The sequence below is a fragment of the Henckelia pumila genome, chromosome 2 (assembly GCF_033568475.1).
Source record: "Henckelia pumila isolate YLH828 chromosome 2, ASM3356847v2, whole genome shotgun sequence".
Taxonomy (NCBI): Eukaryota; Viridiplantae; Streptophyta; class Magnoliopsida; order Lamiales; family Gesneriaceae; genus Henckelia; species Henckelia pumila.
In genome coordinates, this window is record NC_133121.1 from 132,949,917 (window position 1) to 133,010,864 (window position 60,948).

A 60,948-nucleotide genomic window follows, 5' to 3' on the forward strand; every position below is an offset into this window, starting at 1 on the left:
ATAACACAAGTAATCATTCTCAATTTTGACGTGCTTAATAAATATATATAATGAATTTCAAATAAAATAAAATAAAAATATAATGTTTCTGTTAAAAAAATTAATAATAAAACAAATATATTTTATGGATTTATTAAGTGCCAAATTTCTCCTGGCCTCCGTCAATCAACTTCACCTTCTACAGTTGAACCCACCATGCTGCTGCTATTCTCCTCCACAAGCACCAACCGCCGCCGCCGTTGACGGCGGCACTGCCTCGACGACCACTTCTTCTCCTCCCTTACTTCTGCTAAACTTTCACCATGGGTAACTGCAACGCCTGCATAAAGTCATCGGAGAATGATTCTCCCCAAACCTCCAAATCTCAAACTCCAAAACCCAAGAAAAAGGCTCGCGAACGCTTTCCTAATCCCTACGCCCAATCCCCGACTCCGATCCGTGTTCTCAAAGATTTCATCCCTCAAACGAAGATTTCCGACAAGTATGTTCTCGGTCGCGAGCTGGGCCGTGGAGAATTCGGTATCACCTATCTGTGTACTGACCGCGAGACGCGCGAAGCTCTCGCGTGCAAGTCAATCTCGAAGAAGAAGCTTCGAACGGCGGTGGATATAGAAGACGTGCGCCGTGAGGTGGCGATTATGTCTAGTCTGCCGGAGCATACGAACATCGTGAAGCTGCGGGCCACGTACGAGGATGACGAGGCGGTGCATTTGGTGATGGAGTTGTGCGAGGGTGGGGAGTTGTTTGATAGAATCGTGGCTCGTGGGCATTACAGTGAGCGGGCCGCGGCTGGGGTTGCTAAGACGGTGGCGGAGGTGGTGAGGATGTGTCATCAGAATGGTGTTATGCATAGGGATTTGAAGCCGGAGAATTTCTTGTTTGCCAATAAGAAGGAGAATTCTGCGCTCAAGGCCATTGATTTTGGGTTGTCTGTATTTTTCAAGCCTGGTAAGAAATGGCTTTTTCTGGAAACTAGCTGATTCTGTATGTTCTGCTTGAAAGAGTATGCCAACAGCTTATGTGGTTCTTTTATCCAAAATTTGTTGACAAGTTCTGTCTTTCTTTTGCCGGTGTTTACTTTTTCCTGCAAAGAATTTGGAAATCTCGTGTTTTTTTCCCTTTAAAATAAAATTTGTAAAATTTTTAGACAAAACTATAGTCATACTGGTTTGAGGTTCATAACTTATTTGTGATAGGTGTTTATTGTATCAATTATTTTCTTGAAAGAATCTTAAATATCTGTTCCGTTGGACTAGAAAGTTCTTTGTTCTCAGGGGCAGTGTATCTGTATGATGAATCTATTAAAAAACAAATAAAAAGTTCTAATCCAGGTGAAAGATTCTCTGAAATTGTGGGAAGTCCATATTATATGGCACCGGAGGTTTTGAAGAGAAATTATGGACCTGAAGTTGATGTTTGGAGTGCTGGCGTGATTCTTTATATTTTGTTGTGCGGCGTTCCTCCATTTTGGGCAGGTTTGCTACGTTCCTTCCTTTCTCTCGGAATCTGAGTTTTGTCGCCTCCATCCACTAAATCAATGGATTCACATTTCATTTCCTTATTTGATCAGAAACTGAACAAGGTGTGGCTCTATCAATTTTAAGAGGAGTGATTGATTTCAAAAGGGAACCATGGCCTCAAGTCTCTGAAAGTGCCAAAAGCCTTGTTAGGCAGATGCTGGAGCCAGATCCTAAAAAGCGTCTGACTGCCCAGCAAGTACTTGGTTAGTTAGTTCTACCTTTTGTTTGAGTCATTTATTGTCTATTTTGCATGAGATTACAGTGGATTACATGCCAAGGGAGGAAGGTGTGGAAGGACAGAAACATGTTTGGTTTAGAGTGAGGAATATTGGAATAATTTCGATGAATCTATTACTATCTATTGCTATATTATAAAGTGGGAGATCTTTAGAAAAACTGTTTTGATCTGTCAACTTAAAAGTTGCATTTACCGCCCTCATTTTTTTGTTAATTATATCTTATCCAAAAATAATAATAACTGCTCACAAAAGTTACAGTACTGCAGTACATGCCCATCCTATTAAAATTAAATTTAGTTGAATATATTGTTGTTGTGGTTTTTTTTATTTTATTTTAAACAACAGAATTATTGTATTTAAATATTGCTAATATTCAAGTACACGTCACACAAGCAAAGCTTGTGCCACGGACACCAGTAGTAATAAAAAGATTCGAATGGCTACAAGGAGTTTGGCAATTAGGTCTGTTATTGATTGGAATCTAAGAGTAACGCTGAGCCAGTTTCTCCTTGAAACGTGTTTGTTTATTACAGTTGTTACTTTAATTGTTTTATTCAGACCACCCCTGGATACAACATGCAAAAAAGGCTCCCAATGTTCCATTGGGAGATGTTGTGAGGGCGAGGCTTAGGCAGTTCTCTGGGATGAATAGATTCAAGAAGAAAGCATTGCGGGTAAACTTTGAGCATTTATCATTTTGTTTTTGCAACTTGGTGCTTTCTATTACAATTGTAATTTCCCTCTTGAGGAATTAATTTCAACATGGAAGGTTATTATGTTGCTTGATATTCATTGACGAGGAGTGGCATTCTTGCCACATATTGGATAATACACTTTGCTTGATGATATTTCCAAATTATTCAAGTCTGACTATTCTGGATATATATCTGTTATTGACTTTATAGGTTATTGCGGAACACTTATCTGTGGAAGAAGTGGAAGTAATGAGGGATATGTTTGCATTGATGGACACCGACAATGATGGGAGGGTTACATATGAAGAACTTAAAGCTGGTCTGCGGAAAGTGGGCTCTCAGCTTGCTGAGCCTGAGATCAAGTTGCTAATGGATGTGGTAAGTATCTTTATGCTTCAAATTGCGAAGTTTACTTGGTGATGGTTGGCATGACTTCGGTTATATCAAACTCAAATACTTTGAAAGCTGTTGTTGTAAAGTTTTTTGGTTTCTTTGCTGATAATGTTGGAAGATATGGTATGATTTATTTTTTTGAAGATACATTTAATTTATTTAAACTTTATCGTGATGGTGATATTTTAAAATTTGAAAATGTGGTTGTGGAATGTGTATATTTTTGGGAATGTGTTGATGCTGGAATACACTCTTGATTTATAATGGAGAAATTCCCACTAAGAAATCGCTACACTAAATATGACCGATGCATTGATTGAATTTGGATCAAACAATGTATTGATTGCCATTTGATCCCATAGAATCTATGTGATTCAACAAGAATCAAGATGTCCAGTGTGTATTTCTTCGTAAGCATAGCACAGAGAAGAAAAAGAGTATTTAGCTGCGGGTAGCATATGCTTGTCTGGTGATAGGTCCCTTGGTGATAGGTTCCTTAGCTCTGCAATCTGCACCCTGAGTTTTTTCGGAGTTCCTGTAAAGAATTATTGTGAATTTCTTCGCAGGCTGATGTTGACGGAAATGGAGTCTTAGACTATGGGGAATTTGTTGCGGTTACCATTCACTTGCAGCGGATGGAAAACGATGAGCATTTCCGCCGAGCTTTTATGTTCTTTGATAAAGATGGTAGTGGCTATATTGAACTAGATGAACTACGAGAAGCGTTAGCTGATGAAACAGGCGAAACTGATGTTGATGTACTCAATGACATAATGCGAGAGGTTGATACAGACAAGGTTAGAGTCTTGACTGAATCTTTGGTGCATTTTTCTTTTGTCAAAACCATTTTTTCATTTTATTTCAAAATACCCGCTGAACAACCAAAATTAAGAACATTTTTAAATCGGCATCTTGTCCTAGTCATAGGTTCTTTTGACAACCAGCTGTTGTATTTCACAGGACGGACAAATTAATTACGAGGAATTTGTTGCGATGATGAAAGCCGGAACAGACTGGAGAAAGGCATCCCGACAGTATTCAAGAGAAAGATTCAAAAGCTTAAGTGTTAATCTGATGAAAGATGGGTCTCTGCAGCTTCGGGATGAGCTTACCGGTCAATCTGTGGTGGTTTAAAACATTTCAAAATTGTGATAACTTTCTCTTCCCGTCTTCATCTCAAATAGACTCGGTCTTGTTGAATCCAATACCTCTCACTTCTTGACATCTGAAGCTTCAGAAAAGGTAAAGATACAAGAAAATATTCGATTTACTCTGGCATTCTTGGTGGTTCAAGGTGTAAGATATAGTACAGAATGGGATTTCGGGGATGATTGTGTAATCTTGTTTTTGTTTGTAGAATGTGTAGGATCATGTATTCTTTGGTTTCTGATATCCATTTGCATTTGATGCATTTCTTTAATTGAATATCAGAAATGTGTGTAAATCTGGAATATGATTGTTCAACCTATGTAAATGTTCCTTGGGATTTTGAGATCTTTTCGACTTTTTTACATAACTGGATTTTCGACTTTTTTTCACCTGAACTCACTGTATTTGGATAAATTTTACTGATACGATCGATTATGTTACCTTTGTGTGTGTTTCTTTTCTTTCTTTCTTTTTTTTTTTTTTAAAAAAAATGATTTTAGATTTAATAATAATAATAATAATAGTCATCATCATCAAAGGGGTTCATTTCAACCTATCTTTACAGACACTACCTACATGATAGATCTAAGGGTCTTCATTTAAAAATAAATGCGATGTTCAATAAAAAATAATGGACCCCACATTTATTGATGAATGAGAACGGTTGTATGTCAAGGCAATGCATGTATAGTTAGGATTTAACTTACCCATCAAAGAAAATGGTGGAGGAATTCTGTTAGATTACGCTACTCAAGACATGATTTCAAGAACTTTTGTTTTCTATTGATTAGAAGGAAGACTATTTAAGTAATGGTCAATCTAAATATTGGGATCCTTCTTATATGGCAAAAACAAATGTATACTAGACGCACACTATTGTTACTTCTGAAACATATATTAAAATTATTGCTAGTGTTTTTAATACTATATGATAGAATAAGCCGGGCCACCTGTCAAGTATCAACTATGATTATTTTAAATTTTTGATCATACCATGATTTCAGTGATATATCACAAGTGGGTAATTGGGAAATCCAAACGGCAATATCAAAGATCCACCAATCCTTAAATTTTAGACCTACCTCCATCGACACACGCACTTGTAAAAAGTCGGGCTCTTTACTCTTTACTCTTTACTCTTGCTTGATAAATAATAAATTTCAGAATAATATCATTTCATAGATAACAACATAGTGATTTAAAACTACAAAAATATTAGACAGATTTGCATGGGTCAATTTTTGTTAGACAAATATTCTGACTCGATCCATGAAAAAATACAGTGTTTATGTTAAAATATTAATTTTTATTTTTTTTTTGTGACGTGAAAATCCGCAGCCGCTACTTTTTTGTGCGTTCTGGATAAACCCTTGGATTAACGCAATAGTCTACAAACTACGCTAGTCAAGTAAACCACACTAAGCAAATCCTATATGACAGACTAGTCCAAAAAATTATTGACAACAACTTAAACACCCCTTAAGAACAAATATTACTTTTCATTGTTAACATAAGTTCCGGACTCTTAAAAATAATATACTTTATTCATAATATAAAAATAAAAAGCTATAAAATTACACAACGAGGCATTAATATATAGTAACTATGGAATTTAAAATTCATCATTAATAATTAGTTTGTTCTTCTTGTATTGGTTCGATGAACGAGACAAAAGAAAAGACCAAGGAAAAAAATATTTGTATATGTTGACACTGGCAACTGAGCTGCTCGTCCATTGGGCCATTACCCTTTCGTCCTCTCCAAAAGACCCCTTTCTCTTTTATGCAATCCGAATATATATTATTTGCATTTACAAGAAAATTCTGCAACAAAATCATTATTTTCCATATTCAACCAATCAATAAACGATGATGATGGGCGTGCAAATTCAGACCAGTCATGCCCCTGTTAGTCATCTGTTGTTGTCGAAAAATTTTCTGCCCACGCCCCATGGATTGTTTTTTCCTCGTAATTCGACCGCTGGGAAATGCGGCGAAGGCAGAGAAATCAAGAATCTTAATGGGTTTTCATCCGCGGAAGGGATAAAAAGAGGAGGGCTGTGTGTAGCGTCATCATCGAGCAATGTGGCCGCACCAATGTGGGATGGCTGGACTCCCGAGAAGAGCTCCAAAGCTCCTTCACTTAGTGATATAGTTTGGCCTTCTGCAGGTAAAAGTTGTGTTATTTAGAAGTTTGTTTTTGCTGGTGTTTTGTGTGTAGATATGGGTTTCTTCTCTCTTTTCTTTTGCATAAACGTGGGACGAAATTGTTTGCAGCAAGCTCTATATAAATGTTTATGGAAGGAGCCTCGGGATGGGGGAGAATTGCTAACTTAATTGATAAAAAACTATCATTTATGTGCCTTGCTCATAATATATTGCTTACACTCCATGCGTTTTTTTTATTTATCAAGTACTAGCTGTTTATTCCAGTCCCCGAGATCAAACTCTTGGTTCGTCAACCACTGCAATTTTTTAGTTCTAAGGTCTTTTTATACTGGGTAGAGTACAGTACTGTCTGACCTTGATAAATGTGCAGTTTGTGGTTAACAAAAGTTATGCGTTAGAATTTTGATCTTACCCGATTGCTAAGCGAGTATGAACCACTGACTTCAAGCTTTTCGAGCTGCTCCAGCGTTCGAAAGTTATGAATTTATGATTTGGTGGTGGTTTGTTCTGGACAGGGGCATTTGCAGCCATGGCCATACTGGGAAAGGTGGATCAAATGCTAGCACCCAAAGGCATTTCGATCACAGTTGCGCCACTGGGAGCGGTTTGTGCCGTTCTCTTTGCCACCCCTTCTTCTCCTGGTGCCAGGGTATGCAGCTTTGGAATTCTTTTCTTTCTATTCCATCGACTGAACTCTGGCTGAAAGCCCTTTGTATCTCGTGGCACTGGTTTAATAAAAGAATGTGGAAAAATCGTGTAGTTGGTAATACCAATGCTAAGTATATTTACCTTTTCACATACTGTAGCTTTCAGAGTCTTGTCTTATGCTGCTTCAGTTAAGGTTTTAATTTCAACCATTGCGTATCCAAAAAGTTATGAAAACGGCCATAAAACCGCGGTGGAACTAAGGGGGTGGTGGCATGGGCGATCACTCCCCTTTCCCTCCTAACCTTTCCTTAAAGGCTTATATATTCTGTATATCATGTGAAAAAAAAAAATGATTTTTTTCCCTCTAAATGTTTTGGGGTTTTAGTTTCGCCCTCACCATTCCCATGTGAAATTCTGATTCCTTAATGGGAACCTAGAGTACATAGCCATCAAAAGGGTTTTATGAATCTCTCAAATCGATTTCTTAAAAATCTAAATAACTAGTAATTCCCTGCTTTACAAAACTCTAGTTTCCTTGAATCATGGTAGTTATTTTCATACAATCTTGGTCTCATCTTGCAGAAATACAATGTATTTGTGGCTCAAATTGGTTGTGCAGCAATAGGTGTTTTGGCATTCTCAGTCTTCGGTCCAGGTTGGCTAGCTCGGAGCACAGCTGTGGCTGCTGCTTTAGCCTTCATGATTTGCACTCGTGCAGTACATCCACCAGGCAATATTTTGATGAATAAACTCTCCTAAGTGCATCTTTTCCTGAAAACGACGACATTTCTCTTACATTTACAAGTTCTTGAACTGCTAAGAACGAGTTTTTTCTATTTTTTTCAGCTGCGAGCTTGCCATTACTTTTCATTGATGGAATTAAGCTTCATCATCTGAACTTTTGGTATGCTTTGTTTCCTGGTGCAACTGGATGCATCCTCTTGTGTCTGATTGTAAGTTTCTTTAGAATTCCTTGCTCCTACAATGCTTGAAAGTTTTCATCTTGCTTAACTCAAGGTGTAGTTGAAAAGGTCGTGTTTGATTTAGTTTTCCTCATCTCTCCCCTATCAGTGAAAGAGTGCGATCTATGGAATTTCATAGTTATTGTCAAAGCATAAAATTGTTGTTTGTGCCATAACTTTCGAAGAAAGTAGTTTCAACATGGAACACAATCCCCATATATTTCATTACGTGTAAATGCTGAATATTAGTTGGATTTCCCTATCCTCAACACATATGTATTGCACTATAAAGTATAAAACTATTCATCATTTCAACTCTCCCAAGCTCTAGTTTTTCGAAAAAGTGGTTTCAACCGACATATCGGACCCAACCTGGATGGGTTCCTGCCAATGGACCAAACCTCAGGGTGTTTTCTGTGTTACATACCCGACAGCAGACATCTCTACTCGGGATTTCAGTCTATGTGTGCTCCCATTTCTTAGATTGTTTCATATTCATTTCAGAGATATATGTCATTCATAACTTTTATACGAGAATAGTAGATAACATACTTTTACAAACCCCATATACGACTCATGAATACTATCTGATTACATTTTCGTGCTACGGTGCAGCAAGAGATGGTATGTTACTTGAAGGACAATGCCAGATTTTGATTCTCGGAGTTGTGCAGGCTTCATCTTTCCATTTCTTAAAATGTACATCAAATTTTAGAAGTTTCAAAAAGGCATGACAATGGTTTGCTAACCCCAACTGTATGTATGCACAAAGTGTAGCTTCAAATGTGTAAATAAAACACCGAATATTCTTCCATTGAAGTTGTTCTGGTGAAGATAAGCATCATATCCGAAAGGTGAGCTAGCACTTTCAACGGGTTGGATCGGGGACAAGGTTGACTTATCGCCTCGCCTCGCCTCGCCCCCGTCGTCATTGCTAATATTCTTTGTATCATTCTGATCTTGCTGAAAGGACCATGTTCAATGCTAACAATATGAATTGGTTCGAGCATGAGCTTCTTAGCTTGACCTTGAAAATTAATTGTTTCCATGAATTTGTGAGCTATTGAATAAATAAATTGGGTTCATATTCAGTTGAATTATAATAAAAATATTTTAGATTGATCAGAGCAAATTAGCAATACCAAAAAAAATCACTATTTAAGATGCCTCAAAAAACTTGTGGGGTCATTCTATTAGTATGATTCTTTTAAGTTCTTGCGTCGACAGATTTGAGATAATTTATTTTCAAATTGAATGATTTGCATTTTGCAGGATATACAAAATTGAATAATTTTTTATCCACTCCATATCATTTAAATTTCAATATTACTTGTGTAATTTGAAATCAAGTTCTATAATCCCTCTCCAAATTAAATCAAATTACCACTGCAAATCTTTACTCCATTTGGTATCCTTGATAAATCCGGGATTGTTTTACAAGCCCATGTTTGTTTTAATTTTTGAGCTTAGATAAGGACCTGGATTGATAGAAAACCACATTAACACTTTGATAACTCATCCACCTCTTTTTCAATGGATTAAATTTGTCTCATGGATTACACAAGTCATTTACAAAATTATCTCTTCAATAATTGATGGGTTTGAGGAAAAAGATTTGGGTGAGAAAGGAGGATATTTTGGTCCACCTAAATAATATATACTAACTTATCCCACCTTTAAAAATCACACCAAACATAAAAATAAACTATCAATACATACATATCTTTCCTTATCAACCACTTATCAATCAATCTTTTAATCCAAGAGTTATCTCATCCTTGTATCAAACGAGGCAGGGCTCCGTTTGGTATCCTTGATAAATCCGGGATTGTTTTACAATCCATGCTTGTTTTAATTTTTGAGCTTAGATAAGGACCTGTATTGATAGAAGACCACATTAACACTTTGAACACCCATCTACCTCTTTTTCAATGGATTAAATTTGTTTCATGGATTACACAAGTCATTTACAAAACTATCCCTTCAATAATTGATGGGTTTGAGGAAGAAGATTTGGATGAGAAAGGAGGTTATTTTGGTCCACCTAAATAATATATACTAACTTATCCCACCTTTAAAAATCACAACAAACATAAAAATAAACTATCAATACATACATATCTTTCCTTATCAACCACTTATCAATCAATCTTCTAATCCAAGAGTTATCTCATCCTTGTATACGGCTCCGTTTGGTATCCTTGATAAATCCGGGATTGTTTTACAAGCCCATGTTTGTTTTAATTTTTGAGCTTAGATAAGGACCTGGATTGATAGAATACCACATTAACACTTTGATAACTCATCCACCTCTTTTTCAATGGATTAAATTTGTCTCATGGATTACGCAAGTCATTTACAAAACTATCCCTTCAATAATTGATGGGTTTGAGGAAGAAGATTTGAGCGAAAAAGAAGGGTATTTTGGTCCACCTAAATAATATATACTAACTTATCCCAACTTTAAAAATCACAACAAACATAAAAATAAACTATCAATACATACATATCTTTCCTTATCAACCACTTATCAATCAATCTTCTAATCCAAGAGTTATCTCATCCTTGTATACGGCTCCGTTTGGTATCCTTGATAAATCCAGGATTGTTTTACAAGCCCATGTTTGTTTTAATTTTTGAGCTTAGATAAGGACCTGGATTGATAGAAGACCACATCAATACTTTGATAACTCATCCACCTCTTTTTCAATGGATTAAATTTGTCTCATGGATTATACAAGTCATTTACAAAACTATCCCTTCAATAATTGATGGGTTTGAGGAAGAAGATTTGAGTGAGAAAAGGAGGGTATTTTGGTCCACCTAAATAATATATACTAACTTATCCCACCTTTAAAAATCACAACAAACATAAAAATAAACTATCATTACATATATATCTTTTCTTATCAACCACTTATCAATCAATCTCTAATCCAAGAGTTATATATAAACTATCAATACATACATATTTTTCCTTATCAACCACTTATCAATCAATCTGAATCATCTGTGTCTAGATATTTCTTTTCTTTTGCACCAAAATTTCGTTTTATATGTATACATTTTGAACTTGAGAGAAATAATTGCATGAACAGTTGATTGATTATGCATCCATACATAAAATAAATATAATAAACAAACAATTGTCAATATAATTTTTTTTAAATAAATTAAATAATTAATAATGTATAATCTTGTTTATGATAAACCACTATAAGAATTTGTAGGAATAAAATTCAGATCCATCTACATTCAAATATCTTTTAATTCAAAAACCTCATATGAAATGGTTGCAGAAATCAATTTCTGATTTGAATTCAACTCGATCCAAGAAAAAAAATATTATTTTTTATTATAAATATTTGTCCATCGACTAGTTGTGTATTTTCAAAATTTGGAAAATAAAGGTGAAAGGACGACGAATAAATTTCATATGTTTGAGTTGGATCCCGATTAACCCTACACTAATTAAATCCTATTAACATCTCATGCGACTTGGAATAAAATAAGAATAAAGACCCATTGCGTTGACAAGCATAAGCTGAATAACAATTATTATTATTATTATTATTATTATTATTATTATTATTATTATTATTATTATTATTATTATTATTATTATTATTATTATTATTATTATTATTATTTAATCTGCAAATTGCCATTTCCCACCAAATCCAATTTTTTAGATGGATTTCAATTTTTTTTCTCAGTATGGTAATGGAAGTATTTTTTAAAGTGAATTTCAGTCCGATTCCATATAAGTTATGCAATATTAATAGTAAAGTTATTTGAAATTTCATTACTTCAATTTTTCTCAAATCAAATTCATCCATTAAAACACTACCAGAATGTATTTAGCAATCTATAGTACATGTCCACATTATGTATTCCAAGTCACATGCCACAATCGATGGTGCCTTTTCCCCAATATATTCTTAGCTCATCTAAAGTTTCCATTAGAGCAGTACCTCAACTGAAACCAAAAGTTGTTACTTTTGGCCTTTGGACTCAGATGGGATCAAGATCTTGGGAGGCAATATCGCAATTCGTTTGTTTTTTTATGAGTTATTTTATATGTATTGTGAAAGTTATACAAATTTATACGTTATTCCTAAATGCACAAAAAATATTTTAAAATAAATTTTGTAATTTTAAAAGTAATATGTAATCGTGCATAGATTTGCTCTGATCAATACTATGCGGCATCTTCCAACTTCTTAACACATTGTCTTCTTGATCTTGCCAAACGCGCTTTCGGGTCGACGGCGCGGCCTATGGTCACTTCCTCCACAAGATTCATAGCCAAAAAGAATTCGAAGAACAAAGAACATATTTATATTCCAACACGGGACAGGACCGAATGCTAGACACGAATTTGTCCTCTCATTTGTCATAAAAAAATCAGATTCTAAGCGAGTCCAATCCACAAAACATTGTGCCAAAACAAGAGTACATACAATAGGAGTATTAGCTACTTCGAACATAGCCAGAAAAACGAAACATGAACATGTATTGTCACATGTACTGTCATATTATAGTGCCATAAAGAAACTTGAACAAGATAAAATATATACACCAGGCGGAACTCAATATGACCAGAAGCTAAAGCCATGATCTTCGATAGGAGACCATGAGTTCGCAGGGGGGGCGTGACAGTAGCCTTCTTCGCTCTTCGCAGAGACGTAAGCAAGTTGCAAAGACTCGTCCGAATAGTCCGCCTGATCAGGTTCAAAAACACGAGAAGAATCATCCCCTGTTTCCATAAGCAAAGGGAGAGTCCCATTATTGTAACATAGACTATCTGTGCCAGTACTTGAATCACTTCTGGCTTCACTTTGATCCTCATTTAGACATGCCACTGCCAACACCGTGGATCCTTCGTCTTTAAAGACCGCGGCAGAAACGCATTTCTCCATCCCTGATTCAGAAGGTCCTTTCAAGACCCACGATTGCGAGTTTTCGTTTTCCTTCTCTTTTTCCTTAGCATTAAGGTTTTCTTTAAGGTGAAAAACCTGCAAGGCAAACTAGTCAAAACACAAGGAATAAATACAACAATGCTTAAAGCCTTAAACATACATTATTCAGAAAAACAAGCAGCTTCTTCATTTCTCATTTAAACAAAGTCAACACTTTAGAATTGAAGAAGCATATCATCACCTCTAGATTGAGTTTCTCATTCTCCTTGAGAAGGTTATCGTAATCTGTTTTCAGACAATTATACTTGTCGAACAATGTGTCATAATCAGTTTCAACTTGCTTAGTTCTCAATCGAGCCCTGCGGTTTTGGAACCATATCGCGATCTGTCGAGGCTGTAAACCGAGCTCCACAGCGAGCTGGTTCTTTCTATCTGGCTCGAGTTTATTTTCAGCCTCGAAACTCTTCTCAAGAAACTGAACTTGGTCCACCGTAAGACGCTTCTTCTTCTCAGGATGGTTGAAATACTCGTCCAAGTACTCGTCTCCGCTCATCTCTTCTTGCTCCAAAGATCGACAATACAAGTTTCCAGACATGTTCACACCAAAAGCTCCAAAATTAACCATGGCACCTGAGCCTGAAACAGAACTCAATCAGCAACGCAATGCATTTCGACTCGCATCAACAAAAACGACAACAACAACAAATATAGTGTGTGATCGAATAAAAAGGTGCTTAATATATTTCAAGTCACCATTTAACAATTGGTCTCTCTTGCTGATCCAAAGAATAAATGACAAAAATTGTATCACATCTCAACTAAAACCGTGAACCGACTTCCACATAAGTCAACGCAGATTTCACAACCAAAAACCAATAAACACTCACCAGTAAAAGGATTCGAAGAAGCCGAAGCAAATATTGAATGATCGAAAGGGCCATCAAGAGAAGAAATCTTGAGTTTCTGCTTCTGATTCGGGCCACCACCACCAAAGATCATTCCCCCACCCATCATCATTCCTATATGCGTAGATATTATGTTTCTACAGAGAACAGCAGCAGTACAGAACAAGCATAAATTTTTTCAAGAATCTCCCACTTCTGCAATCGGCCACCGCTGATTTTACTTTATTTTACTTTGAAACAAAAAGAAGAAGAAGAAAATTCGCAGGCCCTTCACGGGCGCTAGGCTTGAGGATTGGCGAAACTAACAGGAGACGCAAGATTTGTGACGGAAAAAGCTGGTGATGATGATCTCTGTGATGTGAGAGGTGTGAGAACACCTGCTGCTCATCACTCCCATCACTTCTTTCATCTCTACGGACTCAGTACTGCCAATATTTTCGATGAAGTTAAGGAAGAAACAGTATGTGTTGTCTGTTAAGAATGTATAGAGAAGCCTTAGCCGGAATCTACGTAGAAGATATCAATTTCTCTGGTTCTGTGAATCTATTCTTCGGTAGCCATTATGAAGAAGCCAGTAAATTCGATGATAATGAAGTCAAATTGTGGTATCCATTTTTCCTTTCTAAATATATATTTCCTCGAATCTTTTCAAAATATGTGAATAAACTTTGATTCCCTTTATGCTTATTTCGAAACTCGGTTAATAAAGAAAACATTGGATTATATATTTGAGGAAAAAAAATATATGTTTCTTTGGTTTAAAATACCATGATTTATATAGTATCCTAATTATTTTCTCTCAAATTTTATTACCTCGACGACACCATAAATTGGGATTTATTTATATAAAAATTGTAAAATTATAGTTAACTTAAATCTTTTGTGTCCTGTGAAACAATCTTTTCTTTTTTGAACTATAACATGAAATTTGTTCCCTATTAATTAGAAGTGATGAGCTGTTAGACCCACGTATTGCACCACCTTTTTTTGTCTTTTATAATAATACTAATCGTACCAAATTATTTATTTTGACCATATATGTGATACTAATTACAGCATCATGGTTTGGCTTATTAAACCAATTGTTTTGGACAAGACTTTTGGTCGGCCCTTCCAATCACAGAGAGACAAATTCAATTTAATTATAAAGAACTGATAATATTTATAATTTATCCCTAAAATTTTGTAATAAATTAAAAGAGAAATGACATATATCACCCATGTGAAATTCCGAGTTTGCTAATAATTTCCTATGAATTTTTTTAAGCTAATAACCCTCTGTAATTCAAAATTTGTAGCATACACACCATTTTCAGTTAAAAATTGACAAAAATACCCTTACTTAAATAAATAATTAAATTAATTTTGTTTTATAATTTTATATTTAATTGAGTAAAATAATTAAATTTTATTTAAATAACTATGAAATTATATATAATTATTTTATCATAATATTTGTCATACACGAAATATATTTTAATATTAAATTATATTATAATATTAAGGACATTTTAGTCATTTTTTAGCCATAAGGGGGTGTATGCTACAGATTTAAAATCATAAGGGGCTTCTAGCTCAAAAATTTTTTATAGGAGGTTATCAGCAAACACACGATTTCACAGGGTGATATATGCAATTATCCCTAAATTAAATACTACCGTTATCATTTCGAGACACATGTAGTAATTTGTAAATCACACGTACCAATTAAATATGACATTGCATATATGTCGAACCATATAAGAACTATGTGTGTTTTTATTTCGAACTTGAGATCTCGACTAATCTATCCTTGTTTTGAGACGAATCTATCATTGTTTTAATTTATTGACAATTGCAATTGCAATACCTGGCCATCATCTATATTCTGTCAATTAAATGAGGCCCATACCGTGATAAATAAATTAACAAGTCGACACTGAATTCAATTAATAACGAAGTGTAGAAACCTATTTGTATACTATAAAATTGTATTCCAATGCATCAAAAGATTGATTGAAGTGAATAAATAAATGGAACAAAGAGTTATTCTATTAATAAAAAAAAAAAGGGTGACCCCACCCCCAAGGGCTCCACACAGAGCCGCCCCAAGCCCCGGCGTGAAGGGAGGTAAATCAGGGTTATGCCTGGCCAGGTAAGTACCCAGGGAAAGGAAGGCTCGCAAGCGCGATAAACAAGGCCAAATACATCTTTTACGGGATTCGAACACTCGTCACCTTCTTTTTTACCAAAGCCTTTGCCAGTCCAACTGTGCCCCTGGAGGCAAGAGTTATTCTATTAATGTACACATGGCTAGTGGACATGTTAATTAAAGTGTTGCATAGAGAAAGGACCAAGAAACCAGGTCCATTGAATCCCTTAATTCCCGAGTGGGGATGATTCATACATGATTTATTTTGCAAACACCAATGAGAACAATATATTAGTATTAATAGTAATAATGATGGAATTTGTAGTATTTTGTGATGGCATTGTTACTATTGGCAATAATAATAATCTTGAAGTAATAGTGATAAAATATTTATAGTTGTTGAAATTGTGGTTGTGATAATAGTTGTCGTCAATGTCATGTAAGTATAATGGCGGTAGTGGTGGATTGTGGATAGTGCTAATTGGGATAGTGTTGATATCTATAACAGTGGTCATTTATGTATGCAAAAACTTTAATGAGATTATCTCATGAGTTAATTTACACTAATCATAAAAAAATTATTATTTCATTCATCGTAAATATGGATCGAGTCAACTTTTCTCATTGGTATATATCTAATAATAGTCATGTGATATTCTCAAGTGATGTTAGGTTTTCTTTCTTCCTGTTTTGGAAAAAAATATTCGATTAAAGAGGAGCTGATCTGTGATCTCAATTTGTCCCTGTTAGCGGAAATTTGCGGAGCCAGCAAACCGGGCTTCATTTGTACAATTTGGATGGGCCTTATCCTTCAGGCCCATTGATATTCTTTCTTCAAGGGCAAACTATTTTCCCTTTTAATTTTGATGTCTATCAGTTAGTTTTTGTGCTTTTATCTTTCAATCATCTTTTAGGGTTCCAGGAATAAAAAAATGCACTAATATTCCTAAAATTTTAAAGCTAAAAGCTGAAGTTGAGAGGTCATGAGGCAACCCATAATACAATAACAAGGCCAGGTGGCTCCCACGATAGTGGCATATTTATTATTTTTAATTTAATTTAAAGCTTGAAGTAATTACAGAGATATTTAAGTTTCTTCATCTAATTAATTAGTAATATAATATAATATACTAAGAAAACATATCTATTTATAAGAGGTAAAATCCTACACTCACAATATATGTTCGATTTAAATCGTCCAATGCATGCAAATATCCACGAAATTTTGTTCACAATTGCAAAACATTAATGATATAAAACTATTTTCTGGCTAATTAAACTCGTAAATTTAGGCTTGAACTAAATAATCAAGAGCTAATTTACTTGAGAATATTTATATATTAAATTAAATATAAAAAAAATATGTTACTTTCTTTTTATAGTACACAATATCGATCCAGTTACAGATTACAAATATATAATATAATTAACTGCCCACATTATTAACGAAAATTGAGCATTGACTTGAGATTTGTTTAACAGAAAATCCTTCGATAATTAATGTTTCAGATGAAACATTTGACTTAGGCAAAAGCTTTGGTCAACTTTGATATATAAGAGGTTCCCTTCCCTGGATAAGATTATAGAAAGAAAGTTAACGGAGCATTCATATATATCTTTATTCCCCTAGCTTAGTGGGGAGCTTTGGTTGCGTCTTTGAAGATATTTTAGAAGGAATTTTTTGACATTGGTGTTCATGCATGCGCGTATGGCGTTACCATTTTTTTCCATATAATTTCGAATAATTTAAAAATTATGATCAAATATAAAATATAATTGAGTCTCTATATTAAGATGGTGGGAAATTAAAATACATTATTTTTAAATTATTCCAAATTTTCAGATGTGTTGTCTAATGATTGAATGCTCCGTTAACTTTCTGGAATATTATCCAATATAAAATATATATACTCGTGTATTGTTTTCATTTTTGATAATTTAACTTGTATTTTTTTTATTTTCAGTTCTTTTATAACCCATAAAAAATATAAAAAAATGAAAATAATACAAGGTAAACGATCAAAAATTAAAAAATATAAAAATTACCGTACAAAAAATAAAAATTCACCATAACAGCACAAAAAATGAAAAAAAAACATGCAAGTTACATGAAAAATATCAATTCACTATTAACATGAACAAAAGTAAAAAAAGTGCAAATAAGACAAAAGATATAGTTTTTCCTTTATAATAGTATATATTCACATTGTTATTTCTAATACATATATAAATTTTCAGCTGCCCAACTCGTTTTCGACGACTAAAACTCGATATCGTATTTAGTGATACGAATTTTTTTAAAAAAAATAACTAAAACCCGATATCGGGTTTTAGTAATCGGGGACGAGGTGGGCAGAAATGGTTGGACATCTGAATATATATATATATATATATATATATATATATATATATATATATATATAGAGTTCTTTTATTGTGCCCAACTCATATGCCCAACTCCATGCCCACCATGTACAATATGTGAGTTGACCAACACAATTGATGAGTTGACTTATCACATATTGTACATGGTGGGCATGGAGTTGGGCATATAGAGTTGGGCACAATAAAAGAACTCTATATATATATATATATATATATATATATATATATATATAAACTCCCAAAACCAAATCTTATTTTGCTTTAAAAAAATCTTATTATCCAGGCCACGGTATCACACAAATTGCCTATAATGATATAACTATGCATATGAGGGCATCCCCATGATAAATCTCTTGCAAAAGTTTATATTGTGTTACATGTGTTGTATCATATAACAACCACATCAAAAGTTAATAACCCAATTTCATTATAATAAATATCTTCAACAACTATTTTATGGGTCTCACTGAGTTTCGGTATTAATAAGTGCGGATTGCATACATGAACACTATTTAAGTGTTGTTGGATTTTGAATATTGTGCAAAATAAAACTGCCGGTTAATGTCTTGACAAATGTCGCGACATATACTGAAACAGAACACGAACAAAATGCTTAAGTCAAAGCTAGAGTTAGCTTCTATCTCTTTAAGATGAATTTGATTGACACATGGATACGATGTTCTAACTCGACGAACGTGAAGATAATTTTTGAATTTTTTGGACTGAGAAACGAAATTGTATATAGCAAAATGAGAGTGCACGAAAATACAATGTAATTGTAAAAATTACATACTGTGTAAACTGATTCCATTGAGACATATATAGGGGTTTATATATAGACATTCAAAAGTTGGAGGGGAATTTTCGCAAATTAGTGTGTCTCATGGATAAGATTCAATCTGCTCCGCCAGATTTGAGATCATCTGATTGATCTCAACGGATGACATATCTTGTAGGATTAAATTTCGTGCGTCCATTTTCATATCAACGATCTAGATCGCACCCCTTCTAGATGATCACATCTCTTAGATGTATCATTAATTTGATCCACTAGATCTCAACCACCTGATCTAGCGGTCCATATTTATTCGAATTTCATCCAACGATTTTGATCCATTAGTCATCACAACCCTTTATCTAGGCATTATAAACCAATACATATGATCGACTCTCAACCTCTTCCATGTCACGCTCCAGTGTCATCCAATCAGACGCCACACCCGATCTAGCAGTCCAAATTCATCCAGATTTCATGCAACGGTTTTGAGTGTCATCCAATCAGACGCCACACCCGATCTAGCAGTCCAAATTCATCCAGATTTCATGCAACGGTTTTGATTCATTAATCATCACAAACCTTCATCTAGACATTTAACCAACACATCTGATCGTCTCTCAACTGCCTTAATGACTTAATGTCACGCGTCCACTGGCATCCAGTCATGAGCCACATATCCGCTGACTAGGAATACATGACACACCACAACACACCACGTCATCTTCACCATTTTTGAGTAGCATAAAGAAAATCTTCTGATTGCTCCCCGTGAAGACTCAAGGCATTGCAGGCAAATGGTTTTTGAAATCGATGTGCCCTTTGCGTCCGTGTGGGCAGGGGCGGAGCCACCCTATGGATTAGGGTAGGCTCCAACCCCACCAATTATTTGAATTTTTTTTACTAGTTTTAATTTTTTAATTTTTTTTCAGCCCCATATTTTTTTTAACAAAATTCAGCCTCATCTAAAAAATTTAAAAATAGAACAATTTTCACAAATCACATTTCATTCTCTTCTATTGCTTGATTTATTATCGTATATTTAAAAATTATACGACTTTGAAGTAAAATTTGACAAGTCAAATATTATGTTGAATATTTAATTGTTATTATTTGAATTGAGATAATATTGACTAATGACGTATATGAAATATGAATTTCAAGTTTGAATTTTTAACGTAAAAATCTATAGTTGCAAATTTTAGAAAAATTAATCAATTGGTTGAATTAGTTGAGAATTATTGATGTTGCAAGTATTATTAGGTTTGTGCCTTGTATTGATATTTTTCGATTTCGAATAACAAAAAATTGAATAATTATGAGATTTTAAAAAAAAATTATGTGTTAGAATTTTTTGGATGATTAGATTTATAGTGCGGTAACTTAGGAAATCAAGAAAATAAAAAAATATTAAGTTATTTTTAACTAAAATATCATACATCTATTATAGTCTAGAGGTGAGCGAACTATTTGTTTAAACCGAAATAACCGACCGAAGTGAATTAACTGACAAACTGAATTTTATTTAAAAAAAATTTAAATTATTAAATTTTATAATAAATATTATTAGGAGGCAATATAACTACATTTGAAAAAAATATTTTTTAATAAATAAAAATTTAAATATATTTAATTCAGCTTTTATATTACATTTTTAAATTAAAACTTCATTTTTTTTCTCTAAGTTCGATTTGGTTTGTTCTGTTTTGCAGTAAAGTTCAGAATATTTGATTTAATTTGTCGATAATTCGATTTTAAAAAGTTTGATTCAGTTTAATTGAATATTCATTTTAATTAACTAACACGCGTGGGACGAGGCGAAGCCAGCCCTAGGTAGTTTTGAATCCTGGCTCCGCCCCTGCGTATGGGCTTGGTAAGTGCATTGCACCTTGCTCACCTTGGATTTGACTTGGTTTATTTAGCAAATTAATATACACAACAATATATATGTAGGAATTAGGATCATGAGGGACAAGTCCCATTCACTTACAACATATCAATTGGGAGTTAAACGGGAAAATTAGCATTTTAGTTTTGTATGTTGGCTTCATTTTGGTTTTAGTCATGTATATTGGCTTGTTTTGGAAAAGATTCTGTAACTTTGTTTTTATTTTGGATTTAGTCCTATATGTTGATTGTTTTGGTTTTGGTCCTGTAAGTTGACTTACTTTTTGATTTTGGTCCTATACAAAGTTATGTTTTGAAAAAAAGTACAGGAATTTGGATTTTTTTTGGATTTGGTTCTATTAGTTGACTTGTTTTTTTATTTTGGTCATGAAAAAGATACGGTTTTGACCAAATTAAACTCGGTTAAGTTAGAATAAGCGCCTATGTTTTTTTATTTTAAAATAATAAATTAAATTTAGAATTTAGAAGTTGACTTTCCAATTGCACCGCTTAAGCTTTTATAATAAATATTTTTTTATGATTTTATAATTAAATAAATTAGGTTTAAAATTTAGATGTTGACCTTCTAATTATTTTTTAAAATAATAATTATGTTCTAAAAGGTACAATAACTTGATTTTTTTTTTGTATTTTTCCTCCGTCGCCAAAACCGGAGGGAGCAACAAAATTTTGCTTATTTGCAGTGTTCTAAAAAGCACGCTTAAGCGGCGATTAAGCGCGATAAAAGTGAAACATACCTAAAAAGCTCTGCTTTCGAGAAAAGCGGAACAAAAAAAGTCAACCATAGTTAAAAATGATAAAAAAATATATTAGAGTGTTACTTTTTAAAAAAACGAAAGTATATTTTAAATATATTTTTAGTTTTTTAGCTAATTTTGTTAATTTAGGTTGAAACTTATTTATATGATCATTAATAGGTGCTAAGTGGGCGAACACTTAGTGCCAAATAAATAAAAAAAATCGAAGTTACAGTTGAGAACGATATAAATGAATGTTTGTTTGTTACTTTTTAAAAGAACAAAAGTATGTTACATTTAATACATTAAATTAACATATTTTAGATTTTATTAAATTATTTAGATTAAAAAAAGTTTAAGCGTAAAAAAATATTTTTTTATTAGTTAGTTGTAATTATCTCAAACCAATAAGCAGATAAAATATGAAAGAATAAAAAATATTTATTACAAAAATAATTAGAGATCAACTTCTAAATTTTAAAATATGATAACATACAGGACGAAAACCAAAAAACAAACCAACTTACAAGATCAAAACCAAAATAAACCAACATATAGGACTAAATCCAAAAAAAAATCGAGTTACAGGATCTTTTCCAAAAGAAGCCAACATACAGGACCAAAACAAAAAAGAAGCCAACTTACAGGACCAAAATGCTAATTTTCCCGGAGTTAAACACTAATATTAAAGAATTATTTTCTCATTCACTCGAAATCGATTTTCAGGAAATTAATATTCCAAAATTATCTATTCGAAACGTAGTTTAAATTTTATTGTCTAAGTTATAATTTTATCGGATGAGTGGTAGTCGAATAATTTTCGAATATTTCAAAACCCATTTTCAACAATTGTTAGCATGTAATTGTTTGACATCAATTGCATAAACATGATCAATATTTATAATTTTTGTCGAATTTGTTCAGATTTATTTATTTATTTATTTATAAATGTTACTAGCTACTATATTAAGCAACAAACATGTTCCCTGTTACAACAAATTTGTTCAGAGTTGATTTATCGGTCCAAGTATAAAAATAGGATTACAACTCTTGCTACAATATAATTATAATATAAAAGTCCTGGTAAAGAGCAATGATATTTCTCCCTCATGAATTAGATGAGATAGGATGAAAGTTCATATGCTTGAGATTATTACCCAACGAGTGGACCATGTTTTCTTGACTTTCATAATCCAATTAACTTCGTTTAGTTCACGTCGTATATTTTGTGACAAATCTTATTTTATTTCATATTCAATTAATATAAGTCAGCATCGCATGTATAAAATATATATTTCAAAAGAAAGCTTTTAGTAACTTGCGACTTTGGCCAAATAAACTTGTACATGAGTGGTTGCTTGAAAACACAGGATCTTCCCAGTACATATCTGCCGATCAAGGTCAGAAAAAATAGTAATTTTGGTATTTTATGTTATGAAATTTTAATTTAATAGGTTATCTTCGGATATTTTTTTTCTTTTATTTTAGATTTAATTTAGTCATTTTTTTTATGTAGAACTGATATAGTGATATTGAAGTCTGCGAATATATCTGATCAAAATAATAAACATATATACAAACATATAAGACGAAAAATACAATTTCTCATCGAATAATTAAACACAAGAAATTGATTAAATAGTTAAAACTGCAATATATGAATTATTCAACAGTTTAATTAATTGAAGATGAATGCTACAAATACATTTTTTTTTTTGTGTACGTTTAATGTGGAATAAGTTCCTTGGATAAAACAAAAAATACAACCTTAAGACTTAAGAGTACTTATCTACATTGTACAAGCTAAAATGAAATTACATGATTAATGGTTATACCTGTTGTGCAATTGCGTCTAATGCTAGCTAGTTTTTTTGTACAAAATTCTGTGAATCGCTGTAGGAGGAGTCGTCGAAGAGGTTTTCATTCGGCATGAATTTGAATTTGTCCAAGGCTTTCCGATCACTGATAAGTTTGAAAATTTTTAGTTTTCGGTTATTTTAGTTCAATTGCTGACGTGTCACGAAAATGATAATGTGACATCGAAAAATAATGACATGTCAATTTATTATATCAGCAATTGGACCAAAATAATCAAAAATTAAAAGTTAATGTATCAATACACAATTTTAAAAAGTTAATGAACCAAAATCAAAAAAAAAAAAAAATTAAACCAAAAAAATATTTTTTCATGTCATAAAGATGTAAGGAATTTTGGTGAAATTATATGCTACACCAGGAAAAATACTCTCCTTTTGGTGTATTTTCAGATGTTCGCGCGAATATCTCACTGAAAAACAAATACATGTAAACCTCATCAATATTTTTATTTGTTTTTTAACGAGATGTTCGCACGAACAATTAAAGAAATTAGAGTGATATAACACCGGGTTTAACATAGAATATGCCGGAATTTGTGATGCCTACGGCAAACACAACCTAAAAGTTATCTCGAATGTGATGCAAAAGATAATGCTTCGCTTGTTTCGTTCCAACTTTATTTCGCATGTCCTTTTCCTAGCATTGACTAATCAATACATTGACAAAGTATAATTTTATTTTATTTGTTTATATTAGAAAAAAGAGGTCATCAACTCTCGAATTTCGAAATCTGGCCATACGATGACAAACCATAAGATTTTTGAACATGTATAATACACGTGGATTTGAGTATAGAAATATTTTACACACAAAAAATAGTATATGCTTTTTTAAAATTAATTTATTTTCTAAAAAAGTTATTATTCAAAACAGTAGCAACAGATTACCAAGCAAATTTGTTGTCTTTGCCATATATCAACCATTTGGAGGGACGCCCATTGGAAGAGTAAACCAACGAAAAGGAATATTACAGCTATTTTTTTATATATATATATTAAGGATAATCAATCAAATAAAACAGACCATTTTCTATATTTAATCAATTAAATTAAATTTCATTGCAAATTACAAAGGATTACGTTGAACGATGATTCTTATGAGACATGTTAGGTCCAGGTCACAAAGCGTGTCACGTCCGTGTATACATAAAATAATATTATGTTGTTATATTTTTTTTATGGAATACAATAAATTTAATTTGAAATGAAAGAAGAATGATATAAGTATAGAAATATCTATAAATATAATAAGTATTAATTAATTTGTTATAAGAAGATGATATTTTTTGAAGTTGTTATAAGAAGATATTAAAGATAGAAAATTAGAGAAATTATTACGTTTCATATCAAAAACATTATTTTTATTATATATGCGGATCGAGTCGATCCATCTCATATATATTGATCCAATATTGTCATGCCTTAACCCGCCGCGCATGCGTGACTGCACAATGAGCCTCTCTAGCAACTACTTCGTATTCGTTCTCGCTTTACAAAAATGATTAACCCAAGTTGATATAAAAGTTCATTGTAGCTAGCTCATTATAAACTTATTTTAAAACTTTCATTTTTCTCATGTGGAACAGGAGTCTCACAATCAATACCCCTCATTTAGAACGTGACGTCCTCGTCGTGACCTGACCTTCGATCCACCGGCACCGGGAATCTAGAGGTGGCTCCTACAGGTTCAAGAGGTGTCTCCCACACACATAGTGTAAGGTCCAAAAAGTCCATTAGCTAGATCACAATAAATTAATTGATTTATATGATTTAATGCATGTTAGTTAAGAAAATTTAATTGTTATGTTAAATTATGTGATTTATTTTAATGCCTGATATGTGCTGCGAGTTATTTTATTGTTTTCAGGTTTGAAATTTAATTCTGGACCGAAGACAAGTTAGCCTTCGAATCGAGTTAAGGAAAATGTTATTTTTAATTCAAGATTAAAGCTGATGCAGTGTATTTTAATAGCTGGGAGAATTAAATTTCTAAAGTTTTGTTTGCAACTAATGGGCCGACTACTGAGCCCATTAGTCACAAACTTAGTTAGCGTTCAAAATTTTCCAACACTCTTCTTTTCTCTCAACTGAACGCCGCTTATTTCCTCCCCCAAATTCCTTTCCTTTCACGTTCAAACACTATAGCGCGTTCAAAAATTTCCGCATCAAATAAATTATCTCGAATCGATAATCAACGATCCAGTTTCATCAATAAACCGAGCCGAATGATCCCAAAATATTTTTGTGTATCAAAGAAAACATGTGAGATGGCTCGCCCGGAGGCGAAGACACTCCGAATCTCAAGACAGTATATGATTCAATAGAAAATATATGAAAATCGTATAGAAAAGTGCGTAAAATCATGTAAAAGTGTTGTAGAAAAAGTACCATAATAAGGGTTAGAGAGTACCCCTTATTTTTAGGAAGAAAGTCCTAATCCATATAGAATTTTAATGTATAAGTCAACTAAAATTATATATATCTATGCAATATTTTGATATATCTCTAAAATATAAATTAAGATATATGATATGATTTTTATTGTATAATCACACTGCATCTCGCTAGGGCAAGGGTTTTTCAATTTTTCTCGAGGCTAGATCTCTCCCAAGGTTCCAGAAAACCGAATTCAGGCAAGTTTTTAAATGTTTTGAAACTCATTCAAGGATATAAATATTTTTAAGGTAAACCCTATGTGAAAGTTTGATGATTGATGCATGATTCCAGAAAATTTTATGAGTATGTTGTTTAATCGTGAAACGTGGTACGTTCTTGATTTTTTCGATACAAGTTTATAGAGATTTAAATGAGTTAAAGTTGAAAAATCAGAATTTTGATGGAGAAAGTTTGGATCGGAATTTTTGGTGCAAATCATTGAAAAGTTGGGTTGTGATATGAGAATCTTTTGGAGTTTTTCTAGTGTTTGATGATATTTGATAAGTGCATTTTATGCACTTAATTTATATATGATTTGGCTTGGCTTTTGTTATGTATGGAGTAGATTTTATGCATATTAGTTTTTGTTTTTGTGATATGCAAGGATTGGAAGAAAAGTAACGAGAAGAAGCGGAAAGCCGAATTACGGGACATCAAACTTTGGAAAGTTACTGGGATATTTAGGGCAATTTAAATCCGATCTCCACCGTTCAGAATAAATTTCATGATGTTTTAAAGCTACTGTCAAAATTTCATCTTAATCCGACGGTTAGATTGTGAGATATAAATATTTTTGAAAAATGTCGCTCAGTTGGAAAAATGCAGTAGCGCGGCTGCGCGAGAAACAAGCGCATCTGCGCAATTTGGACGAGAATGCTTGAGCTTCTGCCCCAATTTGAGCGCATCTGCGCCTAAAATCAGTACCTGTACGTGAATATTTCAGCATATGCGCAAGAAAGAGAGCATCTGCGCCAAAAACCAAAAACTGAAGAAAGGAACAAGCGCATATGCGGGAAAAATGAAGCATATGCGGAAAATTCCAGAAACATGAAGAAGAGTGTAGCGCATCTGCGCAAAAATTCATGCATATGCGGTAAATGGCAGAGATTTGAAGAAACAAAAGAAGCGCATCTGCGCTATTTTAGACGCATCTGGGGGAATCGGGATTTTAAAAGAAAAGCGCATATGCGCGTGATTTAACACATCTGCGTTACTCCATAAACATGGAAAATAGCAGATTTCGGAAAATATCGGAGTTTCGAAATCTAAAAACTCTCGATTCTTGGGCTTGATTGTGGGTTTCTAAACACATATAAAAAGGATTCACATGCACAAATCTAAGGGGCGGCCGCATAACAACACAAGAGAAACACAGCAACACATCAGAATCTGAAGCTGCAGCACGTGAAGAAGATTGAGAGAATAAGGGCTGTACACGTGAAGGAGAAGAAATCTGGAAAAACATTGAAGACGGAGGACGCGGACGCTACTTCGGCTTTGTTTTCTTAATATTTTATTCTTTAATTCTAAACTTGATGTCTAGTTTCATGAACATGATTTATTTTTGCTTATTTTTCACCATGAACTAAATTTCATTAGTCTAGAGGGACGATGGAACCTGGTGTAGACAACTTTTACGACTTTTGATTTTTATTGAATTGAATTCTCCTAAATTAATTATTTTTCTAGAATTGATTGTCGTTTCAATTACTTGATCACTAATTGGATTGTTGTATTTATTCGAAATATAGCACTCGAGAGAGGCGATTTTGAATAGGACCATTAGAAACACCTTAATTGTTTATATAGCTCGAGAGAGTATATAGCGTTAACAGAGCTTTTAGGAAGAACATTGTTTTACACATATCTTTAAGACTAGATTGTTGATAGAGATATCGTAATCAAGTCTTATTTGATACACTTTATTTGTTGCTCGAGAGAGAGAAATAAAATACTTAAGTGTTCTTGGCTGTTAATTGAATAGAATTCATGAAATTAATTGAATCAAAGGTAATTGTTGTCGAAACCAGGTGAAATCAAAACCTCTAGACCATTTTCACTCATTGATATTTTTCTAAAGTTGTGTGCGAGCTTTTCTAAATTTTTTTGAATTTAGTTTAATTTGAAAACCAAAACTTTTATTTAATTTTTTGATAATTTGGATTATTTTAATTACAATAACTAAATATTTTTCATTTTACTCTCTGTGGAAACGATACTTGATTCATCACTATATTAAAACTTGACACTCGTATGCTTACGATCATTTTTCACAACAAGTTTTTGTTTCATGGAAAATTGTTCAAATTTTATAAAGGAGTGGAAAAGTTGAAGAAAAGATCGAAATAGGCGGAGTCGCGCCCTGCGCTCGACGACCTGCTGGCGTAGGTCGTCGCAGCAACACAGGGGCGCTGCTTGCAGCGCTGGGGCACCGGTTTTTTGGCGCCCCAGCGCCAGAGGCAGCAAGTGACACCCCAGCACTGTTGGTTCAAATGAGACCTTTTTAAAACGTAGTTTTTGGGTCCTAAATTATGTTTATGATATTTTAATGTATTTTAAGTATTTTTAAGAATGTTTACAAAAAAGTTTCGAGTTTTCAATGTGCGGGATGTATGGAACGACTCACGTTGATCGGTTAAACTATGTATTGCATGTTATGTCTTCCACCTTCATGAAACTATTTTTCCATGAAAATAATGAAATGTTAGGAAGTATTTTATGCACGAATGGTTCTCACATTGGTTTATGCATGCATGACATTTGCTTTATGAAATTTTATGAACATGAAAGAATGATGATTATGTTCATGAAGCATGCTATGTTATGATACATGAAAAATATTTTGATGTTGTATGCGTTTTTTGGTGATTACATGGGGTATGCATTTCGGGATGAGCTCCGAAGAGGCTATCCAACTATGGCCCATGGGATGGTTACACGGGATATGCACTTCGGGATGAGCTCCGGAGCGGCTATCCAAATAATGAAAGCTTAAGGGAGATAACCATATGCTTGTTGTATAACGACCGTGATCACGGAAACCTATGATGTGCTTTTATGACGGTTGCCACAAATACACATATTTCATCATCCCCCCCATCCCCCCCCCCCCTAAAAAATAATAAAGTTTTGTGTTATGGTTACATTAATTTATGTTCTTGTTATGTCTTTGCATGAAGAATTATATGTTATTTCTTTTCTCATCTCTAGTTAAAATAAGATCTTTTTTTGCATGTTCTTGCCGAGTATTTCGACTCACTATACTTGAATGGTACAGGTAACGAGGATGTTGATGCATTCATCGATGATTTTGTAGCTGGGCATGAAGAGGAGCCGGGGGTTGGTCCGGCGAGGGATGCATGACTGCGATGTTATATGATTAGTTTTTGACCAAACAATGTATGTTTTGTTTTGAAGAGAGGAGGAACAAGTTTCAATACTTTCTTTTGATGGCCGTGTTGGCATTACCGCAAAGAGTTATTCACGTTTTCGTTGATGCATTTTTAAATATTTTTTTATTTATGAAGAAGATTTTTTTTTCTCAAATTTTTCCGCAACGATTTTAAGTATGTATGTTGAGTAACGTTCCAGAAATTTTGGGACATTACAGGTAGCACTATGTCCCGCATAACACTTATTTTTCGGAGGTTCCTGCTGGTGACTGGCTATGATACCATTCTGTCATGCCCTAACCCGCACATGCGTGATTGCACAATGAGCCCCTATAGAAACTACTTCGTATTCGTCCTCGCTTTACGAAAATGATTAAACCAAGTTTCTATAAAAGTATATTGTAGCCCATTAGAAACTCATTTTAAAGCTTTCATTTTTTCTATGTGGGACAGTGGTCTCACAACGACATTCTCACAAGAAACTTACCGTTAACTTTAATATATTGTATAGTTACTTCAATAGTCTCTCAAAGTGCTATTACATAGCCCATGACGTGTAATTCATCTGACGTTAAGATATCGAATGTGGGACGATGTCTTGAGTTTGAGACCCAACTGTTGAGGTGTAATAATTATTCTTTCTCATTAAGTGATCGAATCATGACGCTTGAGCTGCTGTGCGGTTTAAAAGATTAGAGAAAATATTATTTTTCATGTCAAAAACATTATTTTCATTTTATACGCGGGTCGAGTCGATCCATCTCACATATATTAATTCACGACTTTCTCACAAGAGACATGTCATTCACAATCCTTCTCATTCTCCAAGGATGAGCTGATTGCTAGTGATATTCGCAGCCTCTGATATAGTGTACTGGAGAATATCATTCAACATTGTTCAAGATCAGCCAACCAAGTGGCTCACGAACTAGCTCGTAAATGCTGTTTGGTGGAAAATAATTTAGTATTCTCGAATGCTATTTTGTTATTTCTCACCAACTTTGTATTATCAGACTTGTTGAAGATTTGAGCTATTTAAATATATAGGTCTGGTCTTGTTTTTAATTCAATAAAAGAGACTCTTGACTTTTTAATTCAGTCAAAGGGTCTCATTAAGGATAGCATGGTCTTTTCATAATGGATACTTTTTTTTTTTTAAAAAAAAAATTAATCATCTCCAACTCCCATTCTCTCTCCCTCTCTCTCCTCCCCTGGATTCGAACCTAGCTCTTCTCCTTCCTCCTACATTCTAACCACTAAACCACCAATGTTTTTGATAATAATACTAAACAACAAAATATATATACGGTTTGGGTGGACCCAAGCTCGATCTGAGCGGTCGACCGACCAGGCCTGGGTCGACCACCTTAGGCTTGGTCGACCATTAGACTTGGGTCGACCATGGTCGATCAAGCCTGGGTCGACAGTGTAACACCCGGTATTTTAATACGTAAAAATTCGCATGCATAATTAGGAAATTTATTTATTTAAAATTTTAGATTTCTGGGTTAAATAATTATGTGAAATTATTTGTGCATGTTTTAAGTTATTTTTAAGCATTTAACCCATAATTAGTGATTTTTCATGATTTATAGAAATTTAATTATTTTATCGCGTAGACGGGACCGTGGACGGACGAGATGATAACTTTCTATCCAATTTATTTCATGAGCATTTTTAGAGCCCAAAAATATTATTTTGAGTTTTATTTCCTCAAAATTATCAGTATTTAATTTTATATAATTTTAGGAGTCCATTTTTATCCAAATTTAGCCAAAATAATGACTTTTTACTATCTTTAAAATTCCCTTAATTATATATTTCGGGATTTTATTAAAGTTATCAGATTTTAAATATTATTTAGAGTTTTTAAGTTATATATATATTGTATATTTAAAACCCTTATTAATATTTTAATTATCCTAAACCTTATTTTATTCTAATTACCCTAAACCTACCCCAAAATTCTACGTTAAATCTTCTAGCCGCCACCCCACCTCTCCTTCATCTTCTTCAGATGATTTTAGCTCCAAGCCTCCTTTGGTGATCGGTTTTTCAAGCTCCAAATTGGTTGTCATTGCCCCGTCGTCCCGGAATCGTCATCTACGTCTTCTTCTTTCCATTCAACGGTGCAAGACATGATTCTTTCTCTAATTTTTGTGCCATATCAGTGCTTATGCGCGTGTGTGTGTATGCATCATTTTTTTTTTATTCAAGAAATTTCAAAAAATATCGAGATAGGTTGAATGTATGCACTTGTTCACATTTTTGGGAATCATGCTCACGTTTTTGGTTAAGGGGCGTGCATGGCTGCTGGTCAGGGCTGTCAAGGGGTTCGTCGGGGTCCTTAGGCTAGCTTGGCTCGGTCGGCCATGGGCTAGATAGAGGCCTGGGCGAGCTGGTGCAAAGAAGTAGCCATGGGGTGCGCAGGTTAGGGTTTCTGGAAGGAGGGTTCGGCCTTGGGCTAGGGTGAAGGGTTGAGGCCGAGCCAGGGCAGGTTCGAACCGCCCAGACGTGGGCTACGTCTGGGCGGCGGCGCTCCGGCCAGGGGCGGCCGGAGCAGGCCGGCAGCAGCCAAGGAGTGGCTGCTGCTCACGGCCGCAGCAGGAACGAGAGTAGGGGCGACGGGTTTAGGGTTTTCAGGGCGGGTCCGGGTCGAATTATGGGTCCGGGTCGGGTCTGGAAGTAAGTGGTTAAGTTAGTTGGGTCCGGGTCCGGGTTAAGTTGGTTGGGCTCGGGTATTTTATTTTTAAGTTAATTAATAAATCTAAGTGTTTAATTGGGCTATATTTAATTTTCTTGGTGGGCCTAAATAATTAAATTAAGTTAGTCCAAAAATTTTTATGGGCTTGGGGGCCCATGAAAGTTATTGGGCCAGTCTTTGGGCTTTTGGACCCATTGGGCCAGAATAGAGTGTTAATGGGCTTAAGTATGTTAATGGGCCAGTCTCAGTGTTAATGGGCCAGATTTAAAAAAATGGGCTTGAGTGTTAGGGCCAGCAGTTCAGCACAAACCATGAGAAATTGCATGTGTCCTGAATATATATTTAATTATTTTTATGTATGGAAGTTATTTTTAATATTTATATGTTAGTATGAAATTAAATTAAATATATATGAAGGACACCATTTTATTTAAGTACATGCATTCATGAAATAATTTTTATGGGTGATTTAATATTTAAGGTTGAGCAAAAGAAAATAATTTTATGTTGGAAGTTGAAGTAGTGTGACAATTTAAGGGGGATTCATCCCCATATGTGAACTATTGAAGTGCAGTTTACTGCCAATTTAAGAGGTGATTCGTCACCGTCACGTACGTTTGTTTACCACGCTGATCAGTATTTAATGTATGTATGGTTACACTATGGAGACGACCTTTCGATGTTAAAAAATACTTTGCTCAACAATGTTTATGTATTATTATGATATTCAAGTTTAATTTAAGTTTATGTTATGTTCATGATATTTTTAAGCATGTTCATTCATGTATATGTTATGTATTAGTATTAAAGTGATTTAAATTATTTTAAACCCTTGTTATGTTAGCATGTTAGGCCTCTAGGCTCACTACACTGATATGGTGCAGGTGAGTACGTAGAGGAGGATGTAGTACCCACCGGCGGCGAGGACCTATGAGCGGACAAGCAGTAACCCCGTGACCGGTGTCTGAGTCTACGTCATGTTTTGAATATTTTTATCGTGTTATACATTTTTATTTATTTTCAGTGGTGGATATTATTACTCATCTTATTCAAATATTTTCAGTGCATGCAAATTTTATTTATTTTTATTATGTCAGTATTTTATTAAATGTTAGACTCAGATATTTAATTTATTAAAGGTTGCATTTTTATTTAAGTTATTTATTTTTAAATCTATTTATTCTGTCCATATATGTATGGGCATGTATGTACATATTTTTACTTAGTAAGTATAAAAAAAAAATTTCCGCATATTTATTTATATTTAGAGAGATAGGGTCGTTTCAGTTGGTATCAAAGCACGGTCCTTGGAGGGGTCATTACTGCTATGCGAGCTCAGAAATCCACGCTACCGGTCTGTAAGTTTTAAGTGTTTATAGCATGATTTACTTTTAAGAACTTAAGTTAGCATTAATGTTAAACCACTTAGTTATGCATGGCGATTTACGTAGAGAAATATGTGATGGTGCAGAATGCCTCCGAGACTATGAACAGACGTGGGGAATCTCCACCTCCACCTCCACCTCCGCAGAACCCACTTGCAGCATTGGAGCAGACCAATGCTAATATGATGGCAGGGATTACTGCTCTGTTGGAGCAGCAGGCTGCACGTCCTAGACTGTCCCACGAGGAGGATGTTGCTGAGCGGTTCCAGAAGAAGGGGCCGAAGGAGTTCACTGGTACCACCGATCCATTGGTGGCTGAGGAGTGGATTCATTCTTTGGAGTCCATCTTTGCATACATGGGGATTACTGACGCCGACAGGGTGAACTGTGCGACTTATATGATGAAGGGAGATGCAGCTCTTTAGTGGGAGGGTGCTGCCAGGGGAGTACATCTTCCTACATTGACTTGGGCAGAGTTTAGGCGTATCTTCTATGCCAAGTATTTCACGGAGGATGTGCGCAGTCGCATGATCCGGGAGTTTATGAGTCTCCGGCAGGGGGACAGGTCAGTGATTGAGTATGTGAGCCAGTTTGAGAGGGGCTGTCATTTTGTGCCTCTGATTTCAGACAGTCCACCGGAGAAGATGAGACAGTTTGTGGAGGGACTGAAGGCGGATATCAAGCATGACGTACGTATGATGGATGTCGCTACATATGAGGCGGCAGTTAGTAGAGCACTGAGGTCAGAGGAGGGTAGGAGAGAGATACAGCGAGAGCAGCAGGGGAAGAGACAGATTCAGTCTGGATTTCAGCGACCATCTTCGCAGCCTCCTGCAAAGAAGTAGTATACTGGGCCGTCTAAGGGCCCGAACCAGCAGCAGAGGCCACAACAGCCGAGGGGCGGGGCCCCTAATACTGGAGGTTTTCCTACTTGTCAGAAGATGCATTCGGGACCTTGTCTTCTGGGAGCAGGAGTTTGTTTCCACTGTAGAGAGCCAGGGCACCAGATAGCTAATTGCCCGAGGAAGAAGAACACTGCTGGTAGAGTGTTCGTTATGCAGGCAGAGGAGGAAGATCCAGACACCTCCTTGATCACCGGTATATCTTACCCCTAGTATTTTATAATTTCTTCCTTTGGTTAAGAATTTCGATTTTTCTTTGTGAAATAATTTGTATTTGGGATTTTTCTATCTGCATGTTAGAATAAGAAGCATGTTTTACTTGTGATTAGAATTAAGGGTTATTAGTGACTTATCTTTGGGGGAAAGTTTAGTAGTGGTATGAAATTGTTGGGATTCTTCTGCGTGCAGGGAGAATTCTAGTTGGAGGCAACTCCACGTTTGCGTTGCTAGATTCAGGGGCTACGCATTCGTTTATCTCCTGGAGTTTATCAGACGGATAGGCATCGCACCTGAGATTGTTGACAGTGGTTATGATGTCACTATGCCGTCAGGACAGATTATTTCTACCTCTAGTGTCATTCGAGAGCTGGAGTTGGAGCTTCAGGGGCACTCCATTCGCGCAGATGTGGTGGTTTTGCCGTTGAGTGGATTTGATTTGATATTGGGAATGGACTGGTTGACAGTTAATGGAGCTTCGATTGACTTTCGTCGGAGAACAGTGTCAGTGAAACCGTCAGAAGGTGACCCGTTTACTTTCCATGCATCTCAGAGCAATGATATTCCTCAGGTGATATCTCTTATTCAGGCGAGAAAGTTGTTGAGACGGGGTTTCCAAGGTTTTCTAGCAAGTATTGTCATGGCCTCAGAACCATCTAGCAGATCATTATCAGAGATAGAGGTGGTTCGTGACTTTTCGGACGTCTTTCCGGAGGATGTTGCAGGAATTCCACCAGTGAGAGATGTGGAGTTCAGCATCGAATTAGTGCCAGACACCGTGCCTATCTCTAAGGCACCATACAGACTTTCTCCTACCGAGATGAAAGAGTTGAAGGAGCAGATACAGGAGTTATTAGATAAAGGCTTTGTTCGTCCTAGATTTTCTCCATGGGGAGCTCCAGTATTATTTGTGAAGAAGAAGGATGGCAGTATGAGATTGTGTATCGATTATCGAGAGCTCAACAGGGTCACAGTGAAGAATAAGTACCCACTGCCGAGAATGGAGGACTTATTTGATCAGTTGCAGGGAGTTTCAGTATTCTCCAAGATCGACCTGCGATCTGGTTATCATCAGCTGCGAGTTAGAGATGCATATGTGTCCAAGATTGCTTTCCGGACACGTTATGGGCATTACGAGTTCTTAGTGATGCCATTTGGGATGACCAATGCTCCAGCGGTTTTCATGGATCTCATGAACCGGGTATTTCAGCCGTATTTTGATCAGTTCATCATAGTTTTCATTGATGATATCTTGATCTACTCTAGGAGTGTTGAGGAGCATAGGAAGCATCTATAGACAGCCTTGCAGACTTTGAGGGAGCATCGTTTGTATGCCAAGTTCAGCAAGTGCGAGTTTTGGCTCGAGCAGGTGGCATTTTTTGGCCACATTATTTCAAGAGATGGGATTGCAGTGGATCAGTCGAAGGTTGAGGCAGTGCAGAATTGGGGTATTCCGAAGAATGCTTCGGAGATTCGCAGTTTCTTGGGTTTGGCAGGATACTATAGGAAGTTCATCAAGAGTTTTTCCTCTATTGCAGTACCCTTGACTTCCTTAACTAAGAAGAATGCGAAGTTTATTTGGAGTTCAGACTGTCAGAGGAGCTTCGATCAGCTGAAGGAAGCACTCACTACTGCACCGGTTTTAGCGATGAAAGTACCACACGAGGAGTTACTGGTGTACACCGATGCGTCTAAGTTAGGTTTAGGCACAGTACTTATGCAGTGTGGTAAGGTTATTGCTTATGCGTCGAGGCAGTTGAAGATTCATGAGCAGAACTACCCGACACATGACTTGGAGTTAGCAGCAGTGGTCTTCGCTTTGAAAATCTGGAGGCACTATCTGTATGGCGAGAAGTACAAGATTTTCACTGATCACAAGAGCTTCAAGTACTTCTTCACTCAGAAGGAGTTGAACATGAGGCAACGGAGATGGCTGGAGTTGGTTAAGGATTACAACTGTGACATTAGCTACCATCCGGGTAAAGCTAATGTAGTGGCCGATGCTTTGAGTCGGAAGTCGTCAGTGGTATCGTGTTTGTCAGTGCAGTTACCACTGCAGAGTGAGATTCAGAGGTTTGATTTGGAGTTTTACTCGAGTGGTCATGCACCGAGCTTGTCAGTGTTGACGGTGCAGCCGATTTTACGGGATTGGATCAGAGAGGGACAGTCTACTGATGAGGAGTTGCAGCGTTGGAGACAGAGAGATGAGGCCAAGGGTGGTCTTCTGTATACAGTTGTGGATGGCATTGTTCAGTACCATGGTAGGATGTGGTTACCGAACGTCGATCAGTTGAGAGCTGAGATTCTAGCAGAGGCTCACACATCTCCGTACTCCATTCACCCCGGAAGTACGAAGATGTACCGAGATTTGCAGCTATTGTATTGGTGGCCCGGGATGAAGAGAGACATCGGGAGAGTTGTGTCAGAGTGCTTGACTTGTCAGCAGGTCAAGGCTGAGCATCAGCGTCCAGCAGGACTTCTTAGACCTCTTCCTATTCCGGAATGGAAATGGGAGAATATTACGATGGACTTTGTAGTTGGTTTACCGAGGAGTGCCAGAGGTTGCACAGCTATTTGGGTGATCGTGGATAGACTCACCAAGTCAGCTCATTTCTTGCCGGTGAGGACTACTTACTCATTGACACAGTATGCAGAGCTTTACATCAAGGAGATTGTTAGACTGCATGGCATACCAGTGTCGATAGTATCAGACAGAGATCCGAGATTTACGTCTGCGTTTTGGAAGAGTTTGCACACTGCATTGGGGACTAGACTTTTGTTCAGTACAGCGTTCCATCCCCAGACAGATGGTCAGTCTGAGAGAGTGATCCAGGTTCTCGAGGATCTACTGAGAGCTTGTGTCATCGACTTTCAGGGCTCGTGGGAGACTAGACTGCCATTAGTGGAGTTTACCTATAACAACAGTTTTCAGTCGTCTATAGGTATGGCTCCTTATGCAGCATTGTACGGGAGGAGATGCAGATCTCCTGTGCATTGGGATGAGGTTGGTGAGAGGATTTTACTTGGTCCTGAGATCGTGCAGCAGACAGCTGACATTGTGACTCAGATTCGGGATCGAATGAGGACTGCTCAGAGTCGTCAGAAGAGTTACGCAGATACTCGACGACGAGATTTGGAGTTCGCAGTAGGTGATCACGTGTTTCTGAGAGTGTCACCTATGAAAGGAGTGGTACGATTTGGCCGGAGAGGGAAGCTTAATCCAAGGTATATAGGGCCATTCGAAATCTTGGAGAGAGTTGGTACGTTGGCCTACCGTTTAGCTCTATCGCCAGGGCTTGCAGCAGTGCACAACGTCTTCCATGTATCCATGCTTCGGAGATATGTCTCTAACCCGTCGCATGTGTTGGATTTCGAGCCCTTGCAGTTGCCACCAGATCTAGTTTATGAGGAGAGGCCAGTACGGATCTTGGCTAGGGAGGAGCGGAGACTTAGGACGCGAGTCATACCGATGGTCAGAGTCCAGTGGCTGAATCACTCGGAGGAGGAAGCTACTTGGGAGACCGAGGCAGACATAAGGACTCGCTACCTGGAGTTGTTCGGGTAAGTACTTTAATTTCGAGGACGAAATCCAATTTAAGGGGGAGAGAATTGTAACACCCGGTATTTTAATACGTAAAAAATTCGCATGCATAATTAGAAAATTTATTTATTTAAAATTTTAGATTTATGGGTTAAATAATTATGTGAAATTATTTGTGCATGTTTTAAGTTATTTTTAAGCATTTAACCCATAATTAGTGATTTTTCATGATTTATGGAAATTTAATTATTTTATCGCGTTGACGGGACTGTGGACGGACGAGATGACAACTTTCTACCAAATTTATTTAATGAGCATTTTTAGAGCCCAAAAATATTATTTTGAGTTTTATTTCCTCAAAATTATCAGTATTTAATTTTATATAATTTTAGGAGTCCATTTTTATCCAAATTTAGCCAAAATAATGACTTTTTACTATCTTTAAAATTCCCTTAATTATATATTTCGGGATTTTATTAAAGTTATCAGATTTTAAATATTATTTAGTATTTTTAAGTTATATATATATTGTATATTTAAAACCCTTATTAATATTTTAATTATCCTAAACCTTATTTTATTCTAATTACCCTAAACCTACCCCAAAATCCTACGTTAAATCTTCTAGCCGCCACCCCACCTCTCCTTCATCTTCTTCAGACGATTTTAGCTCCAAGCCTCCTTTGGTGATCGGTTTTTCAAGCTCCAAATTGGTTGTCATCGCCCCGTCGTCCCGGAATCGTCATCTCGTCTTCTTCTTTCCATTCAACGGTGCAAGGCATGATTCTTTCTCTAAATTTTGTGCCATATCAGTGCTTATGCGCGTGTGTGTGTATGCATCATTTTTTTTTATTCAAGAAATTTCAAAAAATACCGAGATAGGTTGAATGTATGCACTTGTTCACGTTTTTTGGAATCATGCTCACGTTTTTGGTTAAGGGGCGTGCATGGCTGCTGGTCAGGGCTGTCAAGGGGTTCGTCGGGGTCCTTAGGCTAGCTTGGCTCGGTCGGTCATGGGCTAGATAGAGGCCTGGGCGAGCTGGTGCAAGAAGTAGCCATGGGGTGCGCAGGTTAGGGTTTCTGGAAGGAGGGTTCGGCCTTGGGCTAGGGTGAAGGGTTGAGGCCGAGCTAGGGCAGGTTCGAACCGCCCAGACGTGGGCTACGTCTGGGCGGCGGCGCTTCGGCCAGGGGCGGCCGGAGCAGGCCGGCAGCAGCCAAGGAGTGGCTGCTGCTCACGGCCGCAGCAGGAACGAGAGAAGGGGCGACAGGTTTAGGGTTTTCAGGGCGGGTCCGGGTCGGGTCTGGAAGTAAGTGGGTTAAGTTAGTTGGGTTCGGGTCCGGGTTAAGTTGGTTGGGCTCGGGTATTTTATTTTTAAGTTAATTAATAAGTCTAAGTGTTTAATTGAGCTATATTTAATTTTCTTGGTGGGCCTAAATAATTAAATTAAGTTAGCCCAATAATTTTTATGGGCTTGGGGGCCATGGAAGTTATTGGGTCAGTCTTTGGGCTTTTGGACCCATTGGGCCAGAATAGAGTGTTAATGGGCTTAAGTATGTTAATGGGCCAGTCTCAGTGTTAATGGGCCAGATTTAAGAAAATGGGCTTAAGTGTTAGGGCCAGCAGTTCAGCACAAATCATAAGAAATTTCATGTGTCCTGAATATATATTTAATTATTTTTATGCATGGAAGTTATTTTTAATATTTATATGTTAGTATGAAATTAAATTAAATATATATGAAGAACACCATTTTATTTAAGTACATGCATTCATGAAATAATTTTTATGCATGATTTAATGTTTAAGATTGAGCAAAAGAAAATAATTTTATGTTGAAAGTTAAAGTAGTGTGACAATTTAAGGGGAATTCATCCCCATATGTGAACTATTGAAGGACAGTTTACTGCCAATTTAAGAGATGATTCGTCACCGCCACGTACGTTGGTTTACCACGCTGATCAGTATTTAATGTATGTATGGTTACACTATGGAGACGACCTTTCGATGTTAGAAAATACTTTGCTCAACAATGTTTATGTATTATTATGATATTCAAGTTTAATTTAAGTTTATGTTATGTTCATGATATTTTTAAGCATGCTCATTCATGTATATGTTATGTATTAGTATTAAAATGATTTAAATTATTTTAAACCCTTGTTATGTTAGCATGTTGGGCCTCTAGGCTCACTACACTGATATGGTGTAGGTGAGTACATAGAGGAGAATGTAGTACCCACCGGCGGCGAGGACCTATGAGCGGACAAGCAGTAACCCCGTGACCGGTGTCTGAGTCTACGTCATGTTTTGAATATTTTTATCGTGTTATACATTTTTATTTATTTTCAGTGGTGGATATTATTACTCATCTTATTCAAATATTTTCAGTGCATGCAAATTTTATTTATTTTGCTTATGTCAGTATTTTATTAAATGTTAGACTCAGATATTTAATTTATTAAAGGTTGCATTTTTATTTAAGTTATTTATTTTTAAATTTATTTATTCTGTGCATATATGTATGGGCATGTATGTCAATATTTTTACTTAGTAAGTATAAAAAAAAAATTTCCGCATATTTATTTATATTTAGAGAGATATGGTCATTTCAGGCAGCTTGCTTGGTCGACTGCTTGGGGACCCAAGTCGACTATGCTGCTGGGTTTACCCCCTTGGGTCGATCGCTTGGGCTGGGTCGACTAAAAGAGAAAGAAATAGAAAAAAAGAAAAAAAAAGAGGAAAGAGGAAAGAAGAATGGAAAAAGCAGGAGAGAGCAAATAATGTTTTTTTATTCAAAAGTCTATTTATTGAATTAAAACCAAGACCAGGTCTATATCCTCCATTCCTCCATATTTAAATGTATTTGCTTTATGTTAAACAAAAAGTGCTATTAGATTGCCCATAACGTGTAGTTCATCTGATGTCAAGATTAGGAGTGGGCGTTTGGGGTCGGGTATCGGGTACCCGACCCGACCCGATCGGGTAAAAAATGATCGGGTCGGTTACTTTTAAAAAAATCGGGTTCGGGTAGAACCCAAACCCGATATTGTGCTTTTCGGGTTGGTGTCGGGTAGTATAATTACTATCCGATCGGGTTTGGGTACCCGACAAAACCCGAAAAATTTTTTTTTTTTTTGAAAATTCAATATATATTAGTATGTATTATTTAAAAACATATCCTCTTTATTTTTATTATATTGCTCTCAACTAAAATGGTTGTTCATTTTTTTTGAATTGAGCATACATACATCTATTGAGAAATGATGATTTTTTAACTTGATTTTCCATAGATTTCGATTATTTAATTGTTTGATAGAGTTGAGAATTTTTTTTTTCAAAACTTATGAAAAATAAGTAAATATATGAAGGTAGAAGTAGTTCACAATCATAAATATATGTATTGTTTTTAATTTTCACATTCATCAAATTTGCAAAAAAAAAAAAATCCTGGGTACCCGATTGCGGGTACCCGACCTTACCCAAAAAAATTGGGTACCCGATTTATTCGGATCGGGTTCGGGTAGTCAAAATGACTATCCGAAATGTCGGGTACCCGACATATCGGGTACCCGATCCGATGAAACCCGACCCGCACCCACCCCTAGTCAAGATCCTGAATATAAAACGATGTCTTGAGTTCAAGACTCGTATGTAAAAACCATCTCCCAACTCGAAACAAAAAAGAAGATGATATTAGATAATACCTCAAAAATAAATAAAATGATATTATTTGTTTCATAAAAATAAAATAAAATGATATTAGATAATATAAAAAAAATTTATGGGGGTTTAAAGGGTAAATTAGTGTATCTACTCCGATCCCACGGCCAGCTAGTAGGTACCCTGTATAAATAACAGATTTTCGGAATTCTCCAACAACCATTCTCGCTCACCAATTACAAGTCTTCGTTTCCAGGTCTTCGCCTCCGGTGACAAGCTGTACTCTCTCTCTCTCGCCTTTTCTTTTTTGTTTTTCCAGCGCTCAGAATTCTCGCGATCTATATTCTTGTCTGGATATATATATATATATATATTTTTTGAAATGTTTGTGGGTTTGCTTCAGATTTTGAAAATCTGTTGAAAATTGAATTTTTGAAATTTGAGTTGTAGCTGGAGCTCAATTTTTTGTTTGATTGTCTGTGTTTTGCTCAATTGCATGTTAATAAAATTGCTATTTTTACTGCTGGGCTTTCTCGATACCTGGAATTTCGTGCGGGGGTCGATAGAGGGATTTAATTAGTTTTTCTTCCTCCACTCTTAATGGGCAACTAGGCTCAACCCTTGAGCCTGGAGTGCAACCCATCCAAAAAGTTCGTGTCTTTTTAACAATTCTTAGTGTGGGAATAGTGAATTCAAGAATGCGTGATAATAAATTTCATATCGATTAATGAGCCTTTTCTGTTATTATTTGATTGTTGGTCAAATTTGTATTGGATTACATGAGATGAAATTACCTTTAGATATTTAGATAGTCCATTGTTCTTTTTGGTGCCTCATGGAAAACAAGATGGTATCCTATATGGTTGATGAAATTGATTTGTCAATCCACCTTTTATGGATTATGATCTGAAAGTTATCTTGTTACCTAGAGGTTGCTTCTTCTATTTCAAGGTTGGAGTTTGTCTACTTTACCAACTAATTTTTCTTATGTATTTTCAAGAAATCAAATACCACTCTCATTTTTTTCCGTTGGATATCGGCTATCGTCACTTTTTCCTTTAATCCTTCTAATCTATGCAGGACATGGGGAATTTGTTATGTTGTGTTCAAGTTGACCAATCGACGGTTGCTATTAAGGAAACATTTGGAAAATATAACGATGTCCTTCAGCCTGGCTGCCATTGTGTGCCTTGGTTTCTTGGAAGCAGATTGGCTGGCCACCTCACCCTCCGGCTGCAGCAATTAGATGTCCGCTGTGAGACCAAGACAAAGGTCTCTTTTAGTTAACCTTGATCATAGTTCAAAACTACATGCTTCGAAACTAGTGCACAAGCTCAAAAATGTTAATTTCATGATACGTGAATATTTATTCTCAAGTCTTTGATATGCTTCAGTTGCTATATAGTTTACAGATTGAATTTTTGCTGATTGTCATTCAGGACAATGTATTTGTCAACGTTGTGGCATCAATACAGTACCGTGCCCTTGCAGATAAGGCGAATGATGCCTTCTACAAGCTCAGCAACACAAGAAGTCAAATTCAGGCCTATGTGTTTGATGGTACATTCTTGACCTCATACTCAGTAGTCGCTGTGCACAATGTAGATATTTATGTATGTCGACTGCCTCTGTTTACTCACATCATCAGACCTAAAACCTTTTTGTTATGTGATCATTCAGTGATAAGAGCTAGCGTTCCAAAACTCAATCTCGATGACACATTTGAGCAGAAAAATGAAATTGCTAAGGCTGTGGAAGATGAACTTGAAAAGGTAAAGTATTGGAAAATGCTAACTGATCATGTATACAGGCTCAAACCTGATTCTTGGCTTTTTGGCATTGGTTTTGTGATGGTTGTTTGTTTGCAGGCAATGTCTGCTTATGGGTATGAAATTGTTCAGACATTAATTGTCGATATTGAACCAGACGAACATGTTAAGAGAGCTATGAATGAAATCAATGCAGGTAATAATATAAAAATACCGTGCAAGGCCAAATTCGATCCAAAGCTTTCTCAAATACTCTTCGGCCCACCTGTTTTTTCGAGCCATGTTACTCATTTATTCTCAACCCATTTTCGATTTAACAGCTGCTAGGATGAGAGTTGCTGCTAATGAAAAAGCCGAGGCTGAAAAGATTCTGCAAATCAAGAGAGCTGAAGGTGAAGCCGAGGCTAAGTATCTCTCTGGTTTGGGTATCGCACGCCAGCGTCAGGCAATTGTTGATGGATTAAGAGATAGTGTGATTGGCTTCTCGGTTAATGTTCCCGGGACAACTGCGAAAGATGTCATGGACATGGTTCTTGTTACTCAGTACTTTGATACGATGAAGGAAATCGGGGCTTCTTCCAAGTCTTCAGCTGTATTTATTCCTCATGGACCAGGTGCGGTTCGTGATGTGGCGGCTCAGATTCGTGATGGGCTTCTTCAGGCTTCCCCACCCTGATTTGTAATATCTCCGGTGTGTTGAATATCTCGGTATTGCATCTCATGTTACGTATGGTCTTATTTGTTTGATTTTATGTATCCGGTGTTTCTTGGATGCATTTGTGGTCTGTTATCATGTTTTGTATGTGCCACTGTAGAAAGTCTTGGATGGGAAAATTGTTACGTTTGTGTTCAAACATCATATTGTCTTCTTTTACTGTAAATTGTATAATATTTGTATAAGTGAGATATATTCTGCTGAAAGTTCTATTTATCTGTAAAATGCATCCAAATATTTCTAATAACAAAGAGTACGATAACATGTACCGATCATCGAGTTGAGCAAATAATCATGTATATATTCAAGACAGTATTCCTCGCATGTCTTTCTAACATATCTCTTCTTACGATGATGTTCTTATGAGTCATGAACATTAAGTATATAATGCCTGAACGTGTTATCAATTGTAGGACCGAGCATATCTTCGTACACAACAAAGCAGTTCAAATTTTTCTACCATGCAGCAGCTAAAAATACCCTGTTTTATAGGTCACCACAAAGCAGTTCAATTTTCTTGCATCAAATGTACCTGAGAAATCACAGGTTAGATGTGTCTCCCCAGTAGATATTGACACACATATATGTTTCTAATCAACAGTTGTTTTGAACTAAACAAATTACATTCCATACATAGTTGCAAAAGAATCTATTACTTATATCTAACGTAAATTAATATCAACAAATGACATTGGCATAGAGACAGCAGTGGAACCATAACTGCCAAAAAATTTAGAAACATGAAAAAAAAAAAGAGGGGATGACTGCTCCCACCCGCCATCTCTCCTCTCCCTCTCCACCACTGCGAAGGTATACTGAAAATGTTTTCATGCGGTTGCCGGTGCAGCAGCACTTGAATGTGCTGCATTGCTTTCAGCTTCACTAATCATCCTCAAGATCTCGTCTTTCTTAAGCTGCAAATCTTGCATCTTTTGCTCGATCTTTTCGAGCTTGGCCCTCAATTTGCTGGGGTCCTTTTTATCCTCAGGATTCTTATCCTTCTTCTTATCCTTTGCACCATCCTTATCTTTCTTCTTCTTGTCTTTGTTGTCTTTCTCCCCGTTTTCCTTCTCCTGGTCGTGCTTATCCTTCTCCTTCTTTTCGTGTTTCTGATCTTTCTCGACTTTGGCTGCACTGTCATTCTTTGGATCTTCTGTTTCTCCCATTAATATTCGGACAAGATCAACTGCATGCCATACAAAACGATCAGCTTAGAATCAAGATTTTCATTTATATAAAGGGTGAATTACAAGGTGGTCGATTATTTTAACGCATACGAAACAATAAAGTCTCAACACTTTCTAAACCATTTCTTTTCCCTAAAATGAAGTATTAATCATTTCACATGTTAAATAGCAAACAAACATTTTTATAGAATGAAAAAGCTTATACAGAGATATATAACCTGAAGTATCTTTTGGTTTTGATGATTTTTTTTTTTTTTTTTTTGTGTGTCAATAACAAGTACTGCATTTAGTTTATATAATCTGTCAAGCTCCAAATTGTGTGCCCGATTTTTGTGCATTTTCAAGCAAGTCTTTGGTCCATAATCTTCTTCTTGTATACTATCACTCCTACCCACAATTTCCCCCCCTTTTCTGCCAATCCTATAAAATTGTTCTATTTTTTATTTTCTTTTCACCTCTTGCGGTGTTAAAAAAAACCTGCACTGATTACTTATGTTATCTTCAAATAGATAAAAGTGAAATGTATTTGTGTAAATAAAAGATTTATTTTTAAATATGGAATTTTCTATTATTGTAGTCTAAATATTAATTATCCATATTTTATAGCTTTAATTGGTAACTGAACTTAATTTGTTTTAAAAAACACAATCTAAGTTAATTTTCAATAATAAACTGTAAGACTATGCGATAAATCACATTATTTAGAATCTTAAACGAAAAAAAAGACAATTTTTTTTCTATATTTTATAATTTTAGGCATATATAAGTAAATACTAATGCTTACTGACAAAAATAAAATAAGTGGACTAACTTTTTGATCCATACCGTAAAAGTGGTTGCCCACCCATATTTCCCTCCAAGCTTCTCATTTTCATGTGTCTTTTCTTCCACTAGTAACATATCTACAACACCATGCATTCAACGATTGGCCTGAGATTCATGCAATGGAATTTCCAAGTTAGCGTGGGACATTTCGTTAAATATAATGGTTCTACCATTCGATCGATTATAATGTTCGGATAATTAGTTAGCCTTCTTGTATTTTGAAAATTGATTAATAAATAAAAATATGGATATATATTGCCCAAAAATATAGAGAAGCAAAAATTAAAAAAAAAAGGTTTTCACATTCTAGCTGATCATACAATAATGGAGGCCATTAGGTTTAGGTGTAGGCCGGTTTTCTTGATTTTATCTCTCGTAGTTTTCAGCGCAACGGCAAATGATGCCGACGAGGTATGGCAGGAGCGTGCAGCAGCGGCGAAGAAGGCCGCTCGCCATGCCTATCAACCAGACCCGAAGCTAGTCACGGACAGTCTCAACAAGCATGTTCATATGTACGTCGTTCTTGATATCGTTGGTCGTCACCAATATGTTAAATTGTTTATTTTCAAGTTTTATTTTACCACTATATATACTATGTATGATGATGCTAACATTGGTACTCTGGTTTCATACGTAAAAGGACGTTTGACGAAGGTAACAATAGCACTCGGAGAGGTTTGCGAAAGTACGAAGGCGCATGCATGGCTACAAACCCTATCGACCAATGTTGGAGATGTGACAAGAATTGGGCTAACAATCGGAAGAAATTGGCGGATTGTGTTCTTGGGTTCGGTCGACACACGACAGGAGGCAAAGCAGGAAGATTTTACGTCGTGACCGACCCCTCGGACAGCGATCTCGTGAACCCGAAACCAGGAACTCTGAGACATGCTGTGATACAAGAACAACCATTATGGATCACATTTGCACATAATATGGTGATCAGACTGGCGGAGGAGCTTATCATGACGAGCAACAAGACGATAGATGGCCGCGGAGCGCAAGTGCACATCACCAAAGGCGCGGGGATAACCATACAATATATAAGTAATGTCATAATCCATAATATCCGTGTTCATGACATCAAGAAAGGCAATGGGGGTTTGATTAGGGATTCCGCAACACATTATGGTTTTCGAACTAGAAGCGATGGAGACGGGATTTCTCTCTTCGGAGCGACGAATATTTGGATAGATCATGTTTCCATGTCAAACTGTGACGATGGACTTATAGATGCCATTGAGGGTTGCACTGCCATTACCATCTCGAATTGCCATTTCACCAACCATAATGAGGTAACTTACTTGCATGCATGCTTAACCAGGTCATGAAACTTAACTGGTAGCCGAATAATGATGCGGGAAAATTGCAAATTTAGTCATGTATATTTGTCACTTTGTGATTTTGGTCCTCTATGTTTTTACATTTCAGTATTAGTCCTGCATGTTTTGATTTTTGGCAATTTTGGTCCTTTTTATTCGAAAATGCTTACATGGCACTGTACACGTCAGCTTCACATCAGCATTGAAATGGTGCCACATCAGCGCCACGTCAGAAAAAAGGACTAAAATTGCAAAAAAAAATAAAGATAGTGGACTAAAACAGAAATCTGAAAATATAAAGAACTGAAATCGCAAAGTGAGAAACAACCAAAAAAGCAATTTTCCCTAATGATGCACAAGATAAAAAAAATAAATTATATATAAATGTGATCTAAATTAATTTCTTGATATATATATCCAATGAAAACATTTTACAGCGTCGTTGGTATATATATTCATATGATCGTCATGCATGCATGCAGGCGATGCTGTTCGGAGCAAGTGATAGTTACTCAGGCGATGCCATAATGCAAATAACCCTAGTTTTCAATCACTTTGGCAAGGGATTGGTTCAAAGAATGCCTCGAGCTCGATACGGATTCGTGCACGTCGTTAACAATGACTATACTCATTGGTTAATGTATGCAATCGGTGGAAGCCAACACCCAACCATACTTAGCCAGGGAAATCGATTCATTGCACCTGAGAATCCGTTTGCCAAAGACGTAATATTAATCTTTGAAATTATATTATATCCTTCAGTATTTATTATAATTAGACCCACGTTTCATTTGAGATTCTCCAATGATAAACATCAGTAGTTATGATACAAGTGTGAAAAACCAAGTCCAGTTATATATGTTAAAGTACATATATATTACAATATTACATTTTTGGTCCTGTAACTCATCTTTACGTGGTGTTAACTGAAGGTAACGAAGAGAGACTACGCGCCCGAGAGCGTCTGGAAGAATTGGGTATGGAGATCTGAAGGAGATCTCATGATGAATGGAGCTTTTTTCACTCAATCCGGAGATCCAAACTACAAGTTTGCGGGTGTAAGTGACAACATTAGCCCCAAACCGGGCGAATACGTGAGCCATCTCACAAGATTTTCGGGTCCTCTGGCGTGTATTCGTGGTAAACCTTGTTAGAAACACGTTTAGTACTAGTAACATGTATGTGTATGTTTGTGTATACATAAAGATCAGAAGTTCTCTGAATTAGCTGAAATTCAAAAGCTGCCGAGGTGAAAATGCAGCCCAAAAAATTAATTTATGTTTGTTTTCAGGAGACATGAACAACTAATCTGTAAATCTTCATATATATGATAATATGCATCACGATCCGCTTATAACTATATCAATATAGTAAAAAAAAAATGCTTTTATAAGACAGTCGCTCACTTTAATTTTGTGATATGAATCTTATATTATAAATCGACTCTGTGATACCTGTGATCTAATTTTCAATATAAATCAAACAAAAAAAAAGATTTTATTTTTGTGTCTAAAATTTGGTACTTCTAACACATATAATAATGATTTTTATAATATATTTTACATTCAAACAAAGTACATTATTTAAAAATAATACTAATTTTGTTTCTAAGAAAATTAACTTCTAATAACAATTATAATATCAATTTAATGATTTTTAATTTGAGATTCATATCCTATTATCAGTTTCTAATTTGAAAGTTTTCTTTCATTAATCTTCTTCAATGATAAAATTAACCTCATGTTTTCAATTGCATTGTATCTAATTATTTTATATAATTATTGTTTGATTATTAATTAGGATTTATGCCTCAGTTAATCACAATTCCTAACTCCTCATAGCCTTGAACCCACGTTCTAGGTATTTTTTTACCCATTCAATAATAAATAAATTATAATTTTTTACTCTTTTTTCTTAACTTCCGGAGAAAGCATGCATGTTTACAAATTGGTTTGTTTATATTTAATATGGAGTTTTATTATTATTTAAAAGTTGTAACTCCTTTTTATAAATTCTTTTCAATATGATTATAACTTCTCTCAATTAAATTATCAACCTTTCATGTCTCTTGTGTTGTGTATATAAATTATCCCCAAGAAATGATAATGGGTACACTTGAAAGTTTTGTATCAAATCACAATTATCCCATCGGTGCTCCAATAACACCTTTCTTGGTGTTTCTTTTTCTTTAAAATAGTTAAACCCAACTTCAACACCACTCATCTTTTCTCCCTTGGAATTCTATAGTATCCATCGGCCATTGTACAAGCGACCACAATAGCAACAATAGCAAACACTTCTCCTCATCAAATTGCCAATAAACATTCTTTCATTATGTATTTTTTTAGTAGTTGAGGACAAAGAAAGATTGAAGGACATCAGAAATAATCGCCTTTCAAGTTGAGATATTTGGTATTGTGTATTGGTGGGTATTTAAGGATTCTTTAGATATATTATTCTTAAGTTTTGTCGTAAAGTTGATGATAGAGTGTTATCTACGCTAGTTGTCCACTATATGCATTCGAGGTCAATGGAAGAGGTAAGTGGACTTATGTATATATTGTTTAAAAATATTTTAGTTCATGTTTGTTTTTGAAAATTTGATCGACATATTTTATACTCGTTTCGATGCTTCTTTGAATCCATTTGTTCCTTCGACACTTGATGTAATATTCAAAATCATGTTTGAATTATTTGATCAAATGCACTGCGATGATTCGAGTTAGAAGTGGCTAAGAAAATTCCGATGATTTGATTTGATATGGCCCTGATGCGGTGTGTTATAATAACCGTTTTTTTGGCCTCGCCCCATAGAGAGTAACATATAGGGGACTGATCAGTGAACCATGGAAAATGAGATGATTTTCAGTGCTATGTTTGCTTCTTTGTTCGTATTAGATTCAACATGCTTATCTCTTTTGGAAATCGTGATTCTGTATATGTCTATATGTAAAATATATCTTTGGTATTTGTTATGCTCGATCGGCCTCCACTTGCTGAGTGTTTTCCAAAACACTCACCTCTTACTTCCCTCTCAGATAAAAATGAAGAAGAATTTGAAGATGAAGAGCCTAGCTAATATTGGACTGATGAAAAAGGAGAAATTTAGAAGTGCTGCTATCATTTGAGTTCTTTGTCCCTATGATGATAAGTTTTAGCTTCCGCTGATTTACTTAGTTTATGATTTTCTTTATGGGATATAAGAACAAATTTGTCATGAAATAATATAGTGATTTTTGGTTAAAGTCTGTACTATAAGGCTTGTTATTTTTGAATGTTATTTGAAAATAACGCCGATGTTGATTAACCCCGGTTTTGGGGCGTGACAGACTCGATATATGATAAAAATATTACTTTAATCTAGAAATATTATTTATCTATTATATTATACCTATTTAAAATTGTGAATAAAATTAAGCTAAGGGTAAAGTTTTACAATTGTGAATCTATAACTTTTGTCCTTTTAATCTACACAAATTTATGTAAAAATAAATACATATAATGATATAAATGTAAATGTTAAATATTGGCTAGGACATAAAAGTAATATATATTATTTTACTTATCTAGACCAATTATAAAAGTATGAACAAGATCAAAGTTAATTTTCATTGTATATTTTCAACTTTGTTTTTGGTTAGTAGACACTTGATAAATTCTATGAGGATACTTTTGTAAAATCAATTATTATGATAATGTCAAAATTGACAATATGTGCATATTAGATAAGGTTTCAGTTTTCTAAAAAATTGAAAGACAAAAATACTTTAGTTTTTATTTGTTTGTAGATGGAATGACATATTTTTTCAACAAAAAAACTTATGTATTTTAATTTGCGTAAGGAACTATATTGAACTAAATAATTATATCATGAATTCATAAATATAACAAAATATCATATTTTTAAATGTTATTAATATATATATATTTAAATTACACATCGGTGTTGAAATAAATCAATTCATGTGGAGTCAAGTTTTAATTCAAAAAATAAATAAAGAACTATAACAATTATTTTATGAGATAATGTTACAATTAACGAATGAATATTTTTACATGAGTTGGAGATGAATATCTTCAATTGTTTTTAGCAAAACTATAAGATTAATATTATTTAAATATTATTTAAGTCTGTAAATATATCTATGTTAATCAATATACTACGGGTTAGTTAATAAATCAAAAAAAGAAGTCTAAAAAAATTATGGATGACACGTCTCACAATTTTGTCTTTTTACTTTACACAAATTTATGTAAAAATAAATATATATAAGGATATAAATGTAAAAGTTAAATATTGACTAGGACATAAATTAAGTGCTTTTTTGGTCCTGTATGTTTGTCACTTTGCGATTTCAGTCCTTTATATTTTTAGATTTTAGTTTTAGTCCTCTATCTTTATTTTTTTTGACAATTTTAGTCTTTTTTTCCGGCGTGGCGCTGATGTGGCACAAATTCAGTGCTGATGTGGAGCTGACGTGTACAGTGCCAGTGCCACGTAAGCATTTTTGAATAAAAATTACCGAAATTGCCAAAAATCGGAACATGTAGGACTAAAACTGAAATATGAAAATATAGAGAACCAAAATCGCAAAGTGACAAACATACATGATCAAATTTGCAATATGGGAAAACGGTAAATTATTGAGAAAAAATAAAATAAAAAACAAACATTAATAGATTAATCCCAAAGGATTAATTAAGGGTCCGATAAATATTAGTTAATAAAAACTAACCTGTGAGGTTTTGATCTCCAGTTCCTTCCAATCCATGGCCGATTTACTTCCCTCTACTATCCCGGTTTTCTCGTAGAGTATAGCGCCGATATCCTAACAAATCGAATCAAGATCATTATTAGCATGCATCGATATATTTTCATGCGCAAGTTATAAATTTTTATTGAGTGATGTGTAATCGTGGGTAACCCTCGTTGTACGTATAACATTTATTATGTTTCTTTGTATGCCATGTATTGTAGCTAGGCTCACCTTGCCGACCAAGGCTGATCTCACTCTCTGGACCACCAAACCATCCCACAGGGCCAGCATACATGCCCCGGTCGAAGGATTCTGCAAGAATTATATATAAGTGCTCTTAAATCGAACACAATATTGCGTTTTTTGAACTGAAAAAATAAAAGCTTAATAAGTGCACGTATCGATCCTAACCTGTTTCGGTTAAAATTTTTTGGATTTAATATATATATAATATTTTTATGTTACATAAGAACCTCTTTAACTGATGTCTTTAATTAATGAAGTTATTAATTAAAACTATTAAAAAAAGAGAAATTACTCATTCTAGCCTATGTTAATAAGTTATTTTTAAAAATAGTCTTCTTTATTAAATATATTATTCAATATAGTCTTTTATAAGATAATAATCCTAAAATATCATTTCCTTAATTATCATTTTTCTCCATCTCAATAAACTATCATAACTTAATAAAACTAGATTTATATTTCAAAATAATTAATACATACCATTTCATTATGAATTATTTCTTTTCTTAATAAATATTTGACGATAATAATATGATATTATTATTCAAATAATAATAAATAAATTAATAACATTATTGATAATGGATGTAAAAATAGTTATATTTATGTAGAAAATTAAAAATAGATTAATGATTATATATTCCGTATACAAAATGATAAGAAATAAATTATTAATCAATAATAATATTAATAATAATTTTATTATGTAATTTACCGAATAATAGAAAATAGTAATTAATAAGCTAGTTATATTATTTGTCAGTATTGTTAATAATAAAAAAATAAAGGTTTTTAACGTATTTATATTGTAGTAAGCTAAGTTAAATAATTATTTGTCAATTACTATTATTATTAATTTGAAATATTATTGAAAAGAACAAAAAATGATTTCACCAAATTTAGTTGTTGAATTACAAATTTACAAAATGAGAATGACGTTTGCTTTATTTTCTAAAAAATAAAAAGCTTAGACACACTAAGTTTACAAGTTTTCCAGTCAAAAAAAGACAATCACAATTCACAAGTCTTCCACAAAAGTCTTCGCAAAAGTCCCCACAAACCGTGAATGGTGAAGAAGAGTGGAGGAAAAAGCATCTGTTTCTACATTTAATAATTTCACCAATAATGCATTTCTTTCACCTTTCATTCACTACTTGCCCAACTCTTGATTCCTTGCAGTACTTGAATTTCTGAATTGTGATGGCGGAGGCATGTCTTCAGCTTCTGTTGGATAATCTGTTCTCTCTTATTAAAGAAGAGGTTGGATTGATAATGGGTGTGGAGCAGGAGATGAACAAGCTTTCCAGTAACCTCACCGCCATCCAAGCGGTGCTGGAAGATGCACAACGGCAGCAGCTGGAAAGCAAGCAGATTCGAGATTGGCTCTGCAAGCTCAACGACCTCACTTACGAGATCGAAGATATCTTGGATGAGTGCGCCACCGAAATCTCCAAACTGAAGCATAATAAGTCTAGCAAATCAAGTCCTAATTTTGGTCTGAAGAAAATTCTGTATCGACGCAAAATCGGGAGGAGGATGAAACAAGTTACTGGAAAATTGGATATGATTGCTGCGGAGCGCGAAAAGTTTCATCTTCGTGAAATGGGAATAGAGAGGAAGAGTAACTATGCTGCCACACGTGAGACAAGTTCCATTTTGAATGAATCTGAACACATTTTTGGAAGGGATGAAGAGAAAGAGGAGATTGTGGATATCTTGGTGAACCAAATGCAAGATTGTGAACAACTCTCTGTGTTACCCATAATTGGCGTTGGAGGCCTTGGCAAGACAACTCTTGCTCGGATGGTCTTTAATGATACAAAAGTAGAAGAGCATTTCGATTTGAAAATCTGGGTTTGTGTCTCTGATGATTTTGATTTGAAAACACTGATCAAGGCCATGATTGAGTCAGCAACGTGTAAAGGAACTTGTTCTGATTTAACGTCGTTGGATGCCTTACAATGCCGTCTCCGGGAGCTGCTGAACCCGAAAAGATTCTTGCTGGTGTTGGACGATGTGTGGAACGATGATCAGGAGAAGTGGTGTAAGTTGAAGAATGCAGTCGCATTTGGCTCCAAAGGTTCTACAGTAGTTGTCACCACACGCCTTAAGAAGGTGGCAGACATCATGGGAACGCTTCCCGCCCACCACTTATCGGGGTTGTCTGATGAGAATTGTTGGCTGTTGTTTAAAGATCGTGCTTTTGGACAAGAGAAAGAGGAACACCCAAATCTTGAACCCATTGGGAAGAAGATAGTGAAAAAGTGTGGCGGTGTGCCCCTTGCTGCGAAGGCCCTTGGAGGTCTTTTGAGATTTAAGAGGACAGAAAAAGAATGGCTTCATATCCTGGAAAGTGAAATCTGGAATTTACCACAAGAAGAGTCTTTGCTGTTACCAGCCTTGCAATTGAGTTATCATCATCTTCCCTTGGAATTGAGACGTTGTTTTGCTTACTGTGCAGTATTTCCTAAAGATTCACTGATTGAGAAAGAAGAGGTGATATTTCTTTGGATGGCTCATGGGTATATTTCATCAAATGGGATACTAGAAGAGGAGGATATAGGCAACGAAATATGGAACGAGCTAGTTTTGAGATCTCTGTTCCAAGACGTGAGAGAAGATTATTATAGAGGAAAAACAACATTCACTATGCATGATCTTGTTCACGATCTCGCACAATCACTAATGGAGAATAAAGTTCCCGGAGTGCAAGGACGACATTTCAATGATCATAAAAGTGCATCGAAAGGCAAAATCCGCCAGGTAAATTTGCGAAATCATCGCGTGGCTTTTCCTTGTAGCATTCGAGTGGAGATAGATTTATCTTTCTGTTTAATGAACCTGAATGGTTTAAGAACCTTAGATGCAAGCTTTAGAAGAATTGACAATATGCCTTCTGCAATTGGCAATCTGAAACATTTGCGATATCTGAATTTGTCTTGGACCGGGATTCGTACACTTCCCAATGCCATATGTAGTCTTTGGAATTTGAAAATTTTGAAACTAAATGGTTGTTACGATCTTGTTGGGTTGCCTGAACAAACGAGATTCTTAAGAAATCTGCGTCATCTTTTATTGGAAGACTGTGGCGAATTGAAGGAGATGCCTCCGAAAATTGGGGAATTGAGTTCCCTTAAAACATTGAGTATGTTCGTTGTGGGTAGCGGAAAAGGCGCCAGTCGACTTGGTGAATTGCAATTCTTAAATATTGGAGGGAAACTTGAGATTCGTCACCTTGAAAGATTGGAAAAGCATGAGGATGCAAAGATGGCAAATCTTCACGAGAAGGAGAATCTTGGTGAATTGATCTTAAGATGGGAATTAGAAGATGAAACATTTGGAACGGAGAAGATATTGGATGAAAAGGTATTACAAGCCCTGGAACCTCACCCGAATATGAAAACCATAAAGATACATGGATTCAGAGGAAGGTACTTTCCCCAATGGTCAAGTTTGGTGAATTTAGTTGAATTTGAATTAGTAAATTGCCGAAATTGTTTGCGTCTTCCAGAATTGGGGAAGCTGCCTCATCTTAAAATAATGTATTTAAGAGATGTTGGTGTGGAGTACATAATAATGGAGGATGAAATAATAATGGAATATGGAATTTGCTCAAAATTATTCCCATCGCTGGAACAACTCAAATTGAATGATCTACAAAATCTAAAAGGCTTTTCAAAGGAAAAGGTGACAGAAATATCAATATTCCCTCGTCTTCAAAACCTTGATATTTATAGATGCTGCTCTTCATTGATATTGCCACAACTCCCATCTCTCAAAGAGCTGACAGGATGCAGAGGCAACAATTTAACCTCATTAGGGAGACCTGATTTGCTTACTTCTCTCTTAATTCATGATGGAGATATTCCGGATGAGGTGCTGGAAAATCTCACTAGTCTCGAATCATTGTATATCGATGAGAAATCTGATCTTGAAAGTTCAGATTCACGGAAGAGGTTGACATGTTTGCCTCACGGTTGGTCTCCACACCTCGCTTCTCTAAAGGAATTATGGATTGGTAATTGCCAAGAATTTGTAGAGTTACCGGAAGATATAAGATACTTGAAATCGCTTACAGAAATCTGGCTTCATGATCTGCCAAAGATGGTTTCCTTGCCCGAATCCCTAAAGCACATCCCCTCCCCCTTCACTCTATGGTTGCACGGCCTTCCTGAGCTGACTAAAATATTGGCAGTTTGTTCAACATGTATCAGTGAGCTGAGGATCTGGAGTTGCCCAAAGCTAACGTCACTTCCAGATACTATCAAAGAGATGAAACATCTCAAATATTTATCTATTAGGGGCTGCCCAGAATTGGAAAGGCGGTGCGAGAAAGAAAAAGGTGAAGATTGGCACAAGATAGCCCACATTCCGACACTAACTATAGGTAGTACTTATTGGGTCAATGAGGAATGATGCGTACGGAGGAGGGTACTTTGAATTGTAAATTTGGGATACAAGATGTCTTCCACACATTGGATAACACCACAATTTCAATTTCTTTTCTTTTCTTTTCTTTTTTTAAGACAGGTTTTTTCTTTTAATATTACCAAATTTATTTTGCCCTGGAATCGGATTTTGAAATAATTTAAATAGCTCAGTCGAGTAATAAAAAAACATACATACGGATTTGTTTCCTCCAACTTCATGATTTTTTGGTCTTTTCGGTTCTGAAACAAATTTATAAATTGAAAACAATCTAACATATTTATATAAAAACTGATATTCTATTATCAAAATTATGGAAACAAATTCTAAAATTCAATTACTTCGATAGGTTATGTAATTAACATTCCTAAATTAAATTTAATCAAATTAAATTGTGATCAATAAAATCAACTACGTTTCGTAGTTCAAAGTTAGTTTAACAAAAAAAAATTTGTCAAACCCCCGTAGAGTTTGGTTGGCCCAATCATAACCAACACGAACATCTCGTATTATATCAGTTTGGTTCAATAACGTGTTTAGACAAATGTCAATAAACACTTTCAAGATCTCGTATTGGTTCAACAATGTATTTAGAAGAAAATGATTATAGGCTTTAAAAGGGTTTAATTCAATAATCGTCCTTACTAACTGCACACATGACCGAACCATTTTTTTCTTTTCTTTTTTTAACTATTAAAAGTCATGTGCGTTGCACGTGAGAACAAATTTTTATTATCGATAAATGTTGTTAAATAAATGAGTTGAGAAGAGAAGACATAAACATGGAATTAGTTAATAATCTTCATGATATTCTAGTAAATATTAAATTCAATGTAATATGATCTTTACAAAATTTTCTATAAAATGAGCACGAATAATCTTTGTTTAAATATTTTATATGTTACAAGTCTAATTAAATTTATAGACGTTATTGCAAATAATGGTTATAACAATACTATAATCTTTGTATAAATTAGACATTGAGGAAAATATATAATTTGATGTCATGACATATTTAATAAATAAAATTTAAGAAAAAAATATAATAAATAATACATAGTGTTGAAAAATTATTTTACCACTATTGATTTTGAGAAAATAATAATAATATAGATAATGCATTCTAAAATCTAAATTAAATTACAACGTCTTTTTTTTCTTTACATAATCATTTTTTATTCTTTCACGATTTTTTCGTTTGCCATCCATTATTTATTCTTAAAAAAATTAATTTTCTCATCATATTCGATAATAATTCCTGTGATGTTTTCTATATCAATTATTTTTGTTGGATCATGCTGAAATAATTCTTTGCAAGAGTATAAATAATTTCATTGTGTGCAATCTCCATTCTTGTGTTATTATATATTCTATTACTTGTAAGTCAATATCGTTAATAATCAATGTGTTATTGGACCTTTTTTCTATTTTTAATTTCATGCTAAGTTGTTCGAAATCTACTATTGCAATATTTTTTGTTGTTAAATTTTTGCTCGAATTTTGAATGCTTTTGATTAAAAATGTTAACATTTTGTCTTGTATTTCAACCGTCTTATCCATTTTGAGAATAAATGTATATATTTTGTATTTTGTGTCTCTAAAATCTATAGCTTTTAGTATATTGAAGTATATAGGACAATTCGCTTGATGCTTTACCAAAAACTATAAATATTGGCAAGAATAGTGCAACTCAAATCTTTTAACAGCACAGCAGTCAAGCGTCATGGTTCCATTGTTTTATCCAGCAAGAACAATTATCGCATTCAACAATCTTCATTGCACTCCTTGTAATCAATGAACATCGAACTCATGACCTTAGCTTTGATACCAATTGTAGGATCAATCACTTCACTTTACCAAAAGCTTACAGTTTCAATGTTCATCACTTACAGTTATCGCTATTATATAGCTATATATATTAACAATTTAAAATAATATATTATCAATAACTCATGTTAACCTATAGATATAATATTCAATATAGTTTTATTTTAGCACAATATTGATATTGATTCTTATGAAATTATTAACTCGAGTTTCCATCATTTGATTGATTAATATTGAGCAAGTATGACATGTTTGGTACCATGCATTTGTTTTATTTATTTTTTCTATGTATGTATGCTCTGAATCGATATGATTTATTATATATTTGATAATAAGTGAGATATGTTAATCAAATTAAATAAAATATTCATTTTGTAATGTTCTAATTTATGTGTTAATTATTTGTTTTACAAGTATTGATTTATGTAATAATAATACTACTAATAATAATATATATAATGCATTCTAAACCTTAATTTAAATTATTAATAAATATTTTTTTATACTATATGTTGAATTTTTATCTCTTTCACGATTTTTTTTTTATTTATCATGCATTATTTTTTTCTCTATGAAAAAATCAATATTCTTATCATCTTTATTAAAAGAAATTTATATAGTGGGTCTGGCCAAACGCAAAGACACATCCGGACCTGTTTGTGAACATGTTTGGGGGAGTCTAAACTCGTCTCTCCGGGGCAGATTTAATACAAGGCTAATTTTAGACCCGGTCCATTATCATCCTTTTATTGAAGTTCGTCGTTCTTTGAATAAAGAATATTTTATAATAATTGGTAATATATATACTATTTGAAAGAAAAACTATTACATGTTTAGTTATGAAATCAATATAATATTTAACATTGCACCTAATAAAAAAATTTGCAATATTTTCGAACAATATAACCCCTGATTTTCAAAAATTTTATCATTTATGGTCATCATTATTTTATATCTACATTAAAATTTTAGAATAAGACATTGTCAATAACTCATGTAATTTTATAAATATAGTATTTAATGTAGTTTTACCTTGTCACAATGTTGATATTGAAACATATACAATTATTAAATTTATTACAGTTATTGTTTTCTATTATTTTCTTGGTTAATCTTAAGCAATTATGGTTTGTTTCGCATCTTGAATTTGTCTTATTTTCTAACTCATGTATGTATGCTTTCAAAAAATATTATTTATTCTGTATTTGTTAATATGTGAGATAAATTAATTAAATTAAATATTTATTTTGTAATTTCTTATCTTTAGTGTTGATTATTTATTATGTGACTATTGATTTATGGAAAATAAATGTAATATAGATAATGCATTCTAACCTTAATTTAAATTATTGCGCAATTATTTTTCTTTTTATATTTTGAATTTTTCTCTCTCAATTGTTTTTTTTCCATTTATCATCCGTTTTTTATTTTTCTATGAAAGAATCAATTATTAACTCGAGTTCCCATCATTTGGTTGAATAAAATTGAGTAAGTATGATATGTTTGGTACCATGAATTTGTTTTATTTTATTTATTATGTATGTATACTCGTAAAAATCGATATTATTTATTATGTATTTGTTAATAAGTGAGATATGTTAATCAAATTAAATAAAATAATGTTCTAATTTATGTGTTAATTATTATTTTTACGGGTATTGATTTATGTAATAATAATAATAATAATAATAATAATAATAATAATAACATATATAATGCATTCTAAACCTTAATTTAAATTATTAATAAATATTTTTCCTCTATATGTTGAATTTTTATCTATTCACAATTTTTTTTTTCATTTATCATGCATTATTTTTTCTCTATGAAGAAATCAATATTCTTATCATCTTTATTAATAGCAAGTTTTATGGTGGGTCTGGCCAAACGTAAAAACCCACGCGGACCTATTTGTGAACACGTTTGGGCGAGTCTAAACTCGTCTCTCTAGGGCAGGTTTAATATAAGACTAAGTTTAGAACCGATCCATTATCATCACTTTATTGAAATGTTGTCGTTTTTTAACTAAAATATATTTTATAATAATTGGTAATATACACTATTTGAAAGAAAAACTATTACATGTTTAGTTATTAAATCAATATAATCTTTAATATGGCAACTAATAAAAAAATTTACAATATTTTCTAACAATGTAACCCCGAGTTTCAATAATTTTTTCATTTATGATCATCATTATTTTATATTTACATTAAAAATT

At 34.6% G+C, this 60,948-nt stretch overlaps 7 protein-coding genes across 9 annotated transcripts; 5 read left to right on the forward strand and 2 right to left on the reverse strand.

The window, feature by feature from the left end:
- The first annotated feature begins 131 nt into the window (after nt 1-131).
- On the forward strand, nt 132-4,436 carry LOC140882504 (calcium-dependent protein kinase 10-like). Of its 2 annotated transcripts, none has more exons than XM_073288554.1 (7): nt 132-948; nt 1,275-1,475; nt 1,571-1,723; nt 2,318-2,433; nt 2,665-2,832; nt 3,414-3,644; nt 3,808-4,436. In XM_073288554.1, the coding sequence occupies exons 1-7, from the start codon at nt 303-305 to the stop codon at nt 3,979-3,981; spliced, it is 1,689 nt and encodes a 562-aa protein (XP_073144655.1). In that variant the 5' UTR covers nt 132-302; the 3' UTR covers nt 3,982-4,436. The 2 variants fall into 2 exon arrangements, with proteins under 2 accessions (XP_073144655.1, XP_073144657.1); XM_073288556.1 differs by having other exon boundaries at nt 133-948; nt 1,332-1,475.
- A 1,275-nt stretch (nt 4,437-5,711) lies between these two features.
- On the forward strand, nt 5,712-8,588 carry LOC140884627 (uncharacterized). Its single transcript, XM_073291427.1, has 5 exons — nt 5,712-6,165; nt 6,680-6,813; nt 7,395-7,542; nt 7,659-7,765; nt 8,390-8,588. Exons 1-5 carry the CDS (start codon nt 5,865-5,867, stop codon nt 8,429-8,431), a joined length of 732 nt encoding a protein of 243 aa, XP_073147528.1. The 5' UTR covers nt 5,712-5,864; the 3' UTR covers nt 8,432-8,588.
- Nucleotides 8,589-12,277: 3,689 nt separating this feature from the next.
- Nucleotides 12,278-14,247, reverse strand: LOC140883478 (uncharacterized). The gene is made up of 3 exons (XM_073289962.1): nt 13,584-14,247; nt 12,938-13,332; nt 12,278-12,792 (listed from the first exon to the last, which is right to left on the reverse strand). Exons 1-3 carry the CDS (start codon nt 13,711-13,713, stop codon nt 12,367-12,369), a joined length of 951 nt encoding a protein of 316 aa, XP_073146063.1. The 5' UTR covers nt 13,714-14,247; the 3' UTR covers nt 12,278-12,366.
- Nucleotides 14,248-41,815: 27,568 nt separating this feature from the next.
- Nucleotides 41,816-44,351, forward strand: LOC140884468 (hypersensitive-induced reaction 1 protein). The gene is made up of 6 exons (XM_073291241.1): nt 41,816-41,930; nt 42,732-42,923; nt 43,091-43,211; nt 43,332-43,423; nt 43,520-43,616; nt 43,741-44,351. Exons 2-6 carry the CDS (start codon nt 42,735-42,737, stop codon nt 44,094-44,096), a joined length of 855 nt encoding a protein of 284 aa, XP_073147342.1. The 5' UTR covers nt 41,816-41,930; nt 42,732-42,734; the 3' UTR covers nt 44,097-44,351.
- A 204-nt stretch (nt 44,352-44,555) lies between these two features.
- Nucleotides 44,556-45,577, reverse strand: LOC140884469 (uncharacterized). Its single transcript, XM_073291242.1, has 2 exons — nt 45,541-45,577; nt 44,556-45,321 (listed from the first exon to the last, which is right to left on the reverse strand). The coding sequence occupies exon 2, from the start codon at nt 45,299-45,301 to the stop codon at nt 44,963-44,965; it is 339 nt and encodes a 112-aa protein (XP_073147343.1). The 5' UTR covers nt 45,302-45,321; nt 45,541-45,577; the 3' UTR covers nt 44,556-44,962.
- Nucleotides 44,592-48,623, forward strand: LOC140884466 (probable pectate lyase P59). 2 transcript variants are annotated; one of them, XM_073291240.1, is made up of 5 exons: nt 44,592-44,681; nt 46,534-46,659; nt 46,788-47,442; nt 47,952-48,194; nt 48,402-48,623. In XM_073291240.1, exons 1-5 carry the CDS (start codon nt 44,662-44,664, stop codon nt 48,621-48,623), a joined length of 1,266 nt encoding a protein of 421 aa, XP_073147341.1. In that variant the 5' UTR covers nt 44,592-44,661. The 2 variants fall into 2 exon arrangements, with proteins under 2 accessions (XP_073147341.1, XP_073147340.1); XM_073291239.1 differs by lacking the exon at nt 44,592-44,681 and having other exon boundaries at nt 46,313-46,659.
- Nucleotides 48,624-53,496: 4,873 nt separating this feature from the next.
- On the forward strand, nt 53,497-57,056 carry LOC140881560 (putative disease resistance protein RGA4). The gene has a single exon (XM_073286969.1). It carries the CDS (start codon nt 53,673-53,675, stop codon nt 56,886-56,888), a length of 3,216 nt encoding a protein of 1,071 aa, XP_073143070.1. The 5' UTR covers nt 53,497-53,672; the 3' UTR covers nt 56,889-57,056.
- Nucleotides 57,057-60,948: the final 3,892 nt, after the last annotated feature.

What these genes read in the sequence shown, in the direction of transcription:
- LOC140883478 (XM_073289962.1), bottom strand. Translation starts at nt 13,713, where the DNA reads ATGATGATGGGTGGGGGAATGATCTTTGGTGGTGGTGGCCCGAATCAG. An exon ending in TTCTTCGAATCCTTTTACTG is followed by an intron (nt 13,333 to 13,583) that starts GTGAGTGTTTAT and finishes GTTCTGTTTCAG; the next exon opens with GCTCAGGTGCCATGGTTAAT. An exon ending in ATGAGAAACTCAATCTAGAG is followed by an intron (nt 12,793 to 12,937) that starts GTGATGATATGC and finishes TTTGCCTTGCAG; the next exon opens with GTTTTTCACCTTAAAGAAAA.
- LOC140882504 (XM_073288554.1), top strand. Translation starts at nt 303, where the DNA reads ATGGGTAACTGCAACGCCTGCATAAAGTCATCGGAGAATGATTCTCCC. An exon ending in GACTGCCCAGCAAGTACTTG is followed by an intron (nt 1,724 to 2,317) that starts GTTAGTTAGTTC and finishes TGTTTTATTCAG; the next exon opens with ACCACCCCTGGATACAACAT. An exon ending in TCAAGTTGCTAATGGATGTG is followed by an intron (nt 2,833 to 3,413) that starts GTAAGTATCTTT and finishes ATTTCTTCGCAG; the next exon opens with GCTGATGTTGACGGAAATGG.
- LOC140884469 (XM_073291242.1), bottom strand. Translation starts at nt 45,301, where the DNA reads ATGGGAGAAACAGAAGATCCAAAGAATGACAGTGCAGCCAAAGTCGAG.
- LOC140884468 (XM_073291241.1), top strand. Translation starts at nt 42,735, where the DNA reads ATGGGGAATTTGTTATGTTGTGTTCAAGTTGACCAATCGACGGTTGCT. An exon ending in GCTGTGAGACCAAGACAAAG is followed by an intron (nt 42,924 to 43,090) that starts GTCTCTTTTAGT and finishes ATTGTCATTCAG; the next exon opens with GACAATGTATTTGTCAACGT. An exon ending in TGGAAGATGAACTTGAAAAG is followed by an intron (nt 43,424 to 43,519) that starts GTAAAGTATTGG and finishes GTTTGTTTGCAG; the next exon opens with GCAATGTCTGCTTATGGGTA.
- LOC140884466 (XM_073291239.1), top strand. Translation starts at nt 46,472, where the DNA reads ATGGAGGCCATTAGGTTTAGGTGTAGGCCGGTTTTCTTGATTTTATCT. An exon ending in CTCAACAAGCATGTTCATAT is followed by an intron (nt 46,660 to 46,787) that starts GTACGTCGTTCT and finishes CATACGTAAAAG; the next exon opens with GACGTTTGACGAAGGTAACA. An exon ending in AGAATCCGTTTGCCAAAGAC is followed by an intron (nt 48,195 to 48,401) that starts GTAATATTAATC and finishes TGTTAACTGAAG; the next exon opens with GTAACGAAGAGAGACTACGC.
- LOC140881560 (XM_073286969.1), top strand. Translation starts at nt 53,673, where the DNA reads ATGGCGGAGGCATGTCTTCAGCTTCTGTTGGATAATCTGTTCTCTCTT.
- LOC140884627 (XM_073291427.1), top strand. Translation starts at nt 5,865, where the DNA reads ATGATGATGGGCGTGCAAATTCAGACCAGTCATGCCCCTGTTAGTCAT. An exon ending in CTTCTTCTCCTGGTGCCAGG is followed by an intron (nt 6,814 to 7,394) that starts GTATGCAGCTTT and finishes CTCATCTTGCAG; the next exon opens with AAATACAATGTATTTGTGGC. An exon ending in TCGTGCAGTACATCCACCAG is followed by an intron (nt 7,543 to 7,658) that starts GCAATATTTTGA and finishes TATTTTTTTCAG; the next exon opens with CTGCGAGCTTGCCATTACTT.